Genomic DNA, 72,089 nt, shown 5'->3' with positions numbered 1-72,089 from the left:
TTTAGAATTAAAAAAGCCTTTTAAAATATGACTTTGAGATACTCTTTCATTTGGGGTAGGCAACATCAAGAGACTTTGCCTTTGACATGCTGCTCTTTTTTATGAGTAAAAAAAAGAAGAAGAAAGAATGTCAAGTGTTTTAGGACACACAGTTGAAACTTATTAGGGAAAGGACAATTTTAAGGCTGTACTGGATTACCAAATGTTTTTCTGGAACAAGGATGGGAAAGAGTTTTCTTTTTCTGTGGGCACATACCCGTAGTGTCCCTACTTAGCTGGGACATTCACGGAATTACAGAAGCAACCCCAGCTTCCAATGTCATCTGTGAATGTCCCATTTCCTGCCTCAAGCACTACTGTCTCCAAGCACGGGAGGGCGAGGAGCTGATGCTTGTGCTTAACAGGGGAACCCTTCTCAAGTGGAACCCTTCTGCATGGGGGAGGCATCTCCCCACTGGAACAGAGGCAGTGGATGTGTGCTACACTCTTATTGACCCTTCTCTGCAGCAACCAAAGCCACTGCTGCTGTCATGGAGGCATGAGGTACAGTGTGGGCAGAGGGAGCGAGCGAGGAGGGAAGAGTGTAAGCAGGTGCCGGGTAGGGGCTATGGCAGGAGAGGCAGCCAGCTGACTCAAGTGTCTTTTGGTGCCTGCGCTCAACTCACATATCAGCATACCACCAAAAGCCACACATCCTGATTTTTTGCTGGAAAATATTGGAAGATATGCATACCTAGCCTACATGTAAAGAGACCAACTCAATACTTACTTGACAGAAAGCACCCTGGTGGGTCTCTTACCCACAATGAGATCTGCCATTGATGAAGGGCACCAAGCAGCTGCCCTTCTTTGCAAGAAGATCCACCATGACAAATTTACTACGATTTGAAAGGGAAGACTAGAGTCCTTTGCCACTAGTTGATATGCTTTCTGGGAGGAGGTATGTAGCCATTTCCCCATAAGCAAACATGAATGAATACCACTTGCTTCCATCTCCAGTCATCTGCCTTAGGTGTTGCAACGAAACTCTGATGCTGTCACTAAATTACGAGACGAAGGGGTCCAGGGGGTGGAGCAATTCCCCACTCAACTCCTTCTGCCTTAAAATAAACCCCTCACTACTTCTGGGCTTCTTAGTAATGAGAGTCTAATTCCAGCTTTCGTGGCCTGATCTCATAAAAACTTAAATGAACCACCTCTTGCCTACAGTAAAGGGTCCCCCCCTCAGCTAGGATCCCCACTGTATCAGTTTGCCTTTTCACCTTGGCAAATTTGTGGCACTCTAGGTTTTCACCCTATTGCCCCTTTTGTGTGACTCTAGGACACAAACTATCCCCCTTTTCCCTGAGGTAAGTTTTGCCCTCTTCTGAGTCTCCACCTCTGTGAGTTTTGATACACTGCTGGAACAACTGAGACAATTCTCCTTGGCACAACAAAGATGAATTTTATTTTCTTGAGAACATAGTTTTTCTTTCTTTTCTTAACGATTCATAAGGTTAAAAACTTAGTTACAGTTGTACACTAACTCTGTCAAACTTTAACTCCAAGTTAACCTAAGCCTGACCTGTTGTTGTTGTTTAGTCGTTTAGTTGTGTCCGACTCTTCGTGACCCCATGGACCATAGCACGCCAGGCACTCCTGTCTTCCACTGTCTCCCACAGTTTGGTCAAACTCATGTTCGTAGCTTCGAGAACACTGTCCAACCATCTTGTCTTCTGGCGTCCCCTTCTCCTAGTGCCCTCAATCTTTCCCAACATCAGGGTCTTTTCCAAGGATTCTTCTCTTCTCATGAGGTGGCCAAAGTATTGGAGCCTCAGCTTCACGATCTGTCCTTCCAGGGAGCACTCAGGGCTGATTTCCTTAAGAATGGATAGGTTTGATCTTCTTGCAGTCCATGGGACTCTCAAGAGTCTCCTCCAGCACCATAATTCAAAAGCATCAATTCTTCAGCGATCAGCCTTCTTTAAGCCTGACCTAAACCACCACTAACCTCACTTCACACCCTTCTCCTTCCCTCATTTGTCCCCACACTCACCTCTTTCTCTCCAAATGCCTATCCCCTCCTCTTTTGAACCGGGAACCGTCTCGCCTCCAAAAGATGCGCTGACCATTAAGTTGGAGATGGATTAACTCAGGGGCGTAGCCAGGATCAAAACTAGGGGGGGGGGGGCAAGCCATGGTCGTTCAGGGGCGGGGCCAAGGCACAGAAGCGGAGGGGCCACAAAGTGGGCGGGGCTAAAGGGCCAACGGGCCTGATGACATCGTGGCGGTGGCAGCAGCGGCCACCTTGTGCTTCTGGGGCTGGTAGCGTTGGCGGCTACCCTGCTTGGCTGGAGAGGACGGGAGGGTCGGGCAGGCGAGAGGGGGTGGCAGGGTGGGCGAGGGCAAGGCAAGACACGGCCGCAGCCACAATGGCTCCGAGGCGTTGCTGCATATCAGCATAATATTTCAACCATGGTTCAAGCCCCACCTTAGGAAAAAATCCTGCATTGCAGGGGGTTGGACTAGATGACCCTTGTGGTCCCTTCCGACTACAATTCTATGATTCTATTGATATATTACCATAGCATATGCATCATTCTGCTTTCTTGAATTGTCCTACTCCTAGGCATAGCACCCAACTCCTAGAGGCCTAGGTGCCCCCCCCCCCCATTACTGGTAAATACCGTATTTGAAAGAGTCATCCCCCCAGGTTGATGGGCTTTCTATGTGGGGCTTATCTGCCCCCCCGTATTTTATTAAGGATGGAAGAGGGAGGGAAGGAAGGAAGAAATAGAGAGAGAGATAACTCATATTTGTGGGTGTCTCTGGATGACGCTGTGATGCTGGAACTCTGCAGCAAGAGGACAGGAGGGTCGGGCAGGCGAGAGGGGGTGGAAGGGCGGGCGAGGGCGGGGCAAGGCATGGCCGCAGCCACGACGGCTCCGAGGCGTTGCTGCATATCAGCATAATATTTCAACCATGGTTCAAGCCCCACCTTAAGAAAAAAATCCTGCATTGCAGCGGGTTGGACTAGATGACCCTTGTGGTCCCTTCCGACTACAATTCTACGATTCTATTGATATATTACCATACCATATGCATCGTTCTGCTTTCTTGAATTGTCCTACTCCTAGGCATAGCAGCCAACTCCTAGAGGCCTAGGTGCCTCTCCCCCCCCCCCCAATTACTGGTAAATACCATATTTGAAAGAGTCATCCCCCCATGTTGATGGGCTTTCTATGTGGGGATTATCTGCCCCCCCTTATTTTATTAAGGATGGAAGAGGGAGGGAAGGAAGGAAGAAATAGAGAGAGGGATAACTCATATTTGTGGGTGCCTCTGGGTGATGCTGTGATGCTGGAACTCTGCATGTACAGGAGCCTTGTAAGCAGCTTTCTCTCTGCTTGATTTACAGCAGGCACGTCCAACAGGTAGATTGTGATCTACCAGTAGATCACTGGATGTCTGTGGTAGATCACTGGTAGGTCACTGGCACCCCTAAAAAAAGCTCACCCAAAATTTTCCTCCTCCCTCAAAAAAATTGAACTATGACCTGAAGCCCTAAACAAAAATGGGCCTCCCTCCCTCCTAAAAGAAGCTCAACAAGTTTGACCTAAACCCCAAAAAACAGGGCTTCCCTTCCTTTAAAAAAAAACTCAACAGCTTTGACCTGAACCCCCCAAAAAGGGGTAGATCACCCCCAGTTTTAAACTCTGAGTAGATCAGAGTCTCTTGGGAGGTGGCCACCCCTGATTTACAGTATACAGATGCAGGAGGAGGGGCAGACTGGAACACCAATGCTTTTTATAAACATCACTGTGTCTGTCAAAGCTACAGCCCCCCCCCTTTCTTATTCACTTCTTTTTAGCCTTGCAGAGCCACCTTAGTCAAATTGAATCCTCTGAGTCTGCACCCTCATTAAATCGCCAATAGAACTCTTAATGCTCCTGAATGCTCATTAACAACTCCCACTTAAGAACAATAGGGTGAAATGGTCAGCTATCGAATCTTGCCTGGGGATATATGCTCCATTGTCTTAACTGCTTAACTACTGGTAGCCACTTTGCTTTATTTATTTGATGTGTTTTTGTTACTGCTGTGTCCCCCCCCCCCCCAGCAAGCGGAGACTTAGCTGCTCTTGCTAAAGCAAAGCCCTTTCCACTTCAGTTTTTGGAGGGGGAAAGTGCTGGTTATGGTCTGTAAAATACATTATTTTTTTTTGCTTCTAGGGGGGGGCAGCTGCCCCCTCCTGCCCCCCTGCCTACGCCCATGGATTAACTCTTTCTAATCCTGGGTGTAATAAATCTTCCATACTAGGGCTAATCCGTTACAGGTGTCACCAAACTTCTTTACTTCAGAGGAAATATGACAAGCATGGTTTAGAACAGACACGAGAAACCTGTGGCCATCCAGATACAGTATTGCTAGACATCAGTTCCCATTAGCCCCAGACAACAAGGTCAATGGTTCTATGGGTCAGGAATGATGGGTGTTGTATTCCAACAACATCTCATATCCACGCCTCTGGTTTAGGGGAAATAGGTTAGAATTAGGTTGTCACAAAGGTCATAAATGTGCAGTTAAAAACAAAGTAGAGCATCCAACTTTTACAAGGAGAGTCTGTGCATGATTGTGGATTGCATGATAAGATAATTGCAACTGCTTGTCCTTGCATTTGTCATGACAACTGAACAGTCCCTCTGGATGAACCTAAATAAGCCGTAATTAAAACTGGGCTACTGGAAAGCTTTCCCCCCTCTGAGATTACAGAGGAGAGTAAGTGTCAGGCCACACTCAAAGAACATGTCACCTCTAGTTATTTTTAGAAAGGACCACAATGTCAGTTCTGAACAGCCACACATTTTGTGGTTTGCATTTCTCTCTATCTCTGGAGGCCCAGACACCAAACACAGCCTAAAGGCACCACCCAGCTCGAGGGTGTGTGGGGATGCTTGCAAGAATTGCCATCTTCTGTTGTAGATAGATAGAAGATAGATAGATAGATAGATGATAGATGTTTTGCAATATATTTATTTATTATACTAATATCACTCATTTTCTCCAGGAGGCTCAGAACAGCTTATCTGTGGTTCTGAAGGAGTCTCCAAACTAAGAGTACGTAGGCTGAGATCCATTTCATTTCAAATATGCAACTGAGCCTTCCAACTCTGCTTGGTCTAACATTAGGACACTCAACGTAGCTGGTCAAATCCAAACTGCCATTGCTGTTTGTGTGTAAATGCAGATCTCTCCTGCTATTTAAGACTGTCTGGCACCTGAGTCTGGTCTGCTGCTCAATTCTTCTCCCTTGCCACACTCAGCTGCTGTGCAAGACTGGCACCAATCTGCCTAAGCAGCCACTGCTCTGTTTGGTTTAAACAATTGGAAACCGCAACTACTGTAAATGTTGCGGTATATCCTTATTCCTGTTTAGGGTTCTGGCCAGTCATTCCATCCAAGTAGGGCATTCCACTTCCCATCATCCAGTTTTCCATTTTTTCTTTTCTTTTCCTACTGACACTTGGCCCTCCATGGATACTGAAATGAATGGGAAAAATTGAAATGAATGGACTTGCTCTGATTCACTTAGAAAAAGAAATAATGAATGTTTTAACAATGAAAATGAATAGAGCAATTAAATTATTTTCCCCTTGCATGCCACTGATTCAAACCTGGGCAAAATGGTAGCAGAATTGGGGGGGGGGAATGAAGTTGATAAATGTGGTGTTGACATTTGTAACTGAAAATGATATAAAATGGATGTTCCTTCCATGCAGCAAGGGCATGTCTCTTACAGAAACAGTATCTGCACAGAGCTTATCCTACTAAAGTGCCATAGACATTCATGGGTTTATACAGACCCTTCCTCTGAGATTTAGTTAAAAAACAAACAGCCAAGTAAGTAACTTCTAGCACTTTTATTTACCAAGATATGGGAGGGTGGGAGAGCAGTCTTTTAAACACTGGCTTAACATTAAATATGGTTAAAATTAAGTAAAAAAATTAATGACATCACAGACATTTGGGCTGTCTTGGGCTAACTTACAATGCCTTTTAAAATTGCTGGTTACAGGTCTGAGAGGAGGGGAAATGAAGAAAAATGGCCTCAACCTCCCCCCCCCCTGCACTTGATAAGGCCATCTGCAGAAAGTAGGATGGGCTGTAGAAAAGCAATAGCTAAGAGTTTGCCTTGGTCAGAAATGTGAATGAGATTTTACTTACACACACACAGAGAGAGAGAGAGAGAGACAGAGAGAGAGACAGAGAGAGAGACAGAGACCCCTTTCCTTCTAAGAAAAAGCCCAAATTGCTTCCTATATCAAAAACTATACAGTTCTGGCATTCTTGCAGAACAGTTTGATATTGACACAAGCTGTTCTGTTCTCCTCCTTCCCAAACACACCGGGACTAAATGTTTTACAGATTAGAAGATTGGCACAGACTAGATTCCAACAACAACAACAACAAAACCCTCCATTGTCCTGTGCCTCTATCTGCAAGGGTTAGTTTCAAAGCAGCTATCAATCCTGTTGCTTTTTTTATTCCACCGGAAAGAAAATAAATTGAAAGTGCATCTGTTTGCAATCATGGATTTAAGAGCCTAAAAATAAATGCGTAAAAACCTCTTCTTAACCAACCTTGTTTATAAGTGCTCACAACAAGGGGGAGGGTTGTTTCCTTTATAGTCAGATGAGTATAAAGCATATAATAATAATAAAAAGATACAGAATTTAGAAGTCCCAGTTGAGTGGTTTACCACATTAAAATACAACTTACAGTTTTAGTCTGCTAACTTAACTCTGTTGCTTTCTAATAATGCCAAGGGGGAATCAGACTGCATTTCTCCAATGCAATTCAGTTTTTATCAAGTGGGAATCTTTATTTAAATTGTAGGAGGGCTCTAGCGCATTTCAATAACCTGGAGGAGGTAAAAATCCACACATTCAGAAAAGGAGTAAGGAGCCAGTAGCTTTCCAGCTGTTGCTGGACCACAGTAGTGGATGGAGTGGTGGGTCAGTCAGTCTCTGTGCAGGTGAGTTGCTGCTGCTTAGTGGAAGGAAGAGGTGGAGGGGTGAGGCAGAAAGGATGGTGGCAGGGTGCAATCACACTGGCAGGAACACTGGCTTGGCTCCACCAAAGTGTTTGCACCATGCCAACTTCCCTGCTGCCCCACCATCCCATGAAGCAGCTGTCAAGAGGTCAAGCAAATGCTGCTGCCCCACCCTGTGCTCCACCACATTACTTCAGGTCCCATCACCTATTATCATTGCTCATGCTGGAAAGGAATGATAGGGTCCAACAACATCTAGAGGACCACAGATTCTCCATCCCTGATGTATAGTAATGAAGTCCTCCTGGGAAGAAGAGTTCACACCCAGCACTTACTTTTACCAGGATTCCATGCTGCTATGTGCTGGTGGTGTACATGCATGAAAACTAACGATGTGATTTTCTGATGCTGTATCACTGAAGGCTGTGGTGTGCTTCTTTAAATTTTTGAAAGCCTGTATTCCCCAGGTGGGCTCTTTGTTGTATTTCCTGCTTATTTCCTTAGAGTGCTACAGGAGCCATAGCAAGTGGTTGTGTTTACCTCCAGCTCTCCTGCAGCAGTCTTTCTCTGCTGGATCCCCAGACACATAACACTCATTGATATGCAGAAATAGGGGGTGGGAGAAGCTCGAACTCAAATGTAAATAAAACCCAATCACAGCAGTTACTACAAATGCTTGTTAAAACAAATGCAGGTAAGAGAAATTGACTGTGAAGAGCAATGAGCATATAATTAGCAGCTATCGCAGCAACATATGCAGATTTACACACATTTCTCTAAACAGCTACAGCAAGCAGGAAAAAAAGAAAGTGCTAAGAGGCTCACAACGTAAACACACAGATGGTGTCTGTGTGTTCCATACATTGTGTATATAGAAACACAAATGCATTGTTAAGAGTCACACTGTTGTGTTATGCAAAGTGCAGAAATTGATCTTCCCTTTTCTTTCTTTCCATGATTTGTACACTACTTAACCACACAGGTGTAAAGGAGATTGAAAATGCACCACAAACAAACTACAATATCAGAATTCAGTAAAAAAACCTGCAGGAATAAGGAAGTGTTGCATACCGGTAAGCACAGGGAGGGGACCTGTCTGGCCTTAATTGTGAATGAGTTCCATAAAACTAGGACCATGAAATGGAACACGGCTCCTGATGGATATGAGTCACACATCCACCACTAACAGTGACTCCCTCACAGTAGCATAGTAAGATAGGGGCGGTGGGGGCCCGCCGCCCTGGGCAGCGCGATCCCAGGGGCGCCATCACGGCTGCCCGCCCCCCCCCAAACACGTGCCCCACCCCTGCGCACGGCGTGGCCCGCCCCAAAATGCACGCACGCACTGCCCCCCAAACGCACAATGCGCCCCCACACGCGACGCACACCGCGCCCTCAGAACACACGCCACATCCTTGGGAGAGCACCAGTTCTCTACCCCCAATGGCGGAGTATGAAGCTCCGCCACTGTCCCCTCAAAGTCCTCAGTGATTTAGCAGGGATGTAAGGGATGAGGCGGTCCTTGAGGGCTCCTAGACCCAAGTTGTTAAGGACCATTTAAATTAATGTAAGAAACGTGACCCTGGCCCAGTAGTGTACGAGCATCCAGTACAAGCTTTCGAGTTATGCGCTCACAATAGTCTAGGTATAGTGATTTGCACTATATCTTTTAACGAGACTTGGACCAGACATGTCTTCAAATAGAGGAGTCCTTCCAATGAATATATCTTCTGACCATCTTACTTTATTCCCTTCCAAACTCAATTAGGATCAGGGGTGCTTTGTGCTGTTTTGCCACTTGAGGCAAAATGGGAAGTGACACCCTGCCCTGCCACCACTGCCTGTACTGCTCACCCCGCCTCTTCTGGCACAGATTTTGAGCGAGATCTCTTGCACTTTGAAAGATCTCACCCAAAATCAGCACCAGTGCCGGCAGTGGAGCCAGCAAAGCTGGCAGGGCACCCATAGGTGTGCTTCATCAGGGGCTTTTGCTGCCTGAGGTGGTGGCTTCACTCCACCTAATGACTAGACTGGCCCTGATTGGGATCATATGTAGAAGAGGGGAGGGGAGTTAAACTTTTCCTCCACATGATTTCCTTGATCAAATTCCCCACTGCAATTTCTCCCTGTTTTTCCAGTGTCCTCCACCTTCTCACAGCAGTGCTCTCCACGTTTATGATTCTCATAACTCCAACAACGGAGGCATAACTTAACCATCATTGTCCATAGCTTATCCTCCATTGTTCTCAAAAGTTGTGTGCACACTCAGTTCCAAGTGACCTTGCCCTTTCTTATTTATTTCCCGCAGAACTGTAGAGTTGGAAGGGATCTCGAGGGTCATCTAGTCATATTCCAGGGTCATCTTGTCATATTCCATAAAACCTCCTTCGTGTTTGCAAGCCAGTTTATTTTCAGCCACCATTAGTTAATTCTAACTGCTCTCACTCCCTCTCTAACATATGACTGCATATGTTAGGAAATATATAACGGCGGCAGAAACAAATATTTGTAGGTGGTTAGGACATAGCTGCCAAGTTTTCCCTTTTCTCACAAGGAAGCCTATTCAGCATAAGGGAAAATCCCTTTAAAAAAGGGATAACTTGGCAGCTATGGGTTAGGAGCTAGAGGATGAACTGAAGGTGGCTGAAACAGACAAGCGTATTGTACTGAAGGAACAGAATATCATAAATGAAGGGCCATAGCTCAGTGATACAGCTTATACTTTCCATGCAAAAGATCTTAGGTTCAACTCCCAGCAACTCCAGGTAGGGCTGGGAAAGGCTCTTGTCTGAAACCCTGGAAAGGAAAGCTGCTTCCAATCAGCACAGCTTCATGGACCTGACTCAGTAGAAGGCAGCTTCCTATGTAACATTATCCCTTTGCTGCATTACAAATCTAGATGTCTGCATCTAGATTATAGGGTTTTTCTTTAACACTGCTGCAAAAGTAAACTGCATCAAAATCCTTCCATTTCTATTCATCATGTAACATTTTGATCATTTCACAGGTTTATAAGCTTAAGTTTATAAGAGTTATCCGAATAAATGGTGTCTATTAAAATAAAACAACAAAAATATGCAGTCTAGATCTTCTACACAACACAAACATATTGGAAGCTCAAGCTGGTGCAGAATCCAGAAGTCACCTTTTAATGCAGGGGTCCCTTCCTCCAGCCACATGCCAGGGTGGGTGGGTGCTCTGGGGCTGGATTCTAGTGGCATGTCTGGCAATAATGGTGAAAATAGTGATACACATACATTCATTCAATACATACCTCTCACAAGTAAACACAGATCCACCCCACTCACGGAATACACACAGATAGGGTTGCCAGACTCAATAGAGGACAGGACTTCTGTGCCTTTAATTGCCCTGCTCTCTTTTGAGTCTGGAAACCTTAAAGAGAAACCAGCAGACCCTTTGTTTAATTTCCAAGCAAAGGGTCTGCTGGTTTCTCTTTAAGGTTTCCAGACTCAAAAGAGAGCAGGGTGTCAGGAGTATGGGCAGGAGTCAGGCTCTGCGGCCTGTAGTGCTTTGCAGGACTGGGGCCTGCCTCAGCTTGTGCTGGGGAAGCAAGGCATGGCCACACAGGTGAAGACATCAGCTTGTGCTGGAGAGGCAAGGAGTAGTCACCCAGGTGAGGCCACTTGAGATCTCACTGCACCTGGTGGCAGGAGCTGGGAGCGATAAAAGCCCAGCATTTCCCTTCAGCTCTTTGTCACAGCAACGCTATCCCTGCCTGGTTGCATCTGGCCTCTTGATCCTTGCTCCGTGGACCCTTGCCTTGCCGACGTCTTGATCCTTGCTCCGTGGACCCTTGCCTTGCCGACGTCTTGATCCTTGCTCCGTAGACCCTTGCCTTGCCGACGTCTTGATCCTTGCTCCGTGGACCCTTGCCTTGCCGACGTCTTGATCCTTGCTCCGTGGACCCTTGCCTTGCCGACGTCTTGATCCTTGCTCCGTGGACCCTTGCCTTGCCGACGTCTTGGTCCTTGCTCCGTGGACCCTTGCCTTGCCGACGTCTTGGTCCTTGCTCCGTGGACCCTTGCCTTGCCGACGTCTTGATCCTTGCTCCGTGGACCCTTGCCTTGCCGACGCCTTGATCCTCGACCCTTGTACCTTCGTCTTGCTTCTTGTTCCTTGAACCTTCGTCGTGCTCCTTGCTCCTTGCTCCTTGCTCCTTGGACCTTCGCCTTGCTCCTTGCGCCTTGCTCCTTGACTCCCAGACCTTCGCCTCTGCCTTGCTCCTTGACCCTGCGACTGCCTGCTGCTGGACCCTCAGCCCTGCACCTGTTCCTGCTTCTACACCACCATCTTGCCTCTGGTCCTGACGCCCGCCGACCGGACCGCGACACAGGGCAATTAAAGGCACAGAAGTCCTGTCCTCTATTGAGTCTGGCAACCCTACACACAGATTCACACACCTATTCACAGACATCTAATCTCCCCCTCCACATATAAGACACAGACATTTCTTTTTTTATGATTTTTAAAATAATTTTTCACAATCAGACATTGTCTTCACATCCCATAATAAACAAATACAATTAAAATAAAAAATAGAAAATAAAACATTTTCATACCATATTAAATCCACACTTTGGGATTTATCCGATCCCTTGACTTCCCTCCATTCCTTCACGCGGTTCTTTTATATTTTCTTATGTTGTAACATGTCTACACTTTCCTTATCTTTAAATATTTCCAATTTCAAACATTGTCCTTAATATTACAAGTGTTTTTTTTAAAAACCCTGCTATTGTCTTAACTTCTTTACAATGCTTTTGTAAATATGCAATAAACATTTTCCATTCATTTTTATGTTTGCTGTCCTCTTGATTAGTCTTTCCGTTAATTTAGCCATTTCAGCATATTCCATTAATTTATGTTGCCAATCTTCTTTAGTTGGGAAAGACACAGACATTTCTTTCTCACATGCTTTGGTTACCTGCAGACTGTCAGCATTTTGCTGGCGAGATTCAATTGCATACCAGAAATTATAGTTTGCACAATAAAAGTGGATGCAACACACTCCTTTAAAAAACAACAACAACTTTTCACAGGGAAGTGTTGGGCAAAGGCACTAAAAGCAAGCACATTCAGATGAATGTTCACTGTAGTATAACCTCCGTGCAGAACAAAAGTTCAGTGAAGTGTGGGTGTCTTATAACCTCTGCATAAGCTTTGTGCAAGCAAATCAGGATGATCGCTCAATAAACAGGTCATGGGGAGGAGCACTTTGAGTGCTATTTTGGCATAAAGTGCACCTTGAAAATGCATGAAATAAATAATAAAGAGTTGTTGTAATTATAGCAATGAGAGCGTTTTAAGAAGTGGTGCCAAAACAGCTATTTCCATTTCAGATGTCTCCATGATGATGTATGTTGCAAGCAGCTGTCTTAGGAGCATTCACAACTGCAGAACCTCCCCACTTCTAATTCCTCCCCCCTTTCTTCACCATCTTGCCATCTCCTAGACCAGAAAAAACTCATATTTCCAGGACAGGAGCATCGGCATTTCATTTTTAGTAACGGTGCTAATAAACTTGGATTAAGCCTACATCAATTCATAGCCCTTCTCTCTGCTGGGATACTGCTGATTCTGGAATATCTTCACAAGGGAAGTTTGAATGGCAGTGACACTACTGTACAATCTTTTCAGCATGGGATCAAGACTTTTTTTAAAAAAAATCAGCTTAAGCATTTCAAACTAGTTTCATGGCCTCTGTTTGCTTTGCAGTTTTATAAATTGATTCCTCATCATTTCATTATTTTGTAGTTGTATGAAGAATGTTGTTGTTCTACTTATACTCCATTGTATTACACTGCATTGTTCTTCACCATCCTGGAATCTATTAGAACAGAGGACAGATTTGAAGCTATCTGAGAAATTGAGCATGCTGCAAATCCTACAGTGCATGGCACTAGTTTAGAAGTGCACAAAAGCAGCAGACAAGGCTGGTCCAAAACATTTTGCTCAAGACATTCTCTCCCCTTGCACCACAATTATTATTATTATTTTTAAAAATGTATTCTAATCTTCAAAGGGGGTAAAGTCGATCATTGAACAGGCTGAACAATAACAGAACAAGGCAGTCTTCCAATCCCTTATGAACATGTTCTGAAGTGGCATGTTCTAAGGTATGGCAATAAGCGGGTGCTTATTATCCCCAGCTATTAAAGGTAGACTAGGCACTTGAACTTGTGCTGGGCAGAATCATTTCCTATTAGATTTAATGGCATCAATGGGGATTAGTTGTGGGATGTATAATGTACCACTAATTTCAGCTAATGCTATTAGAACATGCTGTCTTACAGATATTTTGAATTCCATCTTCCATTTTCTCAGTGTTGCTTCATGTAGCTTCCTCCTCCTCCACCTCCTCCCCCCCCTCTTCCTCTAGCCACTGCCAATGATTGATTTAATGGTAATTCCCACCTCCTGGGCTTTTCTGGTAGTGTAGTTTAGTTCGGACTCAGCACAAGAAACTGCTTTATCCTTGTCGCCTAAATTCTTTCCAAGCCTAAATCTGTACCAAGTGAACACTCACCGGTGTACTGTAACTAATGGATCCTGCCAGTCAATATAGATTTCCTTCTGCTTACTAGTATTTGACATTTAACAGTTTAATTAAATTCACCCCAAGGAGGGAAATGCAACTGGAAGAGATTTATTTTCTCACTAAATAGAAATGTCAGTAACTGGAATAAGAAGTCATTGCCAAGAACTAACAACCACTGCAGCTTCACAGTGCTAATGAAGCCTGAGAGACAGAGATTACAGTAGAGAGACAGGCCTTTACAGGAAAGCTATCAAATGGAACTGAAATATTAGAAATGGGAACATCAACACATTGATTAAGATGCTACCTAGAATCCTGGGTTGGATTGGGGTCTCTATTCCTGCAAAAGTTGAACCTAGAGTAGTACTTCCATCCTATTTTTTTTAAAAAACATAATTATATACCTTGTGTGTCTCTGTTTCTCAAGTTGATCATTTTACACAGTTTTGTATGTATTGTGCTATTTATGCATTGTGCCTTGCTGTTTCTATTGATTGTAGTTTAGTATTTATTTACTAAAATTTACTAAACACCAACTGTAATTGTTAAGAGTGAATTTCTGTTTGATTATTAATTGCTGATATTTATTTTTATTGTGTACTGATATTTCTTTTTATTGTGAACTTTATATTCTAATGGATTTTTGAATATTACTTTATTTGATATAAGTTATGTAACAATCCAATCCAATACACAAAAAATCATAATAAACACATATATTTAAATAATGTTTTATTATGATTTTTTTTTGTATTGGGTCAGATTGTTATATGGTGTGTGATCTTTGTTGTATATTTTGTTGTTTCTTCAGCTTGTAAACTGCCTTGGCTATAGTAATATAGAAAGGCAATATACAACTTAAAAGTGAAATGAAATGATATGTTTTGTTTTGCCCTGGCTGGGCTCTACACTCATAGTGAAATGTGCTATGATTGTGGCACAGATTAATGGAGTGGCATAGCAGCACATGTGACAGAGTCATATTCAGGCCAGGCAAAGAAATATTGGGGCAAGACAAATCAGTACCCTGGACAGAGCACTATCTGTGCCCCTAAAGGGCTGCTCCTTTGTTCTGCATCAACTGGTTACAATATTGTGTAGGGGAGATGGGGGCTGATACAGGAAGAGGTCTTCTGAATCTCAGTGAGAGTTCTTATTCAAGTCACTGGCTGCAGGAAGTGTGGGGTGTTGAATATAACACCTGCAACAGGTAAACTCATTTGCACAATAGAAAAATTGGGTCGGCCATTGGATCCATCACCATTTGACGAGACAGGGATTGCCACAATTAGAAATGAGAGGTACCTCTGATGCACTCAAAGTGTGTGTGTGGGGCCATGGGAAAGCTGGTGTCACCCTACTACACATTGTAACCATGCTCCCACCAACTGCTTATTTGGCAAGCATGAGAAAGGGCCCTACATTTGGACTGATGTACATGCAGAGCATTCTCTATGCAAGGAGTTTGGCCCAATCCCGAATGGCCATGCACTTGGGCTTACCCCTCTCTATGCACAATGGTGCTTATTTGAAAACCCTTAAGATGCTAGGATATGTGGAGGTGTTTCCTCCCCACTCATCGGATCTTTTGAGAAGACCTGGTGGGTGGTTTTGACTCATGCTCAAGGTGTGACAGATTAACATATTTGTGCACTTAGAGGATAAGGCGGATTGCTTGAGGCTCATCAACCTTTTGACAGGCTACCTGCTCATTGCATGTAGCAAATGCTGGCATCTCATGTTGCCTGGAAGCAACCTACTGTGAGTGTCAATTTTGGTTCCTCTCAGTTTCTCAGTTTTCCAATCTTCTGTTCTCTACATTTCCACATCAGCTTGCTTTTAAATAAAATCATCATGAAAATTCATCAGTATTTTAGGGTAAACATTTTCTAATATGCATATTTTTAATGCGATTTTGACCACAGCACATATTTTTACAAAGCATTTTCCCCTCATATAATGCATATTGCATTTACACTAATATATGCTTTTCTTGCCCCTTTTATTTTTAATTTATTTTTATCATATCTTCTAGAGCACATTCAAAACACAGAATCACATGCCCAAATCAATCAAAACCAGGACCCACTGTTATTGTTTGAGGATGATGCGGTCATATTATCACTGAAGAGCAGTGTTTCTCAACCTTTTTGGGGCCAAGGCACACTTGTTCCATGAAAAAAATCACGAGGCACACCACCATTAAAAAAGTTAAAAAATTTAACTCTGTGCCGCCCTATATTGACTATATAATTATGACTGTAAGAAACACTTGCCAATTGCTGTGTTGGTTGCAATCTCCTGTAATAAGGCTTCACAAGCCGCTGATTTCTCTGCCAGCACAATCCTTTGCTCAGCAAGTTTCAGGTTGAGCTCATCCAGCCAGCTTCTTTAAGTTTGTCTAAAACCACCCTCCCGTGGTGGTGGCTGTTGAGAGCTGCGCTCGCCCCGCGTCGTGACCCGGCCAGCTTCCTTTCCGGCGGGTGAGCGCTGTTTATTGGCGGCCGCCAGGCACGTGACAATGCAAATAGCCCTTCTCGTCGCCGCACACCAGCCAGCGTCTCGCGGCACACTAGTGTGCCATGGAACAGCGGTTGAGAAACGCTGCTGAAGAGTATAGGTCCAAAATGTCTTTTACTCTCCCTTGTTTCCTATTGTGAAACCAATAAATTCTCAATAAATTATGAGAAGACAAACATTATGGTCTTCACTAATTCACAGAAACTAAGGAAATGGAAAATAAGAGGACAAGAAATCCAGCAAGTAAATATGCATAGATATCTTGGAGTTTTATTCCAGAGCACCTCAGGTTGCACAAGTCCTATAAAACAACCAAAGCGTAGCTCACTTTTATTTTCAGAAAGGTAACCAATTTATACCAACTGCTATTCAATTTTTTCAAGCTATAGTGTAGTCCCAGCTACTTTTTGGGATCCCCGTATGGATACAAGCATATAATAGTGATTTAGATGAGATATACTCAAGTTTCTTAAGACATATCCTGGGGCTCCCAAGTTCAATTAAGTATGAGACAATGTGTGCAGAACTAGGTATACACACGATGGAATACTGGGTGTGGGCTAGTACTATAAAAGACTGGTTGTGTTGTCATTTCCATTGCCAACCTTCGAGTCTGCTCTCTGACTTGCTTAAGAACTCTTATAAATCCAGATGGTTCCAATTCCAAACCAGATGGTTTACATAGCAAAATCAGATCTATTGGTATTGACTTGGAACTCTTGTATAGTTCAAGTGAGCAATATATTTATTGTAATATTCAAATCAAATTAAGGGACACTGAAAAAGCAAAACACTGAGTCAGCTGTAAATAAAATTTGCTCCCCCAAGTTTTATGGTTTAAACACAACAGATAACAGGGTCACTTATATTTCAAAATTAATAACTCCAGTTCAATGCAGGGCCTTTATGTTAACCTGACTGAACGTTTTCCCCTCAGCTTTTGTTAAGGGCAGATATTTAAACATCCCCAGAAGCACTAGACATTGCAGATTTTTTTTAATGTGCCAGACACAGTAGAACATATTCTTTTTTACTGTCCATTGTACAACCAGCTACGCAAATGCGTGCTCCCTTTTTTGGGTAGTCTACCATCACGACACAATGAAAATATCAGATTCTATGTCTGACATTAACTCGGAAGTAACTGCAAGGATGGCTGAGGTTTTATCAATAGTATCTCTCAGAGTGGTGAATGGCACTATTTAGTGGGAAGAAACTCCAATGAAAATTCTCATTACAACATATTTTTACATGGCTGTTTATTTGTATATATTTTTAAAAAATTATATATGGATGTTTTATGATGGCCTATATTTGTAATGCCTAATAAAGGTTTGGCAAAGTAAGTATTACTTGGCTTACTTGTCTGGAGAAGTGCATTGCAAAATTCAGAGGGGTGCAGAATTTGAAAGATTTTGTGTTTGTTTTGGAAAGTGTGAATCAGGTAGATTCACCCTTAAATGTGAGGTGTATAGAATTTCTCCCACTTTCAACACCTTTAGAAACACACAGTGCTTGCTGGTTCACTAGCAAAGGAACATTTGCAAAAGGGAAAATCTCAAGACTCTGGAATGTCACCGTCCTGAGCAGAAAGTGAGTCATTTGCATTCTTATTAGTACTATTAATGAGCAAGTTTGCAAAACTGAAAGCACAACATATTTCCATTCAGCACAGCATAGTGTTTGGTGGCATCAGCTAGCCCAATATATTTTGTCTGCTGTGTGTGTGTGTGTGCGTTTGTGCTTGGGTGCTCTTAACTGTACACATTAATCACTGGATTGAGAGTTGATGCGGGGGGACCCATCTGCAGTCTCTGCGGAATGGAAACAGAATATTCTGTTTCAAATGGGTTTGGGAGACTTTCTCCCATGATCAGAGACTTTGACTTTTTTTTTTGATGAATAATTTTTTTATTAGTTTTTACACATATTTTCCAGAATAATATCCTTTTAAGCATCATTTCTATTTTTTTGGCTATCACTGCCTGAAACTTCCTTAAATCTCGACTGATTTAGTCTTTCTAATTATGAATTTTGTTGACTTTCACAAAAGCCTATGGACAAATTGAGAATAAATAAAAGTACTATCCACAGCAGTCCACAACATTCCATTGACAAATGGCACCCTCCCTTGAAAAAACCTTTACAATACTTCCACTTGCTTTTCAGCATTATGAGCAGAATCTTCAATGCATCCCAGCCTCACAAGAATTAGAACCGCCCCGCCCCCCAACTAGTTTGCTGTATCATGTTCCACTGGCACAGGTATAGAAAAATCCAGCTTTCTTTCCATTTCATAATTATCAGGAAGAATAATGCCGGAATAAGTATTAGGGTGAATATATGTGCTCTCTTAATTTTGACAACCATTTTTGAAATTGTGTTTTTCAATGTTTTATAAATCTTGATCAAAAAGGGTGGGAATGACCAAGCTTAGTCTTCTGTTACGTTTTCTTTATATAATTACTGTTTGTGTTTGAATGTGATTATGGTCCAACTGCTTTCTCCCACGATAGTTGCTAATAGAATTCTATTTGCTTTAGAACTCTGTACGACTACTTTAGCAGCCTCGCTTTCTATAGAATCTCATCTTACAGGTACAAAGTCAGAGTCTTGGAGGAGTCCAAAATATGACATCCAGATCAATCTCCCCGCCCTATAACAATGTTTCTTTCATCTAATCCTGGCTTGCTGAATCAGAGTAGATCAAAAGACAGCCTTGATTCAGTATATCTCTGTATATGAACTTCATGATCAGCAACATGAAGTGTCGTTCGGTTCTTCATCATTTCCAATCCCTGTGGGCATTTTCTTCACCTAAGGAACAGGAAGCAAGTTCCTTCTCTGAGAACACAGCTTCTTCAAGTGCAACCAACTTTTCAAAGTTATGTGTAGGTTTCTGGGGCGAGAATGTGCACCAACAGATACCCTCACATGAATGTCTTCCTTTCAGTCCCTCTTCTCTCACATGTTGTTGTTGTTGTTTAGTCATTTAGTTGTGTCCAACTCTTCGTGACCCCATGGACCTGAACACGCCAGGCACTCCTGTCTTCCACTGCCTCCCACAGTTTGGTCAGACTCATGTTGGTAGCTTTGAGAACACTGTCCAACCATTTCGTCCTCTGTCATCCCCTTCTCCTTGTGCCCTCCATCTTTCCCAACATCAGGGTCTTTTCCAGGGAGTCTTCTCTTCTCATGAGGTGGCCAAAGTATTGAAGCCTCAGCTTCACAATCTGTCCTTCCAGTGAGCACTCAGGGCTGATTTCCTTCAGAATGGATAGGTTTGATCTTCTTGCAGTCCATGGGACTCTCAAGAGTCTCCTCCAGCACCATAATTTAAAAGCATCAATTCTTCGGCGATCAGCCTTCTTTATGGTCCAGCTTTCACTTCCATACATCACTACTGGGAAAACTATAGCTTTAACTATATGGACCTTTCTATTCAGTTATTCTTCTCCATGTGGCCTCATTCTGTAGAGCAGGTGTAGGGAGCCTTGGACCCTCCAGATGTTGCTGAACTACATATCTCAGCAACCCTAGCAAGCGTTGGGAACTGTCATTCAGAAATATCGAAAGGGCCAAAGGTTCCTCAAACCTGGTGTAGAGGGAGGGCAGAGCCTGCTCCAACATTCCTGTCAATATATATGCAACTTAGGCAATCTTACAATGAACAGGCACCAAATAATGTCATGAACATGAAGTGGATGCTGATGGTTACCTAATGGCAGCACCATCTCAGTCATGCATCTGTCATGATTTCTGATGTTAATATGCAGGATTTTCCTTTGTCAATCTTTACCAGTCTTCTAATGCAGCACCCAGTTTTTTCCCATTAGGAAAGTTAAGGAGATCTTCATAGGTTTGTTGAGTCTTAGTAATGCATTGTACAGATGATGCAGCTAGAAAGTGGATTAAAATATATACTGGTAATACATTTGAAGATGACAGGCTAAGTGAGTTCATTGAATGTGGCTATCCAGGAAGAGGGACTGTTCATAACAATATAGGAACCTGACTTATACAGAGCTAAGACCATTTATTGACTCATATCTCTCACTACCATTTACAATGACCAGAACCAGCTGTCTAAGGTCTCACACTGGAGCTTTCCCCAACTGAGCCAAGATTTTTATTATTAATTATTATTATTTACTAGTACCCCACCCATCTGACTGTGTTGCCCAGTCTTTATGTAGTGGTCCGCATACGATTATGGAAGGATGTTGATGCAAAAGTAACATAGTAAATTTCATTTGTGTTAATTAGAAACTGGAAACACTTCACTGATTTCTTTATTTTTAAAAAACCAACTTTACTAAGACCCAAATACAGCACATCACCTAATCTGAAGCCAGACGTTGCTGCTCCTCAAGAATATTTGGGCTTTACTTTTTCTATAAATCACTTCTGTGTTAAAAAATTCTAAACCTCAAAGGACAGTTTAGCTTTATAGTGTCAGCACTAATAAATCTGTAACCTTTCCCTATACTACTTGCTGCTCCTGGGGCTGATTTTAAGATGATGTGTTTAAGCAGAGTACTGGGATTTTAAAGGATCCAAAATATGCAACTCTGCCAAATAAACTTCAACAATGCAAAATCTGAGGCGACATTGAAAAAATAACCACTGGCACTTTTTCAGCTAAAGAACAAAAGTAATTCATCTACCAAGATATTTGTTGAGGGTATTAATTTATATGTAACTCAAAATATTAAACTCAAGGAAGCAGACGTATAAAATGTTGGATGCTTATTATACTAGGAATTTATTTGCCAGAAGTCAGCATGTCATTGTGGTTAGAATCCTGGACTATGAGCATTAAACCATGCAAATTTGAAGATGCTTTTATCTGCACCAACTCTGCTGAAGGCATCGAGAAGCTGCAAACATCTTGTAGAACAGCTTCTTTAATATTATTACAAATCGTTATTGATAATACTAATATTAAATAAATGTTACACAATACGTTTTTATTTGTACACAGCACTTAAGTGTTTTTGAGATAATGAAAGAGAAGATGTAAGAATAATGCATATTCTATTTCGGGAAAGGCTGTTGCATGTTGCATATGCTTTGAATGCTGACGGTCCCAAACTCAATCACTGGCATCACCAGATAAGGCTGCGGAAAGATCCCTGGCTGAAATCTTGGAGAGCTGCCGTCAGTCAATATTAACAACGCTGACCTATATTGAATAATGGTCTGACGTGGTATGAGAGACAACTTCCTATGTCAATAACAGCAACTATTTCACAAATTATGACTACTACATCTTAAAGTTTTCAAACCTCCTACCTTCAAGGAACTATTTCCTCCTGGACTTTTAATTCTGAGGGACCCCTTTGAAAGATCTATCATGAAATCCCAATGTTCTGCAGATGATTCTGAGATGGGGCTGAGGGTATCCATTCAATCCATTTGAGGTACTAGCAGAGCTTGTGGGCCCTCACTCTTAGCCTGAATTAACTGAGCACATATCCTAGCACAGTGTTTCTCAGACACTGAACCAACCAGCGAGCCTTAGGCCACTGCCTACCCTGCTCCCTAGCCATGCCCTAGCCTTTTGGCTGGACTGATGCCGGCACAGGGGGATTGAGGAACAGACAGGCATTCTTCATTTAAAGATATGCCTCTGCAGCAATGGCTATTCCACACCCAAACCGCTGCCATTTTAAGTACTCTGTAAATAAACCCCATTGATAATAATATTGATCTCTGCTCAATATTAAGTCATGCTGGCTTGGTTCCATTCACAGTAATCAAAGCACACTGATTTTGTGTGTGAGAGGCAGAAACAAGACTCAGGCTAACTAGTACACACAGAATACTCAATGTTATTTTGGAGTAAATAATCATATCCCCAGCTTTTTTTAGTACTACATGCTATGATTAGTGGGTTCCTTACTCCTTATTTATTGACACAAAGGGCGTGAAAGCTAAACGAAAGTGAATATATATAAATCTGGTTCATTTTTTCTTCATTGGACAAATTGGAAACAATGTGGGTGGACAGAAGCTGGATTTGAGGTATGGAACACATTTGGTGTGCAAGCTCTTAAATGCTTCTATATTTAAGAAATCCGTTTGACAGACTGGGCAGTTAAGCATTGCAATCCTATATGTGTTCACTCAGTTCCACTGGGTGCAATGAGATTTCCTCCCAGATAAGTGAGTATAGGATTGCAGCCTCGTACAATCCATTCCTGTTTCCCTCAAAGTAAGTCCATCCCTGTTCAATGGGGCTTACACCGAGGAAAATGTAAATAGGATTGCAGCCTTAATTATCTCACTTTGCAGTGCCTATTAGGCATATGGATCTGTACACACATCAGTGCTCGTCTAATCTAACAGCCCCAAATTATGCCCCATAACACCTGAGAGCTTGCAGTTCATTTTGTTCTTATTATATTTCTTCTAGTCCGCAGTACTGTACTTTGTATATTGCTTTCCCAGCTATACCATTAGTTAATGTTCTGTTAAGCTTAATCACTGTAGTGCAGAGATTTACCAATTAAATTGATAACCTTGAGGAGGTCATACATATATATATATATAAGACAAGAATGATACTCGCTGATCCAACAAGGACAGTGTGCTTATGAAAACTGGTCTTTCTTCATGGATCAAGAACCATGAGCACAGATTGGTACCGGATGGTGGGGCACTGTGTGACTGTATTTCCATATTTAACAGCCTGAGATATGGGTTCAGATTTTAGGAAAATTCAATTTATTCTCTGACAGAGCATCACACTAAGCCCTTTCATGTGGCAGAACACTGCAACTCTATGTAGAAATAGAAAACACTTTTAATGGAAATTAATTCATAGTTTTCAATCAACAGTATGGGGGCAGCTGCACACTAATTAAAAGCAACTTCTCAGAATTGTTATTCATATTCACATAGGTTTCTCTTTTGTTGTCCTATGGAGACTGCAGGGAGCTGGGTATGTTTAGCCTGGAGAAGAGAAGGTTAAGGGGTGATATGATAGCCATGTTCAAATATATAAAAGGATGTCATATAGAGGAGGGAGAAAGATTGTTTTCTGCTGCTCCAGAGAAGCGGACACGGAGCAACGGATTCAAACTACAAGAAAGAAGATTCCACCTAAACATTAGGAAGAACTTCCTGACAGTAAGAGCTGTTCGGCAGTGGAATTTGCTGCCAAGGAGTGTGGTGGAGTCTCCTTCTTTGGAGGTCTTTAAGCAGAGGCTTGACAGCCATCTGTCAGGAATGCTTTGATGGTGTTTCCTGCTTGGCAGGGGGTTGGACTGGATGGCCCTTGTGGTCTCTTCCAACTCTATGATTCTATGATTCTATGACCTTGTCATGAATCTGTTTTGATAAACAGGTTTAGAAATGGGAAAGATATCAAAACTTGGGAAATGTGAGAAAAAGCTGAAATAAGGCATGAGTAAGAGAGGCAGGAGTGAGGGGCACATCACATAAGGTTCATGGTGCATGTTACAGTCTCTCTGCAAGCAGCCAAACTCACTGGCAGATCTAGGTTCATTCAAATACAAAACTTTGAAAATTTAAAAAGTTCCATTGGCATCAAACAGGAATGCATTTAAGGGCTACCAAGGTAATTATCAACTTTTTTTAAAAAAAAATCATAAAACAATATCACAACAAAGTGATTAGGAACATGAAAAGGACACCTTTCAAACACAGAGTGAAATTAATTATATTTTAAAATCTTCCAAAAGTTCTGTGGAACAAAGAAGTTTAACAGCCAGCCTAAAAACAAACAAACATGAAACCGGCCTAGCCTTCCAAGGAATGGGAGTTCCATAGTTGTGTTGCCACTGCAAAAAAGGCCTATGCCTCTCTTGATGATGGGACATACAGAAGGTCCAGGGTGATCGTCCTATTAGCTGGAGTCCTACCAAAGATCTGTATAGCATTGGGGCATCTGCATAGCTGTCTTCCAATGCAGCAGAAGATGGAAGGTGGACACTCCTTCTGAACACAGTTGGAAAGTGTGTGACCATCTTCCAAATGCTTGCTAGCAAGATCAGTCCCAGCTAGAAAACAGGAATGCCCAGTGGTAGTATTAGTTTAGTTTAGATTAGATTAGATTAGATTAGATTTAATTTAATGAGAGAATTATGTCCAGGAAGTTACCGAGTAGTCACAATTGCTGGGCAAAGTCATGCTTCGACAACAAGGTATTCCTGCAATCTGGATTTCATAGAATTGTAGAATTGGAAGAGACCATGAGAGGCATCTAGTCCAACCCCCTGCAATGCAGGAATCTTTTGCCCAACATGGGGCTTGAACCCACAGCCTTGAGATTAAGAGTCTCATGCTCTACTGGCTGAGCTATCCAGTGAGATTTGGATAGTTTGGCTATTCTGTGTCCTATCTCTGAGGTCCAGTGCCGAGGGCTTTCTGGCGGTTCCCTCGCTGCGAGAAGCCAAGTTACAGGGAACCAGGCAAAGGGCTTTCTCAATAGTGGCACCCGCCCTGTGGAACGCCCTCCCACCAGATGTCAAAGAGAAAAACAACTACCAGACTTTTAGAAGACATCTGAAGGCAGCCCTTTTTAGGGAAGTTTTTAATGTTTAATAGACTATTGTATTTTAATATTTGTTGGAAGCTGCCCAGAGTGGCTGGGGAAACCCAGCCAGATGGGCAGGGTATTAATAATAATAATAATAATAATAATAATAATAATAATAATTAGCAGCAGCAATGCTTCCGAATACCAGTTGCTGGAAACCACAGGAGGGGAGAATGCTCTTGTGCTTGGGTCCTTCTTGAGGGTTCCCCACAGGCATCTGGGTGGCCACCATGAGAACAGGAAGTTGGGATAGCTTGGCCATTGGCCTGATCCAGCAGGCTGTTCTTATGTCTTGGCAGCAGTCATTAAGTTGAGCTAGATGAAGCTATGGTAGGCCACATTCTTTTAATCACTGAAATTTCTCTCCCATTTATCCTGAAAACTTGTTAACTCTCCACCTGACCTAATAAAAGGAAACATGACTGCAGCCTATAAGAGTATCTATTGATCTGTACGAGCCAGCTTTGAACCAAACCATAAAATGGAATAGCAAACAAAAGCCCACATCCCATTTCCTCACACTGAAGAATTTTTATGCTGAAAAGATAATGCGAAACACTGGAAGTCTGCTTGAAATATTGCAGCAGGCTGTTTCATTTTTCTTTCAAACATGTGACATACACATGGTAGGCAACAGGCTCAATAGCAGATGAAGCCGCTGGTTTGCATGAGAGGAGCTTTCAGTTCTATTTCGGGGCTCTTTCATGCCTTTGAAGCCCTGGTCGGCATTGAGGGTGGCTCAAAGTCACAAAATAGTAGTGGGAGCTCTGGGAGACACCAAAAGTTCACCAAAGCTTTGAATTCCAGGTGACAACAATGCACTTGAATTACCCATTTTATATCAGCATTCAAAAGAGATGCAGATACTTCAGCACTAACTTTGGTGGGCTGAACTATTATCACAGATTTCTGAACTAAATTCAAATGTTAATTTTTAAGCCAATAATGCGAGATGAGCGCCGCAACCCCAGAGTCGGTCACAACTGGACCTAATGGTCAGGGTACCTTTTTAAGGGGAGGAGAGGGAAGAGGTCGTGAAACTGTATGTAATTCTTTGATTGAAAGAATTTTTAAAACTACTTCCATCACTGGAAACATTAAAACCAAATTTGAAATATGGTCACATTCAGATCTGAAAATGTCTGAATCCACAATGGTTAAAAGCAGAGGTATTCACACAAGCCCTGTGTCTTTGTACACATTCAACCCTCTGTGCATTGGACCTGACCTTCCTCTGTTTCTTGAGAACCTCGATAAAGCAGGGTCTTGGATCAAATTCTACTTGTGTTCAAGTGAACACGAACAAAAGCCTCCTGCAGAGTTTCCCATTTCAACATGGAATTGTCAGGGACTGAGTGGGTGGGGCCAATGTGCATAGGGACATTGGAGGTGGAGCATGCATTTGTGCCACTCATCCAACTTTTAACCTTCATGTCTTCAAGCGAATGCCTGAACACAGCTTCTATTCACTGAGGTAGCCAACCAGGGCAGTTCTTTAGCAGGCTTCCTGATGTAACGGTTGCTGATGTACTGCTATCATTCTATTTCCAATATGATCCACTGCAAACATTGAAGGCTTAAGTGCCATTTATCAATTCGCCATATTTACATTATCGCACTTGGAAATACCATGGTGGCTAAAAGCCAATAAAGCACCAATTTGCAATCACTTCTGTTCGAACAAAGTGGTGTGTTTGAAATAGCATCTTTGCTAGATCCTAGCATTTGAAATATGGATACCAGTTCCAGTTTATATGTCATTATTAACCTTTAAAAAAAATTACGCACAAAAAGGATTGCCTACCCTTGTATAAACTCTACACATCACTTTAAGACCTTGAAAAGAGCCGAGAACAGACAACAGCAGGACTTCCTGTTTCACGGTCCTAATGCAGGAATATAGCCTCCAACAACAAATGCCGCTGGCAAAATGCCTTTTTATATTTCTTAAATTCAGAATTTCAAGCACATCTGGGGGAAAAACAAACACCTTGCTGATTTTAGGCAGCTACTTGGGTGTTATTCTGCACCTACAGCAACAAGCCAAGGACAAATCACAAAATTTCCTCACTAAAAAATAGCTCATCATCTGTTGAAACTGTTCGTGCTTGAAGAACAAAACAGTGATTGCAATAAACAAACAAACAAATAAACCCCAACTTGTTCTGAATGTTTGAGTTCATATCCAACTTTGGTAACTATATACTTAGGCATATATATTCCACATTTTCTTCTACTGCAGAGCTACGCTTTTGTGCACTGCCTGCAAGTAGACTTTTATCGCTTGCAGCTGCTTCCTGCTGAGACAAGACAACATCGCATTGTGTGGGAAAGGAGGAGAGTGGCTTAAACATACCTGCAGACATTTGGAAGCTATGCAAGGAGAAATAAATTATATTCATATGAATAAGTTTCAGACATCCTTTCCATATGGGGATAGCTTGGGAATATGTTTAAAGCTGAAGTGATTTTTCTTCCTCTCCCTAGGGTGTAACAGTTATTTAGATACCATGCCTTCTCAGTCAAAAGCCTAGATAGATTAGAAGTATTTGGAAGAAATGGAAGGAAGCAGTTCTCCTTGGAGTCTCATTGGAGCACCCCTTTGGAGTGCTGCAGATTGAACATGCATTGAAATGGCACCATCTGTCCTAAAGCCATGCCTTAAGACTGTGTTAGCCGATGTGGTGTCCTCAGGCTGTCGGTGGACTACACTCCCATCAGCCCAGGGCTGGATTAACAATTAAGCAAAATAAACACATGCTTAGGGCATCAAAGGAACGTGGGCACCACAGAAATTTCCCATTGCTGAATTTACCGCAGACCATATGGGTCACAAACTGGCAGGATGCCAGGGAGGAGGAAGAGGAGGATCCCAGCGAGGAGTGTATCTGGGACTGGGACACACCTGGGCAAGCTTGGGATTGGGAGGGAAGTACTCACAGGATGATGGAGGATGGCAAGGGGATGGAGGTCAGTGCACAGGAACTAGAGCAGCAGGACCCATCACCAGAGCCAGAGGGGCCCCTGTCTCCATGAACACGGTGGGCTCTGAGGCACAGGGAGCAGTGGGAGTGGTGGGAGCAGGCAAGGGCCCACAGCCAAGATCCCTAACTGGCCAGGTGGGGCTCGCTAGCTCTGGGAGGTGGTGTGTGATTCCTCAGCTGGAGTAGGCTCAAAACAAGTGAGGGTCATATCAAGCCCAGCATCAGCATGCAAAGTCAAAAAGGGAAGCAGAGCTGAGGTGCTGGGTCTGCTCAACCAATGTTGGTGGACCTTGGCTTGCATGTTCCTGGACATCTACAGGACTGTGCTTCGGGTTTGACCCTGGACTGTATCCTGACTGCTAGATTTCAGACTTGGTTACTTGGATTGACCCTCAGGAGTTCCTAGTTGCCAAATTCAAACTTCTCAGTTCTAAAGAATTTAAGTACAGTCTTAACCTCAATTTAAGGTACACGTTAAGTATTGACTCTCCTTAGGTACGTGAGGAATGTTGTGGTCCAGGCCAAGGTAGAATGGCACCATGCTTCAAATAACAGAGCTGGCAGAAATTCAGAACCTTAAGACCATGATAAACCTGACTACTTGCACTTAAATTTTACCCATTGCAGAAAATATATGATTTTTTTTAAAAGATCACAGCCTCAACATTTATAGCAATAGTCTTATAATTATTTACGCTTTAATTAAGTGCAACTAAGTCAACACATTAACATGTATTGGAGTGAATCCAAATGTACCCTTCTGTTCATCGATAACAGAAATAGTATGAATATAATTCATTAGCAGTCTTCAAGTTTCACAGATTTGTGGATAATTGGTCTCAACATTTTGATATACAATTAATTTAACTACAGGTAGGTAGCTGTGTTGGTCTGAGTCGAAGCAAAATAAAAAAATTCCTTCAGTAGCACCTTAAAGACCAACTAAGTTTATATTTTGGTATGAGCTTTCGTGTGCATGCACACTTCTTCAGATACACTAGAAACAGTTTCTAGTGTATCTGAAGAAGTGTGCATGCACACGAAAGCTCATACCAAAATATAAACTTAGTTGGTCTTTAAGGTGCTACTGAAGAAATTTAATTAATTTAACTGTTATTCATAAATCCAACACTTTTCTTAACCATATGTTGGGTTTATTTGTAGATTCCCCAAAACATTGGAAAAGTAATCCAACCTATGATCAATAATTCTGAATATAAAGGGCATTAAGACAATTTAATAACCATAATTTTGACTCCAGACATCACCTTTAATATTTCATTAATATTATTTAGAATTATTTTCCTAATCATCTGTGCCCATTTGCTTAAGTAACATATGGATAAAATCCTCCTTATAAGATTTGGATTTAATTCTCTCTTTAGGACTGAACCCTATTTTTTTAAAAAACTTTACCACTCATATGTTAACAATTGAAACACTATACAGTGGTTCTTCAGTTTTCGAACATAATCTGTTCTGGAAGACTGTTTGGCTTCCGAAATGTTTGAAAACCAAGGCGCAAAGGGCCGCCTGCAATTTCCTTTGAGAAAATTTGAAAAAAGAAAAACTCAGCAGAAGCCATTCGACTTCCAAGGTGCTGTCGAATATGGAAACAATTACTTCTGGGTTTTCAGTGTTCGAAAACTGAAACGTTCAGCTTCCGTGATGCTCGAAAACCAAGGTACCACTGTATTACTAATATAAAAAGAAAAGGACAATTTGCATTTCTTTCAAATGATTTCTCACTGTATAACAGGGAACAGTTGAGTAGTAGTTTAGTAGCAAGCAACTCTAGGCCTAGCAAACATGTTGAAGTCATCAGGCTGGTTTGTGGCATGATGGCTAGTAGAGGAGGAAGGCTGAGCTTTTTGCAATATCTTGTGGGCGGAGGGGGATATCCATGCATCTTGCACAATGGTCCTAGTGGGATCTCAGGAATGCTATCAATCTTTAGCAAGACCAACTGCCATCTGACCTGGCCTCCATCTACCTTTCTCTTTCCCAATCCTTCCTTCCTGGATCATGCATTGGTTGCTGGTTTATCTAGTTGGAGATGAATTTAACTCTCAACTTCAGTTGGCCTTGCATTGAATTGTTTTCACATTTCTCTCAGGTTGTAGCAAGTTTCTTTCTCACAACCTGGGGGTAGGGTTGCCAGACTCAATAGTGAACAGGACTTCTGTGCCTTTAATTGCCCTGCTCTTTTTTTAATCTGGAAACCTTAAAGAGAAACCAGCAGACCCTTTGTTTAATTTCCAAGCAAAGGGACTGCTGGTTTCTCTTTAAGGTTTCCAGACTCAAAAGAGAGCAGGGCAATTAAAGGCACAGAAGTCCTGTCCACTATTGAGTCTGGCAACCCTACCTGGGGGCAGTGGCATTGGGTAGGGTAATGGATAAAGGGGGACCCCCTTAAAAGAGGTTCTGAGAGGTGAACAGCCCTTGGCCTGACCCTCATTCATAAGAGAGCATTGAGCCTATAAGAATAAGAAGGTAAGAGCTTTTCTAGAATACCTTTATATGGTTACTACAGGAATGCCACGTGAGGTAAGACCCTGTTTTGGACCTGCAGAGAGTTGTCAAACACTCCGTATTAGCATGAACTATGCCACATATATCAGGTACACAAATGGCATCTGTTCCAACAAAGGTGAAACACTGAAATAGAATTTCATTTTCTTAGCCTTTTAACAAATCCCACATAGGGGGTGGGGGTGGGGATCCAGAATCAGGAAACAAACCACAAGGAAAGAAAGGAGGGCTAGAGACAAGAAAACTACTTGAGGACAAAGGCCAAGTAAGATGCCTGTTAAGACAAATTCACAACTTGTTCCAAAGTGTGAGGGTTGTCATATGGATATGGAAAGGCAAAACCCACTGTCAAGTCAGCCATCTCAGCCAAGGGACCATATCTGGTTCTTTAAGAGAATTCAATCAGTTCATAGTGATACATTTACCTGGGATTTAAGAGAGAACTGGGATTTGTTATACTGTACTGTATAAGGCAGGCATCCCCAAACTGCGGCCCTCCAGATATTTTGGCCTACAACTCCCATGATCCCTAGCTAACAAGACCAGTGGTCGGGGCAGATGGGAATTATAGTCCAGAACATCTGGAGGGCCGGAGTTTGGGGATGCCTGGTATAAAGGGAATGAGAAACGCCCAGAGGAGCTTGCTAGCATGTACCTTACTTTTATCCTACATATGTAGGATATTTATCCTACATATGTGTGTGTCAGTGGGGGAGCTTAATGCTCTGGCACCGGGGGGTGGGGGTGGACAGCAGGCAGGAGCATGGCTGGTGCACCTCCCGGGGGCATGGTGTGTCCTGGGGGTGTGGCACCCTGCCCGCAGGGATGTGGCATGCGTCCTGGAAGCGTGGCATGCCGCCTGCAGGGGTGTGCAACACGTCCTGGGGGTGTGGTGCGCCGGCTGCGGGGGCATGGCACCCAGCGTGGGTGGTGGGGCAGCCGCGATGGCACCCCACCAGGCTTCTGCTGCCAGGGGCAGTGCGCTCCCCCCGCTGCCCTCTTCCTCCACCAGTGGTGTGTGTATCAATATCCTATCAGGTCTTTTTCTGCATCTGTCATGAATTGTTAGAGAACAACACATGGTAGCAGGAATGGGCTTTGAACCCAGGCAAACATGCTTCTATTGCACTTAGGTTGCTTAGTACGGAACGTACAAACCACAAATATGCCAATAAGTTAGTAGGCATAAAGAAAAGCCTCCCTAAGGATGTGTATTTTTTATACCTCTAGCGCAGCTTTAATCTCTTCTCTCAACAGACTATCTTCCATTGGAAACAAAAATCATTAGAATCAAATGAGATATGATCTATTCCCCCCTGCGTGCAAAAGCAAAAGCAAATATAGATGTATTTGTATTTCAGGTGCCACAAGAAGCTTTGTTGTTTTAACTAACGTTACCCTCCCGTCTTAGTTTATCACTTTCAGCTGGGGTTTGTGTTTGTTTTAATACATTTTCCTTTAAGCCTTGAAGCAGAAAGAAAATCCCATGACTCCTATAAGAACAGAGACCTTCCTTCTACTCCCATTTTCCCTTGTGTTCCTGGCTCTTCATGAAGATTTATCTTCACTCTCTATTTCAGCTTCAAAAAAGATTAAGCTTTGATATAGATATTCAGAGAACATCTGTTGTCACGCTAGTAGGAACAATTTTACAAGAGTTCTCAATCCCTGGGCTTTACGGGGAGTGTGTGTTGCTGGTGGGGGGGGTTATGGTATTTTCGTGTTTGCAATAACTTTCAAAATTCTAAGGCCACTGATTGCACTCAGAGCTAGAAGGTATGCCTTAAAATTTAGAGATTCCACATTTAATGCTGTCTTAGAATTTCATTTTTTCCTTTGTAAAATCGGCCATAAATGAAAAACAAATATTTGTTTGCTATCCCTTTGTCTACAAAGAAGTCACCGGGGAAAGGTAAGTCTCACTTTTGCCAATACCAAATACTGAAGAAGAAAAAAACCATGACAAGGCATCATTGCACTTTCTTCTGAAAAATTTGGAGTTCTTTCAGACACCACCTGTTATTGGGATCAGGAAGTGATTGGGGCACAGGAAACTGTTTTTTACAGAGTCAGAATAACAGTCCATCCTGTTCACTATTGACCAGAGCAGTTGGCAGCAGCTGCACTGGATTTCAGACGAGTCTCTTAGCTGACTTTGAGATACTTTAAATTGTATGCTTTAAGCATGCTTTGAATCAATGTTTAGCATTCTGCCTTAGGTGTTGATTGCTAGCAAACCAGAGTCACAATCATATATTTCCTTTTGCAGAGCACTCTGTTCTTCCGTACAAAGTTGTTTACTGCATACCCTCCAACATTTTGCTGATGTAAATAGGGACATCCTATTCCATCATCATCATCATCATCATCATCATCATCATCATCATCATCATCACCATTATTATTATTATTATTATTATTATTATTATTATTATTATTATATTTGTACCCTGCCTCTGGGTAACTCTGGTTGGCTTCCATCATATATTGAAACATAGTAAAACATCAAATATTAAAAGCTATCCAATACAGGGCTGCCTTCAGATGTCTTCTAAAGGTTGTACAGTTAGTTAACCCCTTGGCTCAAAGTTGCATAACTCTATACCCTCCAATATTTTTCAGATGAAAATAGGGATGTCCTAAGGAAAACTGGGGCATTCCGGGATCAAATCAGAAACACGGATGGCTTCTGTAAATCTGGGACTGTCCCTGGAAAATAGGGACACTTGGAGAGTCTGTTACTATACAAAGGTAAAACATGGAGGAGGAGTGAGCTAGCACCCCTGTTCTTTCTGCCGCTTCAAGTTGAGCAGTAGGCATGAGCTGTAGGAGACACATAATATGAACCCCTGCTCCATGTCTCCCTGAAACAGCAGATCCCTCTAGGCCACTTAAGCATCACTGGTTGTGAGCAGGTGGCAGCAGTGACTTGGTCCTGCCACGAGACCATCTGGAAGCATCATGTGTGCCCTTTGGCAATGGTAGGCTTCTCAACTGACAAGTCATCAATGTCAGTTTGAAGCAAATGCAAAACTTAAGCCACGCTTTTTGTCACGAACATCTTGGTTTACAAACTGAAACACGCTGCAGAGTAAACATTTTCTTGGAATATATGCATTTTTTCCCAACTGTAATCTACAGTGTAGATAATCCAGCAGTATTGTCCACATTTGTCTTTAAAGAAGAAGAAAAGTGTTCCTGAAAGCTTTTGCATTGGAGTGGTGCCAAGAAATATGTTACAATTGCAATGTGCATCTTGAATCAATAACCTGGAAGCTAACTTGGAAAAACATTTTACAACTTGCCTTATCTTTCCTATATGCCTAGGAAAATCTGTTCAGCGTGAATAGACTTTACTGACTTCCAGCTGTCAGAGCCACTGACTTCCTTCTCAAGATAGAACTGCCAGGTGCATTGGTCAATATTATTTGTTTTATCAACATTCACTCAGTGAATGGCTTCCAATTTGACCTAAGTCATCAGGCCAATGCCCTTGAAACGGGAACTAAACAGGGGGAATGAATATTGTTATTTTGAGAATTTTTTTAAAGTATTGTTTATTTGCAGTTTTATACCACCCATTGAACAATAAATTCTCTGGGTGAGGTCTAAAATGCTTTAACCTTAAAATATAAAAATACTGTATGAATGGCAGAGCTATCCAAACCAGGCTGGTGTGTGTGGTTGTATTGGGTAGAGGTGTCCCTTTGCCCAGCCCAGCCAGGCTCCATTGACTGCCTGTCAGTCACCTGTAAATCAGCACAGACTCATAGATTCGTAGACTTGGAAGGGATGACAAGAGTCATCTAGTCCAGTCCCCTGCAATGCAGGAATCTTTTTCCCAATGTGGGGCTCAAACTCATGACTCTGAGATTAAGAGTCTCATGCTCTACTGACTGTGCTATACGTTAGTATCATTCTACTGGAATGGAACTCCCCCTTCCACCAGCCTTCCACCAGCAGGTGAAAGTGTGACCAGTGGAACCCAAAGCTCTCAAATCAGGGCTTTGTGGACGTGGGGTGGAACAGAGCTGAGCCATCCCAGGAGTCCATGGATCCCAAGCTTCTTTCATATGATGATATTGGGTCCTGTTGCTGCACCAGTTCAAGCTGCCCCAGCCATATGCCTGTGCCCCTGACCTTTCACCTTGCATGCTATATACAGTAGGACTGAAGATACGGTGATGACCTGTGATAGGGTTGCCATAGGTCCTCTTTTTCCAGGACACGTCCTCTTTTCCATCGGTATATAAAATGAGAATCATCAAAGCAATCCATAGTTAAAAGTAGAAGTCGGCAAATGTGTCCTCTCCCCCCCCCCAATATGGCAACCCTACTAACAGTACATGGGGAGGCGGGGGGGGGGGGAGAGAGGATTCCTCCCTTAAAAAATGTTAATAGAACATAATAATAAAAACCAGCAAAGAGAAAACAAAAGCACCCAATCACACTTAAGTAGCTGGAATATATTCAATAATACGTTTAGCTGTTACACTTCCCACTTAGAATACAATTCTATAAAGATCAGGTCCAGATTAGGAAGCCTGGGCAAAATGTTCTCTGGATACTTCTGGACTCCTAGTGAGAGGAGGAGTCCAGAGTAAAAGCTGGAAGATGGAAGGAAAAAGGAGGAAAAAAGAGACAGATACAGAGATGAACAATGTAAAGACCTGGTTTCGAGACATAGAGGAGGAAAAGAGCGCAAAGGAGGAGGGGAGGGTTCGGACAATAGGGGTAGTCATGAGGGGGTGGCAGAGCACGTGGAAAGAACATCAGGGTCGAATTTGGGAAAGGGTGGGAGTAGGATGAATAAGTAAAGAATATTTTTAATGGATAGATATGTATGGTTTGATTTGGGAATGATAAACGGATTTCACTGAAATGTTTACAGGATTTGGCTACAGCAGTAGGGGGGACGGAATGAATTAACTAATGAGGAGGTAAGAGGATAGATAGATTGATTTAAAAGTGAAATGAATACATTTTTGGTAGAAAATAATAGGCTAAGGGAAGAAGTAAAAGATAGATGAATTAAAATAGAAATAGAATTAATTTAAGTTTGGGAATTGAAAGTATGAATATGAATATTTAGATATATAAATATGTTATTATTATAATATACAAAAAATGAATTTTGAGTACCAAAAAGAATTATTTTTCATTATTGTGGAAATTGCCCAATTGATAATTAATAAGGAACCCAGAGTGGGGGGAGTCGGGGAAGTCTAATTTGGTCTTAATAATGATATGAATTAAGAATTTTTATTTTTTAATTTTTGTTTTTTCTTTGTGCTTTTTTTTGTGTAGCATTTTTCTTTTTTCTTTTCTTTTTCCTGTCTTTTTTTCCTTTTTTGCTTATCTTTGTATGTTTGAATGAAATTTGATCATGATGTATCTTTTGATATGAAGTTAATGGAAAATGAATAAAAATTATTTTTTTTAAAAAAAAATGTTCTCTGGTTGTCCCACTTCTCTACTCGTGGGCCCTGGTGGGCTTATCTGCTTGTGGCGGCAGCTGCCTCAGTAGTGGTCCTCTGAGTAGCACTGGGTGGGTGGGTCCAACTACCATTTTAAAGGTAAAGGGACCCCTGACCATTAGGTCCAGTCGGACCGACTCTGGGGTTGCGCGCTCATCTCGCATTATTGGCCGAGGGAGCCGGCGTATAGCTTCTAGGTCATGTGGCCAGCATGACAAAGCCGCTTCTGGCAAACCAGAGCAACACATGGAAACGCCATTTACCTTCCCGCTGTAGCGGTTCCTATTTATCTACTTGCATTTTGACGTGCTTTCGAACTGCTAGGTTGGCAGGAGCTGGGACCGAGCAACGGGAGCTCACCCCGTCACAGGGATTCGAATCGCCGACCTTCTGATCAGCAAGCCCTAGGCTCAGTGGTTTAACCACAGCGCCACCTGGGTCCCCTCTACCATTTTAATTTCCCACAATGCCCTGGAGCGACATGCAGGGAGAATTGTGGGAGATTAAAATGGTGGCTAAACGCAGGCAGCCAGTGCAGCTCGGAATGACGGGCTTGTGGGAAATGAAAGCGGCCCAGGGCAGGTGTCGTCAGGGATCTCTGCTGGTACACTGGGATCTCTGCAGCTAACCAAGGGCGTTGGGTGCTGGCACCGACCCTGAATCATATGCATGTTTATTCAGCATCAAAATCCTACTAAATTTTATGGACCTTGTTCCCATGTAAATATGCAGCTTCAGGCTGTGACCTAAAGCATATTTAACTATTAGGTATTACGAAGAGGAGGCCACACAGCGGTACATAAACAACTGACAACTTCATCTGACTGCAAGAGACAGACAAAGAAAACTTCTGCAGCCAAACTGGCTGCTGGCAACTCTTGAGCTTGAAACTAAAAGCCTAGTGCCCGAGAGGTGAACTCAAGCATTTCCTGGTATGGGGAGTCAGGACGGCCAAGGCACTGCACTTAACCATGAAGCAAATCCAAGGGAACTTCTGAGCAAATGTATTCAGAGCTGGCTGCTAAGCCCATTTATAATACACAACATGACTGCTTAGGACCAACTGCTGCTCAGTAAAATCATCCTCCGAAAGGGAGAGCCCCTGAGCGTGCTGGGGCTTGCAACGCGGAGCGCCGACGCTCCGGCAGAAAGGGAGAGCCCCTGAGCGTGCTGGGGCTTGCAACGCGGAGCGCCGACACTCCGGCAGAGAGGGAGAACCCCTGAGCGTGCTGGGGCTTGCACCCCGGAGTGCCGACGCTCCGAAAAAAAAGGGAGACCACCCGAGCGCGCTGCCGCCATCACCCTCCCCTCCTGGGACAAAGGGAGGAGAGAGAGAGAAAGAGCCATCAAGACCACCGCAGCGGCCGCGGCTGCAGCCGCCCTCTCCCTCACTGAGACGAAGAGAGAAGAGGGAGAAAAAACCCGCTGAGGCGAGGGGCCTCAGTCCTACCGTCGCACCCTGGTCCACAAGCCCCGCCGAAAGACCACTGCCACTAACGAGGAAGAAGAGGCGAGGTAGGAGGACAAAGGCCGTGGGGGAAACACGAGGCAAAAACCAGGCCCTCTCACCCCACCAACGAGGCCCGTTCGAAAAGACACAGCTTTTGCAATTTTTTGAAATTTTTAAAAATATTTTCCTCTAATTTTTTATTATTATCACCATCATTTTCTTTTTCTAAATTTTTTCTAATCCCCCCCCTATTTTTTCCTTTTCTTTTCTACATATATACATATATTAATTGCTGCTCTTAACGGGGGAGATCCAGAGAGAAGCAGCGCGAGGGAGGACTCCCGGAGGGAGAAATAACACTGCTTGAGATCACCTAAGGAGATCTCAGTTTATTTTTTGTCTTTGTTTTTGTTTTGTGTTGCTTCTCCAATTCCCCCCCCCCAACTATCTTTTTCATCTTTTCAATTTTTATATTACTCTTATTTTCCAATCTCTATTGTTATTTTTAACCCCCCCCCCAGCACTCTCCAGTCCTTCTAACTTGGAAAACAAAATATAAACAGGAAAGCCCCCCCCTCCAATTTCCCCCCCCTTCCTTTTTCTTTTCTTCCTCCTTTTTTATTTATTAATATCTCCCTTTTTAAGGGGGGCGCTGCGACTGCAGCCACCTCCTCCACATAATTTTGCTTTTTATATCTCATTTTCGGCTATATATATCACTCATATTTTTGGATATATATACCACTTATATTTTTATCTCCATTTTACTTTTTAACCCCCCTTTACTCTTCTCCCCCCCCCACCAGCATCTTTACACCAATAACATCCCACTCCCACCCTTAACACACAGAACCCCCCCTTAGTTACTAACACCCAACCACCCCCTTCTACGCATCTCCCTCTCCCCACTCTCCCCACCCCATTTCCCGCCCGCCCCCACGCCTGTCTGACCACTTTATTTTATTTCACTCCCTAAATCCACCCCACACCTGATCCCAGCATCTCTCTGTCAAAAAGGGGACCACTGCCGCTGCAGTCATCCCTACTTTGATTGATTGCTAATACCCCCATCCCTCACACTGTTCCCCAGCCCAGCCCCAGCTCCCAATTAATACCTCACTTTAAGTTTGCCTGTTCCCTGCTCCCTCCCCCCTTAACCCCTAAAACTACATACCCATACCTCCACCCGCTTTCATCAACAACCCCCCCAGCAAACCCTTACCCCACATCAAACCTAAAAGCACCAATACAATAAACCATCACTGCTACTACTTTCCCTCCTCCCTTCCCTCCCCCCTCTCTCCCTCTCTCTCTACCGCCCTTTCACTCCTTCCCTCCCCCCCCACTCCCCCACTTCCCTCCAACCCCCATCTACCTTCCAATCTCCTATCCCTCCCCCTCTCCCCCTTCTTTTCCCTCCTCCTAAATCTCCTCTCCCTCCTCTTTCCCACCCTCTGACACTATACAGTTCTGCTTAAATCTACCTGCCACTCTCAAATCCCTTAATTACCTGTTGTGGATCCAGAACCCCCAACTGGACCCCAACACCCCCCCCTGAACACACGAGGGTGCACCACTGAGGAGAACGCGAGAACTCCAGAGAAGCTTGCAAACACAACCCAGGCGACACACAAATGACCGCCTAATTCAAACGCTCTGAATAGCCACCAATCAACGCCTGATCAATCCAACAACCTAACACCACGACTCCCAATCACAACAAACCCTACTCCAAGAAGTCACCAAGCAGACCCCAAACCGAAAACCCCAGGGAAACCACGACAACACCAACCAGGAACATGGCAAACAGTGCTGAGAACGTAACGCCTCTCCAAGAAGACGACCACCCGATGACTAAAAAAGATCAGAGGGATCTGGAAACAAGACTAATAGAGAGAATAACGAAAGAATTAACAAAACAGTTCACAAAACAACTGGAGGACGCAGTGGCCCCCCTACAGGCACAAGTCAATGAACTAACATCCAAACTGGTAGCTCTGGAGAACGAGAACCAAACACAAAAAAGGGCAATAGAGCAACACCAGGAGGAAAACACACATATAAAAAAGAAACTGAACGAACTGGAAACAGAAAACGAAGAACTGAAAATCAAACAAGCGGACCTTGAAGATCGGAATAGACGCTGCAACATCCGCTTTCGCAACTTTCCGGAAAAAGCGGAAGAGAAAAGCCCAGCGCACCTAATAGTAAGCTGGCTAAGAGACACAGTGCCAAACCTGAAAATCGAGATAGATGACCTGGAGAGGGCACACAGAGCTCTAAGACCCATGCCAGAACCCGGCGAACCCCCAAGGGACATCATCGTGTGCTTCGCACGATACAAGAAGAAAGAAGAAATCTGGAACCACCTTAGAAATTCGACCAACCTTCAATACAAAAACAACAACATACTGGCCTTACAAGATCTGTCCCAAGATACCCTAATCCGGAGGAAAACCCTACGCCCATGCACCCGAAGTCTCCAAGAAGCAGGGATCAAATACCGATGGGGCTTCCCCTTCCGCCTCATTGCAACAAAAAACGCAAAACAACACACAGCTACCAACAAAACGGAAGCCAGGCAGCTACTGAAGGACCTCGGACTCAACATCCCACTGGAATGGCTTCAAGAGGACCCACCAAGCGACAGCCAAGACCAAGACAACGAAACAACAGCAAATGGCTGGACGAAAGTCCAGAACAACAAGAAGAAAAAGGCAAAGAATCAAGAGCAACACAAAGCACGCAAATACAACCAAACAACACCATCATGCGCGAAACCATCCGGCCGACCATACGACACGAGAAGCCTGACCAAGACCGACTAAGTCAACACAGCACAGAGGAACGACCCTACTGCAACAACAACTGCAGCAAAATGAAGCAGCCGGAAAACATCTCAAGCGGAAGGACTGGTGACTCTCCCCCCCCTCCCCCCTTCCCTCTAGGCTAAGAAAAGCACTGACACCAACAACATTCCCCCCCAGCCCCACAACCCCACAGAAACCGCCACTCCAACACCAGTCCAGACAATCTCAACCACACACCCCACCACCCAACAACTCATAACACACACCCTCAACACACACACCCAATCCATTCTAAGGAAAAATAACAAATGCAACCTACACTACCCAACCTACGATCAGGCTAAAAGATAAAACCCAATCAGCACAATGGTGGCACCAGAGAGCGCACCAACACTCACACCGACACCCTAACACAAAAATGATGTTGCTATTAATACTGGCAACATTGTTCCCAAACCCTATGCCTGACATCCATGCCACAAGGATGCTTTACATCGTCTCGCTGATCACCCCCCCTCGTAATCGACAAGGGGGAAGGCCTGTCTCTGGACACGGCCCTCCACATCAGCTGAGACCCAGGGCCAACAGGCCAAGGGCCGAACGGCCTAAAATACCCCAAACGAATGCCTATAAACCTACACATAGGAAACTCTATACAACTTACCCCCCACTCTCTAACCCAAACCTAACTCCAACCCCATTAGCCCCCTACCCACCACACCCTAGGTCAGCGAAACCCCAATGGTTCAGCAAACAACACATAGTGAGAGACACAGGACAACCTGGACGGGTTGGCAAGGATTTGCCTTACACAAGAGATAGACATGATGGCTAACTTAAAAGCGATTACATTAAATGTGAGGGGGTTGGGAAACCCCATTAAAAGAAAACGCATTACCTCATACATAAACACCATGAAACCACACATCACCTTCCTACAAGAAGTACACAACCCCCCCAAAGGGAACAAACTTCTGAGCGACCCCCGCTTCAGTCAACAATGGGTGGCACAAGGCTCAGGAAAGGCTCGTGGAGTTGCTGTAATACTTAATAAAGACCTAAACTTCAAAGCCACAACAGTCCTGAAGGACAAAAAGGGCAGATTCATTTTCATCAAAGGAACACTAGATGGCAAAATTAAACTGACAATCGGCTCTATATATGCCCCAAACTCAAAACAACTAGAATTCTTCCAGAAGACATTGAACAAACTTCTCTCCTTCATGGAAGGGGAAGCCATCCTAGGAGGCGACCTCAACCTAAATATGAAAGGCATATCCCTAAAAAACATCCAATCTACAACCCCATGGGCAACTTTTCTTCGCGGAAAACCCCCAATAACTAGGGACTCTTACAAGTTAATAAAGCTGCTAAAAGACAGGGGTCTCTACGACATTTGGAGTGAACAAAACCCGGGAGACACTACCCACACATTCCAATCTGGACGACATGGCACAACGTCCAGATTGGACAGCATTCTGCTCACACAGAGTCTAATCCCTCAGGTGGAATCATCAAACATAGGCAACATTAAAATCACAGACCATGCCCCAGTAGAAGTCACCATTAAAATAGGAGAGAGAACACATAGTACCCCATCATGGTCCTTTAGCCCCATCCTAACCACAAACAAACAAATTAGAGAAAGTCTCACAAAAACCCTTCAAAATTACTTCAAAGAAAATGATGTGAACAACATAACAACCCCCCTCCTATGGGACGCAATGAAAGCAGTCACCAGAGGAGCTTGCATAAAAGAGAAAACACTCCTTAAAAAACAAACCTCCACAAAGATTAGTACAATGGAACAAGACATTACAACCCTCTCATCTCGCTACAAACAAACAGGATCCAAAAAACTTCTTAAACTCATAGAACAAAAGAGAAGGGAAATAGACTCCCTAGAAATCAACAAAACAATGATCAGCATTCTATATTCTAAACAACGCTTCTACGAATATGGAGGGAAAAACTCCAGACTATTAGCAAATAGATGTAGGAAAAGAACACTCAAAACAAGAATACACTGCATCACCAAAAAAGACGGCAACACAACATTCTCCCCCAAAGAAATAACTTCAGAATTTGCAGAATTTTACTCCAATCTATACACTTCCTGCAACCCACCTGAGAAGGAAATAAAAGAATTCATAGCAGGAATGACCATGCCTACCTTAACAGATGAAGAACAGGAATACATGGACAGGCCCATCACCCCAGAGGAAATAGACGAGGTCCTCAAAAACCTGAAACCACACAAAGCCCCAGGCCCAGACGGCTTCACAGCAGAATTCTATAAGAAATTCAAAGAACCCCTAATGCCACACATGACCCGCCTATTTAACGACATCATGAAAGGGGGGCCCATCCCCCAAACCTGGACCCACTCCAAAATAGTCTCCATCCCAAAACCACTGAAGGACAACCTCAAAGTTGAATCATATCGCCCAATCTCATTAATAAACCAAGACTACAAGATATTCACATCAATCCTGGCCAACCGCCTAAAAAACTTCTTACGCAACTTAGTAGCCCCAGATCAGACCGGCTTCGTCCCCGGTCGCAATATCACAGACCCCATCAGGAAACTGCTGAACCTAATCGAACACAGCAAGGCAACCAAAACCCCACTGACAATCATGTCTCTAGACATCCTCAAAGCCTTTGATTGCCTAGAATGGAAATACCTGTTAGCAGTACTAACTAGCATGAAATTTGGCCCAAACTTTCTACAAATCCTCAAACAAATATACTCCGAAGCCTCAGCAAAATGCAGAATCAACAACATAGACTCGAATAACATAGAAATCCAAAGAGGCACAAAACAAGGATGCCCACTATCCCCCTTCCTATTTATACTAGCCCTAGAACCGCTAGCAATCCGAATCCGCGCGGCCACAGACATCAAAGGAGTGGAAATAAAAGGCAGAACATATAAATTAGGGCTCTTTGCAGATGACCTAATGGTCACAACATCAGACCCCTTAAACACAGCACTCTCCCTAACCAGAGAACTCAACACATTTGCAACGGTGTCAGGCCTGCGAGTAAACTTTGCAAAATCAGAAGCCATGTGCTTCAATACCCCTCCCCACACCCAGAAAGAACTCACTAATATCACCAAAATAAAACTCTGTCACACCAAGTTCAGATACCTAGGGGTACAAATAACCAAAAATCTCAACAAATTATACCTACACAACTATAAACCCTTGTGGCGACAAATAAACAAGGACCTAAAGAAATGGAACAACATGAACTTCACCCTCTCAGATAGAATGGCAATGATCAAAATGATCACTCTCCCAAAACTAACCTACTTATTCCAAACCCTCCCAATCTGGATCCCCCCAATCCAACTCCGCAGATGGCAGAGAAAACTACACTCCTTCATCTTCTCACATAAGAAACCAAGAATAAGCACCAAATACCTGCACCTCCCCACCTCACAGGGAGGATGGGGAATCCCTAACATAGAAACATATTACAGGGCCAACCAAATTCGACATATAATCCCATATATACTGGAAGACGAGACAAAACAATGGATACACCTAGAGAGAGACACAATTGAAAGTACCTGCACCACAGCATACCCATTTCTCCCAAACAAACTAAGAAAGATCCCCACAACACTTAATAGGTACACACAAACCATGTTCAAGGCATGGAAAACAGAAACGGACAAATTATCCCCAACCACATCCCCACTACTCCCCCTGGTCTACCATCCGTTATTCCACCACGCAGCACAAAACATCCAAACTAAAACTTGGCAAACCAAAGGCCTACACCGCCTAATAGACTTTTACAAAAATAACACACCTCTGACAACACAAGAAATACAAGATAAACTAGAAGACACCCAAATACCCTGGTTAGCACAACACCAATTACATGCCCTCTTAAACAAGCCAGCAATAAAACTAGCAGCAACAAGACCCCTGACACCCTTTGAAAATCTCCTCCTAACAACAAAGGGTCACGGCAAAGGGATGGTATCTGCAATATATAAAATACTGCTCCAAAATCCCACAAACCCCCCAGACACAATAAAAAAACAATGGGAAGACGACATAGGCTACGAGATTAACCCCACTCAATGGACCAGAATGTGGTCTAAACCCCCCTTTAAATCCATATCAGCAAAAAGGAAAGAACTCACTCTGAAAACCATCTACAGGTGGTACCTAACACCACGAAAACTAGCACTAATACGCCCAGGAACCTCATCAAAATGCTGGAGAGGATGCACCTCAACAGGCACATATTTCCACATGTGGTGGGAATGCCCCAAAACCCAACAATTCTGGAGAACAACCGTAAGAGAAATAGGTAAAATAACCCAACAAACATTAGAACTTACCCCAGAACTGGCCCTGCTAAACATCTTCCAGGACAATAACACCTATCTACATCACAAAGAACTCATAACCCACCTACTCTCAGCAACCAGAAGCACCATAACCAGACACTGGAAAGACCTGTCAGGAGTAAGCATGGACCAATGGTACCAGGCGGTATGGGAAACAGCCCTACTAGAAAAATTAACCAATAAGTTGAAATTGACACGGGGACAAATAGAAGAAGACGGCTTCACACCAATATGGCTCCCCTTCATCACATACACAGCCCAACAAGAAAATGACAGAAATCCACCAACAGCATACAAATCAATTTGGCTAACCTGACCCAGAACACCCACCCACCCCACTCACATAAAACAGACCACCACAGCCAACCACAAAAGAAAACTATATCCTAGGCCAACCCCAACAACTCTCACCACCAAAGGAAAACAAATGCACAACAAAGAACCTGCACAACCGACGCTGACAACCCCCCCCCACACACATTAAGTAAAACAGAAACATTGCCACACCCCCTTCCCTTATCTACCGCTCCCCCCCTTTTCCTCCCCAATGTCTCAACAATTGAAACTGATCTGTAAAAATGTTATGAGAGACATTGTACACGTCTTTGTAAACTGAGAAAACCGTTAATAAAAATATTAAAAAAAAAAAAAGTAAAATCATCCTCCCACAGAGCAAGGCGCCTTCATCAGTGGCATGCTGTTCTGCAGATGGAAGGAGGGAAAGAGAGACATAGCCTTCCCACATCAATCTGCCAGTAACCAATATTTAGCTTTTTATCAAACATTGGATCCCTTACGTGTCCTGCCCCAAGCCTTAGGGATGGCAAGCTATCACTTGCAATTAAAGCATGTAAACACGATCTTTGGACAATCACAAAACCCACAGCTATTTACAGCCAACTCCCATCCAAGAAGCTCATAATCTCTCTTTGGGGTATTATGCTCTTTTTTTTGAACCTCAAATGATTATCTCAAAGGTACAGGAGCCATCCATGTGATCTTTGCTTGACAGGCAAAGTTGCGTGGCATTATTCAAAATAATATCATTTTATTTGCAAGCTGTGAATTTTGAAAGTGTTTCCCATATATAAAAACACAAGAAGAGGTCTAATGGACCAGCATGAAGGGCCATTAACTCCAACATCATATTTTATGCTAGTGGTGGGACGACTTCAATTACTTTGTTTTCACTAAAACCCTGAGGCCCGCTCTTTCAACAGAATTAAGAATGGATTTAATTCTTATTTTATTAAGGGAACAGGCTATCTTTGAGTACATGCTCAACCCAGGATATTGTGATCAGTATCAGACAAAACAAACTGGTGTGAGAAAAGTCCCCCCCATTGTTGCTAACAGGGCCAGCTCTAGGTATAGTTCCGGTGGCACGGGGTGCACGCTGCAAGGGGGGGGGCGCCGGAGTGATCTCTGCGCCTCAGCGCCAGGGCGCCCGACCTGCTCGAGACTGCCCTGGTTGCTAACTGGGAGTCAGAAACACTTGCCTAATTACTTCAAATCACCCAGAAATCTATCAGCAGATCCCAACCCAAAGAAGAAAAGCAAAATTGCAGAGAAATTGAATGAATTCTTTAGATCTGAAGAAGTAGGGCAAATTTCTGTACCTGAAAGAACTTTCTCAGGAAGGAATTCTGAGGAATTGGGGCAAATAGTCATGACAAGAGACAATGTTCTAGGCCAGGCATCTCCAAACCTTGGCCCTCCAGATGTTTTAGACTACAATTCCCATCTTCCCCAACCACTGGTCCTGTTAGCTAGGGATCATGGGAGTTGTAAGCCAAAACATCTGGTGGGGCGCAGTTTGGGGATGCCTGTTCTAGGCCTCATTGGATGTTTCCCAATAAAGAATTTTCACTATCTGTTTCTTGAGATTGGTGTCAACATTTTTGATTTCTTTTCTGCTGGGCTATTTTTGGTTTCTGTTCTTTACCACTGCCCCCTGCTGCCCCTCAAAAAGCAGGGCCAGGGCCAGTTGCACCCACAAGCTCCCCACCCGAACACAAAAAGACACAAGAACTCCAATTGTTAATATTACAGTGGTACCTCGGTTTACAAACACAATTGGTTCTGGAAGTATGTACTGGAAGTACTTCCTGAAGCGTACTTAACCTGAAGCGAACTTTCCCATTGAAAGTAATGGAAAGTGGATTAATCCGTTCCAGACGGGTCCTCAGAGTACTTACGGTAAACTGAAAATACTCAAACCGAGGCCTACTTAAACCGAGGTATGACTGTATTGTTGTATTTCTAGGTTTACCAGATCTCCCAGCATTTTCAGAAGCAGCACCATTAGAGCAGAACAAGCAGCGTTCATCTGAACTGCCTGATGGCCCAGGATTCAGGAAGGCTCTCCTCTAGAAAAATGCAGAGGGTCTGGCGACCACTCTTAATAAGAGTGGTCTCAGGGATCATTCTAAACCTCTTGCTAGCTGGATTTGCATGTGTCTGTGTGGATTAAAATAAAGAGAAGCATTTAGGATTAGGGGAAGCACTCCCCAACCGGCAGACAGTCATGCCAGTGAATGCAACTCAGGAGACTGCAAATAGTTCATGACTGAAAGACACATCCTTTCCCTCCTACTCCTAGGTAAACAACAGCCTTGTTTGGATTAGAAATACCATGAGGTTTCCCCTAAACTATTTCCAGCTATAATCCCACTCTTGTGACTTCGTTCTATACCGCAGAGTGATCCTTTGTGTGAGTCAAACTTGTAGAGCCTTTGGCAAATGCTAAATTGTTTACCATCTTTGTACATAGCAAGCCATGGATGTGGGCAGGGAGACCAGACACAAGAAATTTGCAGTTGTGGGGGTTAAGGGTTGGAAGAACTCAAAGGCAGTGAGATTCCTGATTATAAAAGTATTAACCTTGCCTTCGAGTCTCCAGTTCCTTCCCTCCCTCCCTATCTACTTTGCCTCACTATCTACTTTGTTGCCTCCCTGCCACAAGCAAACTGTCTATCATTAGATTTTGAGGTTTTGTATGTGTCACTCTGTAAACTGCTATGTATACTAATGATGCTATATATTAAAATGTAAAGGAGGGAGAAATTTCTCAAGAATATGACATCTTCCAAAGCAATATATTTCATACGAGGGGTAGAAGAGTGTAAGAAAGATCTATTTCACATCCACACCCTATGTTTAAAGCACTATTATATCACTTTAACAGTCGGTTTCCCTCAGAATCCTGGGAACTGTAGTTTGCTAATGATGCTAAGAGTTCATAGAGCTACAGTTCCCAGTGCCCTTAACAAACTACATATTCCAGGATTCTTTGGGCAGGAGAGGGGGGGTGCTTTATACATGTTTATAGATCATATTTATATGAAGGCACACACAAAAGAAAAGCTAGTTGGCTTTAGGAACAACACTTGTAGTATTGCCAAAAAAGAGAGGCGTGTGTGTATTATACATTCTATTATCACACTATAAGAATGAAAAACTACTGTGCCATAAAACCACATTTTAGCTAGGAAGCCAGTAGAGTCATAATTTATTTCTGCGCTTGATTTCCTTCCCCTTATTAATGCTGTCTCTGAATTTTTCTTTTCTTTTAATGCTGTCTCTGAATTGCAATGACATTGAGTATTTCCCGAGGACAGCATGCAAATGCTCATGACTTCAGGACTCATTTCCTCCACTGTTAATATTTAGCAGCTGACATGACTTTTCTGGTTCAAGATAACTTGCTAAAACATTTCAGGGACTGATTTTATTCTGTTTCATGCTGTTTGGAAAATGCCTTTCTGCCCTGGCATCTGTCCTGGGATGTAGTGATAATGATAGAGTAAAATTATTTCAGCACAGCTAAAACTGGCATGACCTAGATTTGCAAGAGGGGAAAATGTTTCAGTACCCCAAAGTTTTCTTTCCTTTATAAAATTAGCGGCTTTGTCAGTGAACCAAGCTGCTACCATGAATAAATATCAGCTACTGAAAAATAGGGCCGGTTTTTCTCCTTTTGCTTGAGTGTGTGCATATGCACACCCTTAACTCTACATGTTACCCAGAGTGGGCATGGCAGACGGGTCCTCTCCTTTTCTGTCTGAATTATCTTCCAGTTCATTTCAGTACCATTCAAAGTGCTGGCTTGATTTTCATAGCTTTAAGGCATCTTTGCTGTCTAACACTCTAATACAAACATACCCTGAATTACAAGTAAGTCTTGTTTATGGCAGCAAAGGAATAGGGTAAGGAACTGTCTCATCTGCTTCCTTGCTCTGACTTTCTCCTATTACAGCCTGGGAAGGGCCATAGTTCAATCCCCAGCATCTCCACAGGTAGGACTGGGAGACAACCTTGGTCTGATTCAGTAGAAAGCATCTTCCCATCAGCGGCGGAGCATATGTCCCTGCTGCCCAGGGCGGGCATGCTCCTGAGGGGTATGGGGCATGGAGGGTGCCCTCCCACATGCCACAGTTCAGGGCAGGAGAAGCTGCTGCACACCCTCCTTCTGCTCTCTGCTGCCGGGTCAGAAGAGCTGCTGCCACCGGGCACAAGGTGTGCCGCCCACTCGCCTGGCATTTTGTTAGTCATGACACCCGGGGTGGACCGCACCCCTGCACCCCCTTCCTACGCCTCTGCTTCCCATGTACCTGTTTAAGAGACCAGCTGAATGCTGATTAAATCGGTCTGGAAGTTCCAACCTGGAAGAAATGTGTCAATGGTACCTTGTGAGTGTCCTGGAATATAAAGTCAGAACTACCAGCAGAGTGGGTTGTTTGCTTGTCGTGAGAATAGCGGGAGATGGCTCCTATTTTTCTTCCTCTGTATTGATCTGTATAATGAGACATTGGGAAGATTGGGAGGAAGATGGTGGCTCCTGTGTCATTGCTGTATGTGAATCAGTATGTGACTGGTTCTTCTCTTGACTTCCGCTAGCTCTTGGGTCACCACAATTCAAGGGAGGAACAGTACATAAAAAGAAGGATTCTCTGTTGGTGACAAAAAGCGAGGCAGACTCAGTTTGAAGGAGCAACTTACTTTTAGCCTAAACTAAACGAATTGGGATACATCATGCTGGCAGTATTATAATACTTTAAAAGGATGTCAGAAAGAAGAGGGAAAGTGATTGTCCACCATATCCACTGAGCCTAGAATTGTGGATTTAAATTACAGGAGATCAGATTGCTGGCTTGAGAATGCATTTATGAAATCCCCCTTTCTTAGGGATTTCTTAGAAAAAGACTGAACAGGCATTGGGTAGTGTTAGAAAACTTTAGATGTCTAATAGTCTTAGGAAGGGTCCTTTTCTTTAGCACAGGATCCAGGCTCTTTCAACTGTGATTCTGGAGAACTTCACACATGGAGGTGCTAAGATGCTAGGGTTAAATTATATCGCCATTAGGAATGGTTGAGAAATCAGATTGCTTTGAATTCTGATGTGGACTGACCTGATCTGGGCTTCCTAGGTGAATGTGTCCATTGGAACATAATTATATTTCAGATTTCACACCTCTCAGCTCAAAACCATGTACCAAAATACATTAAAATGCATATTTTAAGATAAAACACTTTAGAAATGTGTACATGTTGTAAAATAAGTATGTAATAATGTACTTTGGTATAAAATATCAAAATACTTAAGCCTGTTGTTTTGTGGATTTTGCTAAACAATACTTGCAGATCAATGCAGCAGACTTATGATTGGACACATGGTAAATTGACACCGGCCAGAAATAGATTGATCTATCCAACCTTAATTAACATCAGTATTTGTGGAAGACCAGAGTTTATTCAAAAGAGTTTCCAAGGAGCAAAATCATCAATTACCTCTTCTCTCAGTTCAACATAGTACTTCATATAACTCCAGGAATAAGACAGTGATATTAAAAGCAATTTAGGCAGGTGATGACTCCTGTTTTCCCTTAGTACACTGTTTGAAAAGGAAGGTAAGAGATTTGATTAAAACACTGCAGCTGTGAAAAGCTGAAACATAAGAAATTGCAAGGAAACTGAAATCACAAGAAAGGGGGAAATGAATGGGAGGGACTTACGAAAGAAGAAAAAGAATAGCAAAAGGGGGAAGGAGATGGATTGAAACTATTTTTTAATAGGGAAAAAAAATATCTTCCTAGGCTAGACAAATGTCAAATGTTAAATCCCCATATAAATGTCTTAGGAAATGGATATTGATCATCATGTATGAGATAGGCAAGGGCCATTAATCAAAGAACAAATGAAAGAAGTGTTTTTTCAGTCCTCTAAACGCAAGAATAGGTCTGTATTGTTGTTCACTTGCTTTCTGGGCCATTTACACATAAGGGATCAAAGTAAAACTGTTTCCGTCTTACATCTCCCACTCGCCACTCCCTTCTCTGTGCCCAATCTTTAGATGCATGATGAAAGATTTTGAAAAAATAATAACCATTAAGAAACTAGCTACCGCTGCTGAACCAATAGTGATCTTTTCCTTGAGCAGAGCTGTCTGAGTCCTCTTCCCTTCCCTTTAATGCGGTTAGACATACACCACTGGTGCCCCAAGCATGATATAATGAGAAAAGGAACAAGGAATCAGGCTCCCCCCTCCCTTAACCTACCCGTTTTTACTTATCTCCATATTTCTGAGCTGCACCAGCTGCCCGGCACATTTTTTTTTTCAGCTGGAAACCACCAGACTGTCTGACATTCATTGGATTTGGCAGATTAATAGAGGCAGATGCTCCTGGACATGTTGGACACTCATTCCTTTTGTTTCATTTCCTTTAATGTTACAGAACATGGATAAGTGAGACGATGAATATTTTATTCATATACCTTTAAGGGCATTCCTATCCGCCTACAGTGATATCTTTCGAAGAGTGAGGTACATCTCCTGGGACCCTGTAGATCAGGGCTGGAGAACCTGGGGCCCTCAAGATGTGTTGGTCTGCAACTATCATTAGCCACAGCCAGAATGGCAAATAGTCAAGGATTATCAGAGTCATAAAGCAGAATCTGAAGGTCCACATCCCTGTTCTAGACAAATGCTAAAAGGGATGGAAGCTTCTTGACACACATACCTATATCAAAAATCCTGGGGGAAAGAAGAGTATTTGCCTGGTGCCTAAAAAAATAGATAAAGGAGGAGCCAGGCATCCTTTCCTGGGAAGAGCATTCTAAGGTAAAGGTAAAGGACCCCTGGATGGTTAAATCCAGTCAAAGGTGACTATGGGGTTGCGGTGCTCATCTTGCTTTCAGGCCGAGGGAACCGGTCATGTGGCCAGCATGACTAAACTGCTTCTGGCACAATGGGACACCGTGACAGAAACCAGAGCGCATGGAAACACCGTTCACCTTCCACTGCAGCAGTACCTATTTATCCATGTGCACTGGTCTGCTTTTGAACTACTAGGTCGGCAGGAGCTGGGGCAGAGCAATGGGAACTCACTCTGTTGTGGGGATTCAAACCACCGACCTTCTGATTGGCAAGCCCAAGAGGCTCAGTGGTTTAGACCACGGTGCTACCCGCATCCCATAAGAGCATTCTACAGGCATATAATTCTACTAGCCTTTTCTTAAGGCACACAGGTGGCTTAAACTCAGGTAGTGGAGAGGCAGCTGGATGCTAAAGTCATATGGTAAGGTTACCGCTTTTTTCCCATAGTGGTAGTAACATAAATTGTCCTAAGTAAAGGTGACTCACTGAATTTCTAATATGCTACATTCTTTTTACTGAATTGTGTTTGAGCATAGAACGAGAAATGTCGTGTAGCAGGAAATGTTCAAAAGTTAGTAAGAGTGAAGTCACTGTATGTGGATATTAGCTTGGACTAACCAACAAAGTTTAAGCAGCAAAATATGTCTGAGTTTTCCCAGGCAAGTTGATTATCTCTGGAAGCATGAACAATATGTCTCATATTATACACAGGGAAGATGTAGGATGATGTCTCTGATCTCAATTGCTGAAGCAACAGAGCCTCTAAGACCAGGGGCCCCCAGACTACGGCCCGGGGGCCGGATGCGGCCCAATTAGCCAGCCAATCCGGCCCGCGACAACCCCCGCCGCCCGCCGCCCGCTCTTACAGCGTGCAGCGCGGCAGCGCTCTTCCGGATTGGGAAAAAAGCGCCGAAAATCCTTTCTGCGCATGCGTATGGGCCTCTCCCGACCCGGAAGAAGTCATTTCTGGTGCACTTCCGGGTCGGGGGAGGCCCACGCGCATGCGCACAATGGATTTTCGGCGCTTTTCCCACCCTGGAAGCGCGCCGCCGCGCCAGTAAGCGCCCGTGCGCATGCGCACGGGCGTGCACTCCCCCGCCCTCCGGCCCGCACAGGCGCACGCTCCCCCGCCCTCTGGCCGGCCACGCGATCGGCGCGGTGGGTACCGGCCCAAACGCTGGTAAGTCTGGGGACCCCTGCTCTAAGACTGTCACCCACACACATATTGAGTGGTATACCCAGGTCAGCGAGGCTCATTTGCATCTGACTGGCACCACAGATAAGCCACTTGATGAATAAGAGTTTCTGATTCAGGGCCAGAGGTATACTTCTTGAACCAGAAATAAATTCATTCATTTTTATTTTATTTTATTTTGCATTTGTTGTTTAGAATGGCCGCACAGCAATTCTATGTGGGATATCAAACATTCCAGAGGAATGGCATACTTGGATTAACATAGATGTATTAAGGAATTAAGACATGCATAAACTCACTATGTAGCTTTTGACAAGCCATTATCTTTCAGCCTCAGTTTCCTTCTTCAGTATTGGTATAATAATTCTGAATTATCTTACTGAAATTATTACAGAGATAACATACACGAAGTACTCTGAAATAATTAAACAAATGCTGTATATTACTAATAGGAAAATACACACCATTCTTCCAAAGTGAAGCAGGCTAGAGAACTTAGAATCTGAAGGCAGCCCTGTTTCGGGAAGTTTTTAATGTTTAATGCTACATTGTGTTTTTAATATACGGTTGGAAGCTGCCCAGAGTAGCTGGGGAAACTCAGCCAGATGGGCGGGGTATAAATTATTATTATATTTGATGTTAGCCGCCCTGAGCCCGGTTTCGGCCGGAGGGGCGGGCGACGGGATACTAATTAAAGTATTATTATTATTATTATTATTATTATTATTATATTGGAATCTGGAATACTTAAGACTAATTCTCCATTCTGCATTACAGGCTCTCTCTCCTATTGATAATGAAGCTCTCCTGTAAATAAGCTAAGAATAATTTACTATTGATTGAAATTATCTTTAAAGCCTCCCTATTGTTCCACCTGTCTCTCCCAAGTTAAGAACCTAATTCTGAGCTTTATTTTTTGATTCTTCAAAGCAGCCAACCTTATTACCCATCTTACATCAACGTTTATCAAAGGCTTCAACTTGTTTTCATACCTTTCATGAGTATCTCCATGGATAAGCTGCTTCTTCCTGCCCTTTGATGTGTTTCCCCCCCCTCAAAGGCAATCTTCCAGAAAGCAATTAATTTTTTCTATTCAATTGCTTGTCTAATGTTCAGTTTACCCTGCCTTGCTATGTGCACAACCGATAATATATTTGTGGTAGGTCTTGAACTCACATGACCTTCTCCACTATGCCTAGGACCTCTTGTACAGGAACCTTCATTGTGTAGGACCAGGTGAAAGGTAAAAGGTAAAGGACCCCTGGACGGTTAAGTCCAGTCAAAGGCGACTATGGGGTTGCAGCATTCATCTCGCTTTCAGGCCGAGGGAGCTGGTGTGTTTTCGAACTGCTAGGTTGGCAGGAGCTGGGACAGAGCAACGACAGCTCACTCCGTTGCGGGGATTCGAACCACTGACCTTCCGATCGGCAAGCCCAAGAGGCTCAGAGGTTTAGACCACAGTGCCACCCGCGTCCCTTGTACGCCCAGGTACAGCCCACAACATATTTTGAATCCAGTCCACAGCCTCTTGGTTTTGCCTTCCATGCCATATTTGGGAAGGGCGGAGGGAATGCTTCATTCAATTCCCAAGACCCTTGTGTCTAAACAATTAGGCCTTACTCATGTGGCCATTCTACCACTTTTTACAGCTCAAGTTACCATCTCCATGCCTGGACAGACTGTTAATGGGTTCTAAGGGCCTGACTATCCCTCAGCTCAAGGTGGATTGTGAACCTCTTGTGTCTCCTTTAACTCTACCTCATCCAAGAGGTGTTCTCCAACTACCACTGTTCCATACCGTCCAACTTATTGAGTCTCAAAACTGGAATGTGTGTCTTCCTGCCTAAGCTTCCACACAAGATCACAGAGCCCCAAATACGTGCTTTTGGGGGGATGTCTCATTTCCCCCCAGGAATTCTTCCCTAAATCCAATGATTTCTTATGCTTTGAAGATCTGAATAGGAGAGTTGCACTGATTGCAGATGGCGTATATATGGGTATTGCGAGAGGGCTGTTGCAAATTCTTATATTTTTTTAAAGGGAGGAATATGATTTAGCAAAGTGCCTGCTGTTTGAATCTATTCAATGCTACATTGCAAAAAGGCAGCATATTAAGAGCAATCAAGTTGCTAGCTTTTATTGTATCTTTCTGTAAAATCTGTAGTAAAGCAGTATTTTCCCCTTTTATTGAGTCTATCATCTGACAATTGGCACGAAATTACACCAACAGAGAATTTTAATATAAATATATTGATATACATGTGATTTAGGCTCTCATTAGCCTTTGAAGGTGACCTGGAAACTACAATTAATCCAGAATGTGGCAGCTAGACTGGTGACTGGGAGCGGCTGCCGAGACCACATAACACCGGTCCTGAAAGACCTACATTGGTTCCCAGTACATTTCTGAGCACAATTCAAAGTGTTGGTGTTGACCTTTAAAGCCCTAAATGGCTTCGGTCCAGTATACCTGAAGGAGCGTCTCCACCCCCATTGTTCTACCCGGACACTGAGGTCTAGCGCCAAGGGCCTTCTGGCAGTTCCCTCCCTACGAGAAGCGAGGTTACAGGGAACCAGGCAGAGGGCCTTCTCAGTAGTGGCTCCCACCCTGTGGAACACCCTCCCACCAGAGGTCAAAGAGAACAACAATTACCAGACCTTTAGAAGGCATCTTAAGGCAGCCCTGTTTAGGGAAGCTTTTTATGTTTGATGGATTTCTGTATTTTAATGTTTTGTTGGAAGCCGCCCAGAGTGGCTGGGGGAACCCAGCCAGATGGGCAGGGTATAAATAATAAATTATTCTTATATTATTCTTATTATTATTTTCAGTTGCTGCGAAATATTATTAGCACAGGTATGTCCTTGTTTTCAAACAAAGGGATTTGTTCCTTTGGCTTGCCTTGTTGTTGCTGTTGTTGCTGTTGTTGTTGTTGTTGTTGTTGTTGTTTAGTCGTCTCCGACTCTTCGTGACCCCATGAACCAGAGCACCCCTTGCTGTTAGATGGGCCCATTTCATAATTAGTACCAAAGGTCATTCAATAAGTTGACTAGAGAGAGGGGGGCCCTCCTGAGGACTAATTATATGTAAGCTAAAATAAGAAAGGGGAAACGGGCAGGAGAAACCTGTTGGGCACACATAACAACATGCAGTACCAGATTTAGGATGGTGTGGATGGTTCTCCTCCACAGGGCGCCGAACCAAGGGGGCGCAAAATTGAGAAGAACCATAATTAAGAAGACCCATTTGGGGACACCCAAACTTTGGCCTTGCACAGGGCGCCATATTATGAAAGATTACCCAAGTCTGCCCCTGACAGCATGAATGGAGCCAGTGGCACGGGTTCACTCAGCTTTATTCATCTGTCAGCCCTTCACGCAGCTTACATGTGAACAGGGATACCATTATCACTCCATTTGAAGACAGAAAAATACATGTTTAGATTATACTTAAAATACACTTGTCAAGTCAACTCCCGATGTCATATTATTTATCGCATCTCCCCAAAAGCTGCTTTGTGTCAAGAGAGAGCACGCTTGCTCTTGTATTCCTATTGACAATAAGACCCCGTCATTTCTATTCACGGTTCATTGTGTTCCCCGTGAGATTTCTGAAATATAAACACATCAATCAGAAACCATCTGCTAGCCCTTCCTTCCTTATTTATTTATTAAATAAAAAGGACCTGCAAGTCTGATAGGAATGCACACCTAGAAAAGACTTGGAAGATATTCTGCTGTCTGTCCATTGCATTGCACTGCTCATATGCCATTTTAATGGTTTCTTGAAGTAAATGTACATGGTGAGAGGTTAAATTTACACAGATGCATACAAAAAGAGGGGGATTATATATATATATATACATACACACACACACATATGAGAGCAATGAATTGTCAAGCTAAACTTGACATAAAGGTATCTGATTAAATAAATAAAAAAGATCCTCGGTTGCAAACAGAAAGAGTCTTCAGTGTCAGGGATAAACTTCTTGACACTAACTATTCCGACAAAGACATTGTAGACTGTGTTGTCAACTTAATCAGTGTACTATTACTTGTTTGTGTGCCCCCATCTGCAAAATGTTATCTCTGAGGGGCAGCCATCATCAATCCCCTCCAGAGTTGTTTTCAGAACCATCCATTGTGGCTCTTCTGATTATCAACCATGGGACATTTGTTTTCTCCTTCGGCACAGATGGGTAAGTGGGAAGGAGGGGAGTTTCTGGCCCCCTGTTTTGTGGATGGGTCATTAGGTCCACCCTTTAATTACCATATTATGCACAGGGCACAGATGCTTTTGTATTACTATGGGGGTTTTTTTGTTTTAGAAGACACTACATAAATTATTTATACTAAAAATTTGTCTCAGACCATCTGTAATGCTAGACTGAGTTTAAAGAGTAGGATTTTTTACTCTTGTTGAATTATAAGCATGTATCTTCTCAAAGTGGAGAATTCCACGAGGGGCTCTTCTGCAGAAGAAAGAAAGCATAAGATCTTGCATCTTTCTGTCTGTCTGTCTTGTTCTTTTTTTTCTTTCGTTCTTTTTTTTCTTGTTTCTAAAATAGCATCTTCACCCACACATGGATTGCAGCACAGTGCACGTAAAAAAGCAAATATCCATGCAATTCTAAAAAGAAACAATAAAAAAATCAAAACACAGTATCTAAAGTAACAAGCAAAGAACTATTCAACCTGCAGTACAATGGTTTTTTTTAAAAAAAAAAAAGCCTGGGCAAATGACACCATTACAGTACATTTAGTGATGTGAGAGAGTTCTGTTGCAAATGCAAGCCATGATAAAGGTGATGTGCTTCTTGGGCTTTGTGTAGTTGCAATAGTACAAAGGATAAGTGTGTTCAGTTCTTGTCCTTTGGGTTACAACAGGCTACAAAGGCTCTTTTCAATTTATCTTGAGATGTATCCGTGCATTTTAAAATGTTGTGTTCCATTTCACTGCCATGCCTCTGCGCTATTAAAAGGATTGCCTTTTAAGCAAGTTGTGAGGTAACATTTTTCTTCAGAGGAAAAAAAATGTAATGAAAAATCCACATAGTTCTCCAAAGAAAGCTCTGAGGGCCTGTTATGAGATTCCCACAATAATTCATGAATAAATCTTGCAAAATCCAAGTAGGTGTTTCAATCCATCCATTTTCTTCAGTGTTCTTTTCTCTTTGGAGTAAACATATTTCATTGGACCAAACATTTGTAAAAGTATTGTTATAAGAATTTTGAGGTCATATATATATATATATATAATAATAATTGTTCATAAAACATGTACATGAATGTACAGAAACATGTCTGAAGTAGCACAGAAAAACAGGCCTGACTGACACCATTTTGACTCTCTCTGACCAGGTGTTCCTCTGCAAGGAAGAAGTGGGGTGGGGGGAACCTTCTCATTGTCTCAGGAATTAAAGTGATAACCCTGGCATCCTGATACCTGAGTGCCAGACAAAAGGGTGTGATTAACTTGGCTGGGAAACAGGGAAATGTAAATATCTCTCAATTTTGTTGATTAGGTTTTGGGGGCAGGGGGCAGGGTCCAGACTGCTCAGATTACTGCCACCAGACCTCCCCGTTCATGATGTACCTATGATGAATCTAGGGAGAGCGGTCTTGGGCTACACCCCTTCTGTGACATATGGATGATGCTTCTGGGGGGTGGGCTGAAACCAATTTCAAATTTCTTTTTAAGGGCAAGACACCTCTGTTTGGGGTCCCTTCCTTGTTCTCCTGCGTGAGAGGAAGGAACCTGTTGCAACAGCGAAATAAAAGTGCCTTGCTTCGTACGTCCTGGTTTGGTCTCTGTTATTTGGTGGGCAGGAGACGCTTAAATTCGTCTGTTTGCCTGGATCCTTGGGCTCTCCCTGGGTCAGGATCCATTTCTCTGGGTTCATAGGAACCAGCTTAAATTTTACTTCAGTATGAAGAGGGAAAAGAGCGAAAAGAAGGAAATAAATATCTATTGACTGGTGTGTTAACAAAGTTTGTTCTATCGACTTCAACCAAGATATCTTCTAAATGTGACTTTTACACAGGGCTTTTTTTTTCCAGCCTGAATTCACCAGAACTGAATCCTCTTTGGTGTGTTCCAGCACCCTGTTGCTGGTGGCTGTGTGCCAGAGGCTGTGTGTGGATGGGCGAAGAAGAGAAACCTTTTTAGGGGCTAGCTCCTCTAAGAAAAGCTCAACAAGTTCCGTAAAAGCCCTGCTTTTACAGAATACAAGCTGACATCTGTTCGCAATAAAAGGAAGTGTATATGCACCTCTAACGTCAGTCTTTGAACTTCAGCCCACTGCCCTCGCCTGCTACTGCTCCACCAGTGGCAGCCTTTGGGCACCCTGTGTGATGCCAAAATTTGGTCCCCTCCCTCCTCTTGCCTTGCTTGGGTCATTGTTGTTGCAGCATCCCCTGCAGTGCCCTCTTGTCTCAGTGCCTCTGCGGGCGAACTGGTCGCGCTCCCCTAAAACTGCCTATGGCTTCATCTTCACAGCCACAAAAAAGTATAGGATGCTGATTAATTTTGCGGCCATTCAGGGCACACCACCAGCAGTTTATGAAGCACTTACAGGAAACTTATATCTTGGAAGATAGGTTCATGACATAGCCTTGGGAAACCTTGGGCTCATTCTGCACAATAATTCTCATGTTCATAGAACACTACTGAGTATACCTGCATCCGGGGTAAATCCATAGTAATAGGGAATGCTTCAGTCTGCTAAGCTTTTATTTCTGACTTCAAAGACCTGTGCAAGGACATCAGCTTCTCTTTTATATTGTGGCAAAGAGAAAGAAACGTAATACAATCTAGTTTCTTATTTAAATTTGTCCTTTAAAAATGTGCCATATTTCCTTTCCTTTAGCTAAAAGATCAGATGGTTCTCTTCTGGCACTAGCTGAAAAAGAAAACTCAGGATTTAAAGCTCTTCAAAGGCATTGTTCTGGGTGTGAGCTAAATGAAAAGGGAGGAGGGTCAGAACACTGAGGCTGAGTGAAGCTGAGATGTATAATAGGTTTGAGGGTTGTTGTTTCAGTTTATATGGTCAGGATCCTTTTTGCATCTTATCAGCGTGTAGAATGAGCTGAAGAGAGGTTTGAATTTGTATCTTTGTATTATCAATCAAAAGATGCCCGATGCCCAATACTATGTGTATTATCTTGGCAGATAATACATTTCACTAGATAACAAGCCATTAGCGCAACCTTACCTTGCAATTTGTCACACTTTGTGTGTGTGTGTGTGTGCGTGCATGTGCTTTATCTCACAAGATCTCATCTTTCCCAGTCCGTTTCTAGCTGTAGTTCACAAACAGCATGATAATGATGGAAATCACAAAAGGAGCAGCTAATGGCTGCAGCCGCTATTATGTTCCTGATTTCCACACGCTCAGCAGGACCCGAAACATTAAAAGAGAGCCTAGTTAAAGAGGTATGTTGCTGCAGCTGTGTCTGAAGATTTGGCCAGCGTATCTCTATCATCAATCGGGTCTCAAAACTCTGATCATGAGGTCTGCAGAGTGCCTATTGCAAGGAATTCAAATGCCCTTTAATTCCCAACAGAAATTCAGGGATGGTAATAAGAGTTTCCTATTTTTATATATAAACACCCTTGATAAACAAAGATTGTCACTGCAGTTCTGGTTCAGGCATGTCCTGTTAGCAATGTAAGCAGACTTGGCTTCCATTATGTCAGGCATGGCCAAACTTGGCCCTCCAACTGTTTTGGGACTACAACTCCTACCATCCCTAGCTAACAATACCACTGGTCAGGGATGATGGGAATTGTAGTCCTAAAACAGCTGGAGGGCCAAGTTTGCCCATGCCTGCATTATGTCAATGGGGAGAAAGAAACGTTGTTTACAATCTACATCTGTAATGCCTGGATCCTATGGGACCGAGGCTCAGTTTATATGTGTCTCTTTTAAAAATGTGTTCTAGGGATATATTTTTAAACTTTGCTGCAGTCCAGCATAGCTGTAGCTTCCTTTGCTTGCAGGAGGTCTGTGGTTCAATCCCTGGTATTGCCCTAGCAGAGCTGAGGAAGTCGTCTTCCTGAAACCACAGTCAGCTGGAGACAATGCACACTTAGATGGACAAATGTGTTAATTTGGTATACTGGACTTGGTATATACAGCGGCTATGAAAGGCTACTAGCCATGATGACTATGGGTGGATCTACACACAGGAAAAATGCTATAAATAAGTCAGTAATTAAATAGCTATAACAAAAGAAAAAAACGCTATATAAAAATCACATAGGAGGATTTTTTGCTCTCTGGCGCCATCTGGTGTTGCATGTTTATAATGAATTCAAAACTACTAATGTAGCTAAGTCCATAGCTGTGTCTCCACAGTTATCTGTAGTAATGCTTCTGAATATCATTTGCTGGAAAGCACAGGACAGGAGAGTGCTCTTGGCTTAGGTTCCTGCTTGTGGCTTTTCTGCAGACATGTGGTTAGCCACTTTGAGGACAGGATACTGAGCTTGATGGGCCATTGGCCTGAACCAGCAGACTCCTTTTCTGTTCTTATGTTCTTAATTACAGCAGTCTCTAAGTGGTGTAGAAACTTAGTGCAATGAAAATATATTTTTTAAAAAATGAGCTATGACTATAAACTCAGAATTCTGCTGGAATCAAAAAGCCTTTGGTAGATGCCATAAGTTCAACAGGGAGCAGGCCTGTCTAACTTCAAATGGAAGGGAGTTCCACAAAATTGGGTCCACAATACTGAACACCTGGCTCCTTCTGGATACAAATGATACATCTGAGCCATGGGTGTCTGCTAACAGTGACTCCTCCAAAGAATGAGCAGGGATACAAGGGATTAGCTGGTCCCTAAAGTATCCTGGGCCCAAGTTGTTCAATGCCTTGAATATGACACAGTAGCATATGGGCAGCCAGTGCGTGGCTATTAAACTTAGAAAAAGGCTCCTGTTGAAACCTCCTTCTCCCAAGCATGGATGACTACAATGCAACATTATGTCCCCATCTCCTTGCCAATGGGAAAAAAATGTTTTCCTCATGTTCCAAAAGCTATCTCAGCCCTCAGTTCAGATGCTGACGCTGTGCTTCTTCATATCCTCAGGAACTGATAAGCTACCTGAGCTGTTCATGGCAACAATAATTCTCAAGGTCACAGGCAATGTGTTCTCTCACCTTGGCCTGCTTTCCTACTCAGCACTGTTTGACAGCTGCATGCCGGTGGATGCAGGGAGAGGCTCAATTCCAAACACTTGGGCTGTAAACTGTAGTGGGATTTCAAGGACGTTTGCTGGTGGTGCTCACTTGTGCCTTTGAGCTCAGGACGAGAAAAAGTAGCTGAACACCACTAACTTTTCTATTTTATGCTGTTGGAATATCTAATTACCCATTTCATTAAAACCTGATCTTCAGACTCTAAAGCCTCAGAAAAAGGCTTTGAAAATGCTGAAATCCCCAATTCTATTAGTGTTGGCCATGATGCAAAAAGAGACAAGCACCCGTTTTCGGGGTGCACCCAATTTTACTTTACCCTTTTAATGTATATTTGCAGTGTATTCTTTTCAGAAGCATTTTCCCCAGCACATTTCCCCTGCTGCTTGATGATGGATGTTATCTTCCCCAGGCATCATTGTATCTTTGAGTATTTTAGCCTTGGACCAAAACACATTTTAAGTATAATCCTATACTGTACATGTCTACTCACAGAAAAGGCCTGCAGTGTTCAATGGGACATGATCCCGAGTAAATGAGCATCGAACTGGACCTCTAGTCACGATAGTTTTTGTAGTGTGGCTCTCTTTATGCTGCTTTAAAACTACACGGCCCTTGGTAAAATGGTGACTCCAGCACTATGAAGGAATGGTGCTATTTGGCCATTTTGTATTGGCTTTTAGTCATATACATTTTGTATTGGCTTTTAGTCCAACAATGGCTGCGTTCCTTTATCTCAGGTCGGGGACAGAGGGTGGCGCTAGGGAGGGGGTTGTCACCGCGGCACTCCTTGGTGTGTGGAGTCCCGCAAGGTGCAATCCTTTCCCCAATGCTTTTTAATATCTTCATGCGCCCCCTTGCCCAGATTGTCCGGAGTTTTGGGCTGGGTTGTCATCAATATGCTGATGACACCCAGATTTATCTGTTGATGGATGACCGTCCTGCCTCGGCCCCGGACACATTGACCAAGTGCCTGGAAGCTGTTGCTGGATGGCTACGTGGGAGTCGGCTGAAGCTAAATCCTTCGAAGACAGAGGTCCTCTGGCTGGGTCGGGATGACATGGGGCGGGGGGGCCAACTTCCATCTTTCGCTGGGGCCCAATTAGTGTCAGCCCCTTCTGTCAAGAGCTTGGGGGTAACCTTGGATGCCTCCCTTTCCATGGAGGCACAGGTTGCAACCACAGCCAAGGTGGCATTTTTCCATCTCCGCCGCATTAAGCAGTTGGTCCCCTATCTCTCTCAACCTGATCTAGCCACAGTGATCCATGCGATGGTCACCTCTAGGCTTGATTATTGTAATTCGCTCTACGCGGGGCTGCCCTTGAAACTGACCCAGAAACTCCAGCGGGTGCAGAATGCCGCGGCGAGGCTCCTTACGGGGTCCCAGCTGCGGGATCATATTCATCCAGTGCTTTACCAACTGCACTGGCTCCCGGTGGAGTACAGGATCAGGTTCAAGGTGCTGGTTTTGACCTTTAAAGCCTTATGCGGCTTAGGACCCTCGTACCTACGGGACCGCCTCTCCCGGTATGACCCACAGAGGACATTACGGTCCACAAATAATAACATATTGGAGATCCCGAGTCACAAGGTGGCTAGGCTGGCCTCGACCAGGACCAGGGCCTTCTCAGTACTGGCCCCGACCTGGTGGAACGCTCTGTCCCAGGAGACTAGGGCCCTGCGGGATTTGTCATCTTTTCGTAGGGCCTGCAAGACAGAGCTGTTTCGTTTGGCCTTCGGACTGACGCAGTCTGACCCCACGGTTACCCTCCCCTAAGGTTTTATTTATAATGGTTTTATCTTATTCGTAGATTTTTAATTTTAAAATTGAATTTTAACATTGTATTATTCTGTTGTTTTAACTGAATTGTTTCTTTTATATTTGTGTTGATATTATTTGTTGTTAGCCGCCCTGAGCCCGGTCTTGACTGGGAAGGGCGGGGTATAAATAAAAATTATTATTATTATTATTATTATTGTTATTATTATTATTGTTTTCTGTTGAGAGGCTGTTCTTGCTAAGGGGGTCCCAAAGAAAAAGGCTTCACAGGTCCTTGCCCTGTCCTGCCATATTGAAAGAATGTTTGGGGGACTAGCGCCATGGCTCCTAATGGTGTTAATCCATGTGGTACCATGTTTTCCCTCACACCTGATTTCAATTCAAGGTGTGTGTGTGTTATATGGTCGGCTCAGCAGATTTAAGTTCATGGGAGAGGAGGAAAGAAACCTAGTTAATATGGGAAACAGCGACTTAGCTAAACTCTAAAAGGGTAAAGGGGCCCCTGACCATCAGGTCCAGTTGTGTCTGACTCTGGGGTTGCGGCGCTCATCTCACTCTATAGGCCGAGGGAGCCAGCATTTGTCCGCTGTCCGTGTGGCCAGCATGACAAAGCTGCTTCTGGCAAACCAGAGCAGCGCACAGAAACGCTGTTTACCTTCCCGCCAGAGCGGTCCCTATTTATCTACTTGCAGTTGGATGTGCTTTCGAACTGCTAGGTGGGCAGGAGCTGGGACTGAGCAACAGGAGCTCACCCCATTGCAGGGATTCGAACCGCCGACCTTCTGATCAGCAAGCCCTAGACTCTGTGGTTTAACCCACAGCGCCACCTGGGTCCCTAGCTAAACTCTACTGCCATTCAAATATGCTAGGAGGTTGGGTAGTGAAAGTGTCAAATGGAGAGTGAAAGAGAGGTATCAGGAGAAAGAAGCCAGGACAGTTGAGTGCTGCAGAGAAACCAGACTCCAAGGACAAAAGAAGCTTAGCTACAAGCAAGAAGGCTGGAAGGTACACTGCCAATGGACTAGGGTGAGCTGGAGAAAATTGCTTTGTTGAGAAGGCTTGGCTACAAGGGTCAGAAAACGTTTTCAGCAGGGGGGGGCTGGTCCACTGTCCCTCAGACCTTGTGGGGGGGTGGACAATTTTTGGGGGGATGGGAAATGAACGAATTCCTATGCCCCACAAATAACCCAGAGATGCATTTTAAATAAAAGCACACATTCTACTCATGTAAAAACACGCTGATTCCCAGACCGTCCGCAGGCTGGATTTAGAATGTGATTGGGCCTGATCCAGCCCCCAGCCCTTAGTTTGCCTACCCATGGGCTAAAGTAAGGAAATGGTCTAGACAAAGTTTAGGTGGCTGGCTTTTTCCATGTTATTTTCATATACTAATTGCTCTTATGGTTAATGGCAAAAACCATTCTGAAACTTGTTTCCTCACTGGATAGATATTTACAATATAAATATATTTATGACTGTTTTCTTGCTGATTTTCAAAACCTTTAGTTAAAAACTAAATTTGTTCTTGGCTTAACCTAGGTCTGATGCTGTGATTTTCACTCCATGTTTGATGGCCTTAATACCCTACCAAGTAGGGTGAGTTGAGTGGACAGTAAGGAAGTCTGCATAAGAGAAACAAAGTCATGGATAAAAAGGTGTTCTAGTGGGCACCAGGAAAAATAAAGATGTCCATTTGATGGCAGTTCTGAGGATTAAGTTAGTCAATTTGCTTCCCTCTTCTCCCTTTCGCAGTGTAGAAGACAGCCCATGTCATGAGGCATAAATATTCAGAGCCAGAGACTTTTCAGAACGGATAATATTGCATGATTGGATGTGAAACAAGTTTTAGCTGGAATCTATTGTGATGATACATGTTACTGTATATTTAAGATTAATAGATCTTAAGAGCAAGCCTATTAGCTTTGTTGGCTAGAGAAGATGGATGTTGTACAGATGTGTGTGTGTGCTTTATTAACAAAGTATCTGTTTTAAATTACTACACTGAACTTGGAACTTCATATAGAAGGCAACACATCTGTATTATCAGATTTCTACAGAAATCCACTGGTCATGATTAGCAAATTAAGTTCCTCTATATGGGACTTCATCAATGCTCAGTTTATTCAGTTTATGGCTGAAGTCTAGGCTCTTTAAGCAAACCATGGATCTGGCTGCAATGGTTTTGTTTATGGTGTGTTCTCAATCTCTATCATGATAATCTCAACCTGCAGCAATCACGGCAGTTAATTTTTCATAATTATTCTTAGCCATTCATTTTTAAAATGAGCCCTGGATGCAGGCTTCCCTTCACAAAAATTATTTCACACTGCGTCTTATCTTTGATCTTTTATTCAGCTGAGCTGGTAGGGTGCTTTCTTTTGAGTTCTAAAGCAATGCCTTTTTGTTTTGTTCTTTGCTTCTGGGGAATTGCTGTCGTTCTTTTGCAGTTCTCTTCATTATCAGAAACTCTCTCTTATCCTTAAATTACTTGCATATCTGAAATGCTTGAACACAAGTACAGAGTGTGGTTATCATTCTCCAAACCCCAGCTGCCAATATGTGAATAAATGGACTTTGTGAAATTAATTAAGTCCATAGACAACCTGAGAGGAAAAGTTACTTCTGAATATTCAGGTAGATGGTAGGCCAAAAAAGGGGGCTAATTGAGCACTTTAAATAAAATATGTGGTACAGTCTTTTGGAACTGTACCAGTGCAAAATGTAGGAGGGAAGCATGTTTCAATATTCCCAACATCAAAGTCTAGTCTCATTTGTTGTATGCAATTAGTGGCTCTAGATGGGATTCTTCACCCATCAAGTTCTAATAATATCAGATGAACATCATGGTGGACATCCCTGGATGTGTGCATGAATCTCCCTTGCTTGACCAGAAGAAACAGCATTCAACCAAGGAGAAACTAGTGTAGATTTTGTCCCTAATCATGGATTGCTTGCAAAAGGATTTTCTTCCCACTAGCTCTCACAAGATCACACACCTTGTTCTATCATTACCCATTAGAAAACTCATAGCTGCCAAGTTTTCCCTTTTCTCGCGAGGAAGCCTATTCAGCATAAGGGAAAATCCCTTTAAAAAGGGGATAACTTGGCAGCTATGGAAAACTGAGAAGATAGCATAATGCTGTCAGCAGGTTAACCTGCAGAAACCTCAGCTATACAAACTTTGTGTATATATAGCTTAGATCAGCCTTCCCCAATCTGGTACTCTCCATATATTTTGGGCCACAACTCTCATCAGCCCTGGCTACCATGGCTAATAGGAGTGATGGGGTATCTGAGAGGCACCGGGTTTGGGGAGGCTGGCTCATATATTTAAAAATCCCTTAACTGGGGAGCTGGAGAATAGTTTAGTACAATATGGAAGGTGCTACATCCTTGTTTTCCCCTAGCCAGTATCCATAATGCCTACAAGGCTTGTGGGATGGAGCCCAACTATACTGCAACACATATGCTCAATCTGAACAAAGTAAATACATCCAGGAGCTTCTCCTGTAGAGGCCAGATCTTCAGAAACTTCTTGCTCAACAATACTGTAATTTAAGTCTTTCTGATTAAGCAAGGAGATTACTGTCAATGGCTTGCCCTTTTGCCTGCTCAGCTCTGTGCTACAGCCTCCAGTATCTGCTACAGCAGGGGTGGCCAATTCCCAAGAAACTGTGATCTACTCACAGAGTTAAAAACTGGCAGTGATCTACCCCCTTTTTGGGGGGGTTCAGGTCAAAGTTGTTTAGCTTTTTTTAGGAAGGAAGAAGGTCCATTTTGGGGGGGGGGTTCAGGTCAATGTTGTTGAGTTTTTTCAGGGAGAAGATAAAATGTTGAGCTTTCTTAGGGGAGCCTCAGTTGTTCAGCTTCTTTGAGAGGAGCCAATGATCTACCAGCGATCTACCGCAGACGTCCAGTGATCTACCGGTAGATCATGATCTACCTGTTGGACATGCCTGTGCTATAGGATGGCTGCCCACCTTGTCCCACAATATTTTATCAGGTGATCCACCTTTGGGTAGATTCCACAGCTTATTTGTTTCAGCATGCCATCTGACCATGGGATTAAATTTTTCCTCTGGCTGTGTGTGTTATCTTCTTCTCTTTTATCCACCCCAGCATTTGACATTGATTGTGGTCTATCTCACACGATGCACAAGAAGTTTGCACTTCCACGTATGATTTACCTGCATCACTGACATCCTTTTCAAATAGCTGCAGAATAACTGGATATTCTATGTACTTCCACCAATCAATTCCTACTTGCTAAATAAATTTCTGTCCACTGTATATCTTTACAAAACAAATCACTGCGTATTTTAACCTCCCCAACCCCCACCGCCTTGTCTGTCTTAAATGGGGTGGGTGGGAATCAGCTTTCTTCTTTGAGTTCACACCTAAAACAAAAACAAAAAACCCCCACAATTTGTTTAGAGAACAGATATCTGATCCAGCCTGGTATATGGTAATTTGGTTTACTGGAGCTTTACAGTCTCATTTTTTACAATGAACAGAAACGAAGTGTCAGTTAAGTGCCATAAGGCAGCACAAAAATGACTTCAGGATGCTGGTGAATGATTAGCACATGCAGTATTTTCTCCCCAGGAGTACATGAAGTGACAGTGGCAGACAACATCTGAAATGCTAAAGGCACAAGTCAAAGTTTGTCCTAAAACTATGTGCAAAATTGTCTGAAGTACACAGCAAATAAACAGCATGACCTTTCTCCTGACCCTCCCACTACAGAAGACCAGAAAAGTTGGAGGGGGAGGGAAAGCCCTATTTTGCTAGGATTGCCACAGCATTTTGGTTTTCTATACCTTTGTGTTACAAATGCGATCAGTTATGAAAATGAGACATTGCCATACAGTAAGTAGTCCACTCATGAGCTTCTACAAAGACCATATCAAAAGTGGTAGTCCTACCATAAAGAGGAGAATTATTGCCACCTATTATGAGTGGACTTGTTGGTTAGCCAAGCAAAGTGGGACTTCAGTTTTGATATCCAAATGCAGATGTCATTGCACTACACTGCATTACTCTCGGATGGGCATCCCGGGGTGAACTTTGGCAGCAAAAAACAAACCACCTGAAAATTTAGTGCAGCACAAATTCACACAGCCACCTGTTTTTCTATTCCATCCTATTTTGACTAAGTTAATTAATGTACTTCAGAGACTCCTGTTTATTAATTTCAGTGAGTTCACCTTGGGTTGAATTTGCATTGGGTGCAATTGGTATTGCAAGTTTGAGTACCAGCTAACCCCCACATCCATTTTCAAAGCAGGATGATAATGTCAAGTTCAATAAAATTGGTGGGCATGTCAAATTATTTTACCCAGCTCCCATTTTCAAGTGAGTCACAAAATGTAACATTCTACACTGCAATATGGGCACTGGAAGATAATATACCCCACTGTTGAAATAATTGCCCTGGCTGCCAATTAGTTACTAGGCTGAGTACAAGGTGCTGCTTTTGGTGTATGAAGCCTTACACAGCTTGGGACCAGGATACCTGAAAGATCACCCCTTACATATCCAATCAATCACTGCTCTCTGCAAGTGAAGTCCTCCTGTAGATACCATCTTATCAGGAGGTCAGTTCCACATAAGAATTCACTATCCTTGAATATTAGACAGGCACTGTCTCTGTTGTCTCTTTGGAGTTTACTGAAGACTTCCAACCACTGTGCTGACTTTCAACAAGCCTTTTGAGATCTTGCCCAGTCTGCATCTGTATTGAAATTGTTTTGTAAAGATGTTTTAGTGTTTGTTGTTTGCCATCCTGGTTCCTTTAGGAGGAAGGGGAGAATATAAATTAAATAAATATGAATATGTGTGTTTATAGTGCAGTTCTCCATTTGAGCTTTAAACATCAGGTCAATCTGCTTTGCTTGTTTCCAGGCGGAGGAAGGAAGATACATATGCTTTAAAGATTGAAAAAGCAAGATGTGTGTTGTTGGTGTCCTTCTTTTGGGTTTTAAACACCAACTTAACCCCCCCCCCAACACACTCACCCAGAAAGGATGTCCATGACAAATAGTTTGACAGCTGTAAATGGGAAAAGAATCTATGAATTTTAGTAAACCACAAGCTAAACATGAACCATCAGTGTGGTGCAGTGACTAAGGCTTTGGTTGCATCAACAGATGTATAGGACAGGATTCAACTAACCAGTGCAGGAGAGGGAGCCAGCATAACGAATCCTACTAGAGCAATTGGGATGCAAATGGGGGGGGGAGGGTGAGAAGAAGAAATAATTTTAAACAGCTTAGAGGTCCAGGGCCCAAAGGAAATTACATTAGCCTCAACCAGAACCAGGGCCTTCTCAGCACTGGCTCCGACCTGGTGGAATGCTCTGTCTTCTGAGACCAGGGCCCTGCGGGACCTGGAGCCAACCTGATTCCCTCCCCCATTTTCCCTTTCTTTTCCCCCTTTTTTTTGTTTGAATGTTTAAGAATCTGCATGTGCATGTAAAAAGAGGAAAGAACAGTATTTGCATTGGTCCTGTGCTAAAATGACATGGGCCAAATTTAGACCAATCAGCCCTTTAGTGGGCAAATTTGCACATAGCTAACTCTGGCGTGCCACAGGTATAAGTGCAGAACATCTACCCCAGCAACAAGACTGGACTTGTCTTTTGAGAATCAGAAGCTGAAAAAACAGCTCCTACCCCAGTGTTCCTAAGAGCGTCGTTTGAATTTCATGGCCCTGTTTAATTTGTGTCTTTTTGTGTGTGGCAAGGACATGGGTGGCGCTGTAGTCTAAACCACTGAGCCTAGGGCTTGCTGATTGGAAGGTCGGTGGTTCAAATCCCCGTGACAGGGTGAGCTCCCGTTGCTCGGTCCCAGCTCCTGCCAACCTAGCAGTTCGAAAGCACGTCAAAGTGCAAGTAGATAAATAGGTACCACTCCGGCGGGAAGGTAAACGGCGTTTCCGTACGCTGCTTTGGTTCGCCAGAAGTGGCTTAGTCATGCTGGCCACATGATCCAGAAGCTGTCTGCGGACAAACGCCAGCTCCCTCAGCCTATAGAGCGAGATGAGTGCCGCAACCCCAGAGTCATCCACGACTGGACTTAACAGTCAGGGGTACCTTCACCTTTACCTGTGTGTGTGGCATATTAGAACTTTTACTCTAGGAAGTCACAGGCATCTTTCATTTCAAGAATAGAATCGCAACAGTTGATGGTTTCAAATAACCAAGCTACAAGATCTGAGGCTTAGGGAAACCTTTGAAGGGCACAAGACTCCAAAATCATAAGACTTGGCAGGAAATCACATTTGCAGTGGGCACCCACCCAACTCCTCAAGCTAATTAACGTTTAAATGTGACATTATTCAGTTATGTATTTTTCTCTCCATCCGTATTCCTTAGTGCAGAAATCCTGATTTTTAGAGGATTGCTATTTCCTGAAATGTGCCCCCCCTTTGCCTTCTGAGGAAACACAGGATGCATTCAAATCATAACATTACTTTTATAAGTGTTTCCAAGTCCTAGATTTCATGTAGAATGTAATCGCTGAAACACTTGTTCTTGTTCTGTGCTCCCACACTCCTTGCTGAATGGAAGTAGGTAATTGCTTTTCATATTGCCTGGAGTAGCACCTGGTGCAATTATTGGTGAATGGTATGTGTGGCAGCTTCAGCTTCACCCATTGCCCTGCACCATGTGCAGAGAGTGGATATCTGTGGCGTGGTTCTCAATTGTTGTTCTGCACTGGGAACTGGAGAGCACAGGTGACAGAACTGAATGAGAACATTCTGTACAAAGGCAAAACGTAAGTACAAGATGCTATACCGAGGCAAGTATCAGAACGCAGCATCAAAATGGAAGTAAAGCCCTGCCGGCGCGGGAAGTAGCTTTATCCTTCATGAAATTGTCTGAACCCTTTGAAAGCCATCCAAGTTGGGAGCCATCACATAGCGTAACTATGCACTGGTTAATAAGTGATTCTTGTCTGTCTGTCCCACTATTCAACTTCAATGGATGACCCTGGGTTCTAGCACTTTGAGAGAGAAAGAGAGTGTCTCTAGACCATGCATACTTTTATAACTTAGCTATCATATTCTTGGGGTTTCCATATTCAAAAAGTAAAATCCAGGACATCCCGAAAGTTGTTAAGCTTTTTTAAGGTAGACCCCAAAGTTGTTGAAAAAACTAGGGAATTCCAGAAGACATACTGCAGCCCTACATATTCCCATTTACTGGACTTTCTCTAAAACTAAAAAGATGCCTCAACTCAGTAAAACTTCTCTCATAGAGGAATTGTTGAAGTTCCATTATCTGAAATTGCCCTTTTCTGAAAATTATACAGCTCCAAAATAGCTCTTTTTAAAGGTGCAGCAACCAGAACTATGCACAGTATTTCAAGCGCGGGGAAGAGACTAGTACAGGCATCCCCAAACTGCGGCCCTCCAGATGTTTTGGCCTACAACTCCCATGATCCCT

This window comes from Zootoca vivipara, chromosome 4, assembly GCF_963506605.1.
Source record: "Zootoca vivipara chromosome 4, rZooViv1.1, whole genome shotgun sequence".
NCBI lineage: Eukaryota > Metazoa > Chordata > Lepidosauria > Squamata > Lacertidae > Zootoca > Zootoca vivipara.
Note: the sequence above shows the minus strand (reverse complement) of the source record.